This window comes from Salvelinus alpinus, chromosome 21 (genome assembly GCF_045679555.1).
Source record: "Salvelinus alpinus chromosome 21, SLU_Salpinus.1, whole genome shotgun sequence".
NCBI classification, from domain to species: Eukaryota; Metazoa; Chordata; class Actinopteri; order Salmoniformes; family Salmonidae; genus Salvelinus; species Salvelinus alpinus.
In genome coordinates this window covers 5,426,529-5,491,158 of record NC_092106.1, presented here as the reverse complement: position 1 = coordinate 5,491,158, position 64,630 = coordinate 5,426,529, and the positions used below count along the sequence as shown (strand labels likewise).

At 46.4% G+C, this 64,630-nt stretch overlaps 1 protein-coding gene across 6 annotated transcripts; it reads left to right on the top strand.

The window, feature by feature from the left end:
- The first annotated feature begins 3,904 nt into the window (after window positions 1–3,904).
- On the top strand, window positions 3,905–55,128 carry kmt2a (lysine (K)-specific methyltransferase 2A). Of its 6 annotated transcripts, none has more exons than XM_071356628.1 (35): window positions 3,905–4,816; window positions 16,437–16,509; window positions 18,275–21,642; window positions 22,428–22,605; window positions 22,857–23,091; window positions 23,213–23,277; window positions 23,363–23,926; window positions 24,150–24,229; window positions 26,367–26,609; window positions 27,382–27,528; window positions 28,247–28,342; window positions 28,577–28,697; window positions 29,877–29,990; window positions 30,332–30,516; window positions 31,965–32,018; window positions 32,386–32,559; window positions 32,896–33,006; window positions 34,596–34,669; window positions 37,875–38,077; window positions 38,271–38,371; window positions 38,467–38,604; window positions 41,238–41,396; window positions 41,700–41,817; window positions 42,291–42,369; window positions 42,463–42,623; window positions 42,830–42,997; window positions 43,107–47,721; window positions 47,854–47,922; window positions 48,009–48,187; window positions 48,415–48,489; window positions 48,659–48,833; window positions 49,362–49,466; window positions 49,697–49,780; window positions 49,977–50,106; window positions 50,443–55,128. In XM_071356628.1, exons 1-35 carry the CDS (start codon window positions 4,571–4,573, stop codon window positions 50,716–50,718), a joined length of 12,963 nt encoding a protein of 4,320 aa, XP_071212729.1. In that variant the 5' UTR covers window positions 3,905–4,570; the 3' UTR covers window positions 50,719–55,128. The 6 variants fall into 6 exon arrangements, with proteins under 6 accessions (XP_071212729.1, XP_071212728.1, XP_071212727.1 ...); XM_071356627.1 differs by having other exon boundaries at window positions 3,906–4,816; window positions 26,370–26,609; window positions 28,244–28,342; XM_071356626.1 differs by having other exon boundaries at window positions 3,906–4,816; window positions 28,244–28,342.
- The last annotated feature ends 9,502 nt before the right edge of the window (window positions 55,129–64,630 follow it).

Genomic DNA, 64,630 nt, shown 5'->3' with positions numbered 1-64,630 from the left:
GCATGACAGCCCGCTTGGAGTTTTCCAAAAGGCACCTAAAGACTCTCAGACCATGACAAACAAGATTCTCTGGTCTGATGTAACCAAAATTTAACTCTTTGGCCTGAATGCCAAGCATCACGTCTGGAGGACACCTGGCACCATCCCTATGGTGAAGCATGGTGGTGGCAGCATCATGCTGTGGGAATGTTTTTCAGGTACTGGGAGACTAGAGAGGATCGAGGCAAAGATGAACGGAGCAAAGTACTGAGAGATCCTTGATGAAAACTTGCTCCAGAGCGCTCAGGACCTCAGACTGGGGCGAAGGTTCACCTTCCAACAGGATAATGACCCTAAGCACACAGCAAAGACAATGCAGGAGTGGCTGAAACGACATTAAGAACATACAGCTGGCGGGTTATACGCTCTATCGGCAAGACAGAACAGCAGCCTCTGGTAAGACACGGGGCGGGGGCCTATGCATTTATGTAAACAGCTGGTGAATGTTATCTAAGGAAGTCTAAAGGTTTTTCTCGCCTGAGGTAGAGTATCTCATGAAAAGCTGTAGACCACACTATCTACTTAGAGTTTTCATCTCTATTTTTCGTAGCTGTCTACATACCACCACAGACCGATGCTGGCACTAAAACGGCACTCAATGACCTGTATACCACCATAAGCAAACAGGAAAACGCTCATCCAGAGGCAGCTCTCCTAGTGGCCGGGGACTTTAATGCAACCAGAGGGGGAAAAAGTATATACCACCTTTACTCCACACACAGAGAAGCGTACAAAGCTCTCCGTCACCCTCCATTTGGCAAATCTGACCATAATTTTATCCTCCTGATTCTTTCTTACGAGCAAAGATTCAAGCAGGAAGCACAAGTGACTCGGTCTATAAAAAAGTGGTCAGATGAAGCAGATGCTAAACCACAGGACTGTTTTGCTAGCACAGACTGGAATATGTTCCGGGATTCTTCCGATGGCATTAAGGAGAACAACACATCAGTGACTGGCTTTATCAATAAGTGCATCGAGGACATCAACCCCACAGTGACTGCACGTATATACCCCAACCAGAAGCCATGGATTACAGGCAACATTCGCACTGAGCTAAAGGGTAGAGCTGCCGCTTTCAGGTAGCGGGACGCTAACCCGGAAGCTTAAAATAAATTCTGCTATGTCATCTGACGAACCATCAAACAGGCAAAGCGTCAATACAGGACTAAGATCGAATCGTACTACACCGGCTCCGACGCTCGATGGATCTGGCAGTGCCTGCAAACTATTACAGATTACAAAGGGAAGCACAGCCGAGAGCTGCCAAGTGACACGAGCCTACTAGACTAGCTAAATCACTTCTATGCTCGCTTCGAGGCAAGTAAAACTGAAACATGCATGAGAAAGTATCAGCTGTTCAGGACGACTGTGATCACGCGCTCCGCAGCCGATGTGAGTAACACCTTTAAACAGGTCAACATTCACAAGGCTGCAGGGCCAGATGGATTACCAGGATGTGTTTTCTGAGCATGTGCTGACCAACTGGCAAGTGTCTTCACTGACATTTTCAACCTCTCCTTGTCTGAGTCTGTAATACTAACATGTTCCAAGCAGACCACCATAGTCCCTGTGCCCAAGATTACTAAGGTAACCTGCCTAAATGATTACCAACCCGTAGCACTCACATCTGTAGCCATGAAATGCTTTAAAAGGCTGGTCATGGCTCACATTAACAGCATTATCCCAGAAACACTAGACCCAGTCCAATTTGCATACCGCCCAAACAGATCCACAGATGATGCAATCTCTATTGCACTCCACACTTCCCTTTCACACCTGGACAAAAGGAACACCAACGTGAGAATGCTATTGACCTCTGCAACTGGATCCTGGACTTCCTGACGGGCCACCCCCAGGTGGTAAGGGTAGGTAACAACACATCCGCCACGCTGATCCTCAACACGGGGGCCCCTCAGGGGTGTGTGCTCAGTCCTCTCTTGTACTCCCTGTTCACTCATGACTGCACGGCCAGGCAAGACTCCAACACCATTCAGTTTGCTGATGACACAACAGTGGTAGGCCTGATCACCGACAACAATGAGGCAGCCTATAAGGAGGAAGTCAGAGACCTAACCGTGTGGTGCAAGGACAACAACCTCTCTCTCAATGTGATCAAGACAAAGGAGATGATTGTGGACCACAGGAAAAGTAGGACCGAGCACGCCCCCATTCTCATTGACGGGGCTGTAGTGGAGCAGGTTGAGAGCTTCAAGTACCTTGGCGTCCACATCACCAACAAACTAACATAGTCCAAGCACACCAAGACAGTCGTGAAGAGGGCACGACAAAACCTATTCCCCCTCAGGAGACTGAAAAGATTTGGCATGGGTCCTCAGATCCTCAAAAGGTTCTACAGCTGCACCATCGAGAGCATCCTGACTGGTTGTATCACTGCCTGGTATGGCAAATGCTTGGAATTCAACCGCAAGGCACTACAGAGGGTAGTGTGTACAGCCCAGTACATCACTGGGGCCAAGCTTCCTGCCACCCAGGATCTCTATACCAGGCTGTGTCAGAGGAAGGCCCTAAAAATTGTCAAAGACACCCTTGTCATAGACTGCCCTCTCTGCTACCGCACGGCAAGTGGTACCGGAGCGCCAAGTCTAGGTCCAAGAGGCTCCTAAATATTTTCTACCCCCAAGCCATAAGACTCCTGAACAGCTAATCAAATGGCTACCCAGACTATTTGTATTACCCCCCCCCCCCCTCTGGAACGCTGCTGCTACTCTCTGTTATTATCTATGCATAGTCACTTTAATATACCAATATACATATTACCTCAATTACCAAGACACTGGTGCCCCCGCACATTGACTCTGTACCGGTTCCCCCTGTATATAGCCCCGCTATTGTTATTTACTGCTGCTCTTTAATCATTTGTTATTCTCATCTCTTAGCTAAAAAAAAGTATTTTCTTAAAACTGCATTGTTGGTTAATTAAGGGCTTGTTAGTAAGCATTTCACTGTGAGGTCTACACCTGTTTTAGTCAGCGCATGTGACAAATAAAATTGGATTTGAATTGATTTGACTTCGCTCCGTTCATCTTTCCTTCGATCCTGACTAGTCTCCCAGTGCCTGCCACTGAAAAACATCCCCACAGCATGATGTACATTTCTACCTCAATTACTTTATACCCCTGCACATCGACTCGGTTCTGGTACCCTGTGTATATTGCCAAGCTATTGTTACTCATTGTTTATTTATTCCTTGTGTTATTATTTGTCTATTATTTCTCTTTTCATTTTTCCCTCTGCATTGTTGGGAAGGTCCCTGTAAGCATTTCACTGTTAGTGAACCTGTTGTTTACAACAAATATTGAAGGGTATGGCTTCTAATTGATTTAAGTAGCTGAGATGAAAGTGCAATTTGTTTCTGACAAATAGTTTAAATATTTTAAATTAGATTTATTTTCAACTGCAGTGTTTGTGTTTCTGACATCTGAAATAAGAAATCATATATTACATAATATTGTGTTATACAGGTAATCAAGTTATAGTGTAAATATAGTTGAAGTAACTGTTATACAAATAAATAATAAATTAACTATCATTAAATTAAGACTGTAAATTAAGTATTTCAGAATGTCGTGTGTTTCAGGTACAATTGCAGGTGCATTGCAATTTTAACACTTCCAATTGTAATTAAAAGTTTAATAGCAGACCAAAAACAGTGTTAGTGACTGTCTTGTACAATTGTGTTGTAGGATTTGTGAAAGTAAGCAATTTTTGCTTTGCGTTTTCATGATTTTGGCACCAAACCCGATCGATGTCTGACCCATATATGACCACGTTCCTTCTGCTCATATCAGGTTGTTTATGGCGCAATATAAAAAAATTACTTAGCCTAGCTACTTCCTGATAGAAATTCAACCAAGTGTATGTGTATTCGCAGTTATATTTTTTATTATGTCAAATACCTAGCTAGTTGTTCCAATCATTGTTTAATTAAGAAAACGTATCTATTTTTTTGGCAGTCTACACTTTCGAACTGACGTTACGTTGTAAGACACGGTCTAGCTAGCTAACGTTAGATACTTTAATTTCCAGTCTGCCATTTGGGATTTGTCGACTATATGTAATTTATGTATCTATTGGCATAGTTGTGAAGATCAACGTTGGCTAGCTATTAGCTGTTCGTTAGCTAGCTACGACTTCTCTGCTCTGTTTGACTGCGAGTTCGTGGCTTTCTAGTTAGCTGGCAGCTACACATCTTTCATGTGGGCTAACGTTGGATGGATCATATAATTAGGAATTTAATCGGATCTCTGAGATGGCTCAAGCATCAGTAGCTAAAGACTGTTAGGTGTTTTTCCGGACACGGCCCTGGAACCTGTTTAGCTAAGCTATGGCTATACTCTTTTTGACTAGGAACATTGAATAAATGCATATTCGGGGCCACTTTATCTCCACCCCGCAACATGGATACGGATGTTTTTCACCGTGGTGAAGGGTGCGGGGGTTATGTGAAACGCTGGTTTAGGGCTACGCCCACTGAGCTCTCTGATCTTAGGGCAGACAGGCAGAGTGTAAAATGGCGCACAGCTGTCGGTGGCGGTTCCCCGCTCGGCCCGGAGGGAGCAGCAACTTAGGCACCGGGAGGAGAGCGGGCCGAATCCGGGTCACTGCCTCCCTTCGAAGTAGCACAGGGACCCACCCGAACACGGCTGGGCTCGGACCCGGCTTTGATGCTGCGTTACAGGTCTCATCTGCTATCGGTTGCAACCTGCAGAAATTTCGGGATGTTTTGGGAGAGTCGAGTGGTTCAAGCAGCGGGGAGGTAAGTGAAAGACCAACTTGATTGTGGTTGGTTGTTAGCTAGCTTGCTAGCGTGAAATAGCTGCAACGAGAAGTGTAACATGAAGTGCCGAACACACGCTAGCAATGGTATAGTACCAAGGAGTTATATGTTGCTGCCTCCGTATTCGGTGTTAGGAGTGTGACTCAACTTGTCATCGCAGAGTAGTTAACTTTTTGTTTGGCCTTGATCTCCACACTGGGTATCAATCTCATCAACATGCTTCAATCCATGTGCTGTTACTAACGTTACGTTATCCCTTTCACAGTGATTCACCACACAAATCACAACAAGGAAGCCCGTTTAGGATCAGTAGCTAGCTGAGTAGCACCAACGGTGCTGATGTTGTGAATAGTTAAAAGTAGCCTGGTGACTTTCTAGACAAAATTTGGCCAAAGTGAATTAATTATTGTCTGTCTAGTTGTCCAACATTGCCACAGAGGTGAAAATAGAGGGATGTGATATAAATCTACAGTATCTGGTTAGCGGCCATTGTTGGCTTAGTTGTGGAGTGGTGACTTGTAGGGATAGAGCCTCATCATATCTCACCATCAACTCCTCTCCAGAGTTCAGGATTAGGTCCTACGAGCCAGTGTGATACAGTAACTAACCAGCTTGCTAACGTTGGCTCAGTTTTTGGTACATTTCTGTGATGCTAGTGTTACATTGATTAACACTGTAGCATGGGACCTCCCGGTTAGCGAGCGAGGTTCCTGTTTGAAAACAAAACATGTCAACTTGGGGAGGACAAGTAACCTGAACTTCATGTTTTTGATTCTTGTTAAGGCATCTAGTTACCTAACGTTAATTATACTCAACTCGTTTGAATTGCCATAACCTAGTAACGTTAAAGCCACTTTTTTGCAAACATTGACTAGCTTAGCATTAAACGCCTATAGTATATTGAAGAGTTCAGGAAGCTGTCGTTATCCATAGCTTGCTGCGAGGTGTCAGTTCAATGCTAACCATCGAACGAGGCTATTTACCTTGCCTAAATGATCAGCTAGCTACTATTCGTTTTTCTGCCTTGATCCACGCTTCTTAAGTTGCTAGGTAGACGCTACAGTAGTTAGAAACAACATTGTCGAATTAGATATTTGGGTATGGCTAATGGTCGGGGTAGCTTGCTAAGTGATGGATTTAGCTTTGTAGTAAGACTCGCACATTTGGCTAAGTGTTTAGCTCATGAACCTAACGTTACCATGCTACGCACTACGCCACGGTAGCTAGCTATTGCTGATACATAGGAAAATGGGAGGTGGACATGTTTTTCCCCGTCTTCACACAGTGCGTAGTACCAAAATAATGTCGGCATTGTGGACATCTGATGAAGTGCTAGCGAACTACAATTTTTGTTGGGCTGAGAATGGTTCGCCAGTGTCATGTGTGTTTGATGTGTGTTCCTCCGAATTCCATCTTTCTAGTACTGACGGTAGGCTAGCGAGCTACAATAACGAGCCTTTTTTTTTGTCGGACCTTGTGATGTGGGGGTGTGTTCGGGTTTAGCGAACTACCATCTTTATTTTTTCATGACGAGCACGCGTTCAATGCAGTGGGAGTAGACCCTAGTGTTGTAGTAGAATCGGACATGGCGGGTAACTCAACACTTTATCAACGTTGTAAGATGTACTGTTATAGTAGAGTACTTATTGGGGTAATTCAGGTTTGATGTTTAGAAAATATATTTTGAGGGTTCTCCAGTCCCTTACTCCCTCATGTGTGTGATTTTCAATAAGCCCCTTACCCCAATAGTTCTTATGATATCTGGTAACACTGATTCTGTCCTGTGTGTGTATACACGTCTCCTACCCATCACTAGTAGATTAGCCGAAAGGTTAATATAATCTACTTTGATGTTGGCCAGTGCTATGGAAATGAGTCCCTCTGTCTGGGCTAACACATTTTTTTTAAATAGGAAGGCAGATCAACATGTCCCCCTCTATCCCAAGACACACAAAGAGGGGGAAAACACGCTGGGATGCGGTGGGGACATACGGCCAAAATCCCAGTGTAACTTGCCACTCATGGAAGTTGCAGACACAGCATTGTGATTTCATTCAGTGGCTGTTGCGCCTGGGCAGGATTGTTCTGGCTCATCGCAGCCTGCTGAGCTCACAGAGCAGCCGGACACTGAGCCCCGCCTTCCAAGCAGACCCAAATCCACTTCAGCCACACAGGGGCCATCTGAGCTCAACTTTTCTTCTGACAGCTGCCACTTTGGAATAGATTAGCCAAGCCTTTTGGGTTCCCTCAAAAGAGGGCTTGTAGACCATTGTTGTTCAAATTGCAGCATTTGTAGGCTATTGAATTGGGTGTTTAAATGTTTATTGATCCAGCCAAATGATGGTTGTCTATTTAAGCGCCCATCTGCCAAAGGTGTCTTTTTGGGGACATTTGTTTGGCCTTTAACAAAAATCAGACTCACTTTTGTTTTGTCTTTAGAATCAAACCCCTCTCTCGCTTGACTCCGATTTAAGACCAATGTCAATCCCTCACACAAGTGCAGCTGAATAGATGTTAGCAGACTGAATGCTTTGCCTCACTGGTTTTTGCTAAGTGTTGTGTTTGGGCGGAAGGGGTCCAGCAGGTGTTTGCCCTATTTATATGACGGAGCTCCCGTCCCCGAGACAGTGTGTGGATCCAAGCAGGAAGCTTTGTCTGCTTTTATTCCAGCTTTCATGAAGTGCAGACGGCTGAAAGAGCACAGGCACGGATATCAAAGGGTGAAGAGCGAAGCTTCCTCGCCCAGGGACAACGCTGGGAGGAGAATTAGTCACACGCCCTCCCATCCACTGCTTTATTCTGCTCTAGCAGGCGGCCAAAGGGTTTTCACCTCTGCTTTCAGGGCTGTGAGAAAGCCATCAATTGTGTGTGGGGTTGGTCCCCCATACTTTATGCCCCTTATTACACCTCGCAGGAGGCGTCTTCAGCTTTGTTTTGATTAGGGTGCTGGTTGGAGCTGCCTCTCTGCCACTGTGGGTGTGAGGTGTTGGGAACATGAGCCATCAATTCTAGCAGTATCTGTTTTTTTTACCCAGTATTTTGGCACCCGAGAGAGACGAATATCAATCTTTAGTGGGAGACTTAGAATTCCCTTAAATTTTTTTTATTTTTTATTGAATTCTTCCGAGACTCCCGAATGGCGCAGTGGTCTAAGGCACTGTATGTCAGTGCTAGAGCCATCACTACAGACACCCTGGTTCGAATCCAGGCTGTATCACAACCACAATTGGCCCGAGTTTGGCTGGTGTAGGCAGTCATTGTAAATAAGAATTTGTTCTTAACTGACTTGCCTAGTTAAATAAAATAAAAAAAATCTGTCATTGGCCAGAGCAATCTGACCAGAATTCCCCAGTGGCCTTTTATTAGGAATGTGCCACCGGAAGGGCATGTACATACAGTATGATCTCCTCCCCAATTGAAATTCAAAGGAGGTGAGGAGTATCCATAGTAAATCGGAGTGAAGCCTCTAGCTCTCCATTCGGCTGCTCAGAGGTATCAGTGTGGATTTAGAGAAACGGCTGCTCCAAATTACTATCATGAGAATACGATCAGGAGGCCCATTTGTCTGTACCCAGCTCTAGACCTTTTCCGGGTTTTGGTTGGTTTTTATTCTTGTAGCCCACATTGAATAATACAGTTGCGTCGTACAAAATATCATGCCGTTTTATCCTGCCCCTCCATTCATTGCATCAATCGCAATTGTTAAATAAACACAGATTGAGTTCTCCCTGTGCTCGTAATCTTATTCCCTGACCACGTTCAGAATTTTCAAACGGCAAAGCAAGTTTCTTGGCATATGTTTTTTTTTCTTCCTGACACCTCTCGATATTCACTTGGGGTTTAGCGCAGTGATGTACAAGGACTGTCTGAAACTTCGAAAGGCAGATGTCTCGACAGATAATTATACAGTATGAAATTATTTAGAATTCTGGGGGAAGCGTCAGAGTTAACTTTTAACAATGCTAGTAATTAAAGGGGGACTTAAGGTTCTCTAGGCATTTAGATAGCTCCAAACTTCCAAGTTGAATTCTACAGCTTTCAAATATGCCAGGGCTGAGAGTTAATGATCAGTTGCACTACATGATGTGGATATATGGGGTTACAGGGATGGCAGGCAGCCACGTGTGTGTGTGGCGCATCAGCAGTCCTGAAGAGCAGAGCGGAGCAGCCCTCAGTGACTCTTATTTACTCTGCGTTTTAAAGGGAGCTACTGCTGGGACTTCTCTGCCTGGTGTTTAAAATGACAGTAAATGTTGAAAGTAGACGAATACGTTTTATAAAGCGTCATTTTGAGCTTCTCACCTCGCCCACATACACCCACTTGCTAGTGATGCAAAACCGAATACCGCAAACCACGTTTACATCCGCTCTGATAGTTATGTGCTCGCAAGGGACAGGCCCAACTAGCAGACCTGAACATGAACATCTCCGCATTGAATTGGACTCGTTGCTCTGTTTGAACTAATCTATGAGGAAAGACTAGGCAATTCATGATGTAGGTTCAAATTAGCATGTTGTGGATGGAGAACAAACACAAGCAGGAGTAAGAAAGTGTGAGGTCTGAGTAGACGACAAGCTTTCGTCACCCTCTTCTAACAAGAGCCTTCCGACTAGGCGGTGAGGAGTATCCAGAGTAAATCGGAGTTTAGCCTCTAGCTCTTCATTCGGCTGCTCAGAGGTATCAGTGTGGATTTAGAGGGACGGCTGCCTATGCATGCTGCCTTTCATCCCCTTTCTCCCTGACTGTACATTCTACATTTTTATTCATTTAGTAGACACTCTTATCTAGAGAGATTTACAGGAGCAATTATGGCCTTGCTCAAGAGCACAGACAGTTTTTAATATTTTTTTCATTTTTTTTTCTTTCTCTCACCTAGTCGGCTCGGGGATTCGAACCAGCGACCTTTCGGTTACTGTCACAATGTTCTTAACCGCTAGGCTACCTGCCGTAGCATGTGGCTCCCTGTCCTGCAAGCGAGCCCATAAGCCTTTATGGTTTCGCAGCATGCTGCGCTCCTCGGGTTGCCTGTGGGCGCGGAGTGAGTGTGTGCCTCTCTAGCGCATGGCTGGCTGCACGGGGAGTGGGAGGCTTTTAGTGTGTGGGAGGCTTGTTTAGATTGGGATTTAGCTTGCTTCTGTGCGAGCGTGTTCAACCCCAACCCCTTTTCATCCTCACAGTCCCCCTGGGGACATGCACAGGCTCAGTTGCTGTACCAGGTGGTCAAGATGCTGCCCCCACCTCCCCCTTTTACTTACACACACACATCCTTCTCTTCTGCCCATCCCCCTTTCCTCTTCCTCCCCTCGTGTTTTGGCTCTGTTGTTTACATCTTGCGGTGTGGTTCACGCGAAGGGAGGACGAGTGCTTGTGTGAGTGCCAGAGAGGCAGAGCCGTGATGTCATCGAGCTACTCGCGTTTGTCGCTTTCCGGCCCCCTTAGTTCCCTGCAACCAACCAACAGCTATAGCAGGCTGCCTGAGAAGATGCTGAGAAACACTGCCTGTATGAACTGCAGCTCAGTGTCAGAGTTGAAGTGAGAGATGGATCGATGTAAAAATTCAGGTATCAGTGGGCAACATGATTTAAAAATGAATGAATTTAAAAAGGAAAAGCTGGTCATTTGAGGCTGCTATTATATTGTAAATGATCAACACTTGTCGTCATAACCAGAACTCTAGGCTATATGCCAAATTAAATTGCAGCTGACCGAATGTGGCCTAATCACTATATTAATAGTAAGTGTGATGTTAACAAGTTGGCTGTGCTATACAGGTTGGAGTTAAAACTGTAGTGTGGACTCCTAGACAGCAGCTGCTCTACAAACTGGGCCGAAGGGACTTAAACTGCAGCCCCACATGCTGCTATAAATAAAGATTATGAAATGACACACCCCCACTCCTCCGACACGGAGTGACACAAAAGACTTCCAAAGGAACTCTGAGATATTAATCTCACCAGCCCTAGGGTTGGGTGGCTGGGGATGATCTGTGGACTGTGGCTAGTGGGGGTAAGGCCTAGCTATGGTGGGATGCAAAGATGGGCATCTGAGGCCTTTTGTGTTTCCTGACATGCACGTATGAGTTACCTTTGGCCTCTCAACTTGCCCAGTTGTCCAAGTCTAATGGTCAGTACTGCTGACTGTCATAAACAACAATACTTGTGATAGTTAAGCTGACCAGATAATATAAGTGTGCTGTTAAATTCACAGGCGTTTTGCAGTTCATGAGCTGAGTCCCACCTTGGTGTTGGAGGACATTGAGTCCGTCTGTCCCCTGTTTTATCTGCTTCATCTATAATTACTGTTACACACTCATCCTGTGGCCCAGACATAATTACAAATGGAGGGTCCTGGAGACTGAGTAATATTCCATTTCTGTCCAATTCCAAGTGAGCGGAGCGGCTCTGTAATTGAATCAATCCAAGGACACACTTCCTGGTGCTGTGATTGTGACTCGTTTTATATCCTGATTATAAAGTATCCCACACTCCGCCGTAGAGACTAAACTGATTAGGTTCACCATCGTCATGTACAGTTGTACACGAGGGTTGTGTCCCATATGACACCCTATTCCCTGTCTAGTGTGCTACTTTTGACCCCGGGCCCAAAATTAGTGTTCTAAACAGGCATTTGAGACGCAGCCTAGTCAACTGAGAGATCACTATTAGTCATGTGTAACATGCTGTTTGGGTTGCTTTGGAATGATTGCATTCCGGGAACTCCTACAGATGGCCTCGTTCACTGTGCCTTACCTCAACATTTTAGAAGAGAGAAACATATAAGAGGAAAGTAAAATAAGTACCCCAATAAGTGAATGTGTGTGTTATGTCAGGAGATGAGTTGTCCAATCAGGCCCTCTCAAAGATTACCTGACTGAGTGGGTGACATCACAGCTGATGTTAGGCAGCCTAGCAACAACTGCTGCTATGGATACCCGTTTGCTTTGATGGTACTTCCTGGAAGTGAAGAGAAACAAATGTAATTCTCAACGGTGCAGTAGATATCATTTAAATATATCTGTGTAGCCTGTGACCATCAAATGCTGTATGAAATGTTTCCCCAAAGACTTTAGAACTAAACCAAGGTAGGCCACAGCTTGTCGTTTCAAATGGGAACAAATGACCCATAGTGGGCAGAGCCAAGGACGAGCTAGATCCGATGGCGCGTTCTAGCATACATTAGCATATTTCTGTTGGGGAACGTCTGCTCTGAAGTGCGCATGTGCAGTAACTCAATTCGCCTTTGCATTCCTTTTAAACAATGCCATTTTTTGCAACTTTGTCAAAGGCTAAGATCTACAAAACCTACTCCACTCTGTTGGTAACAGATTCTAGTTTTGGGAACAGAACTGTATTGAGATCAAATGTTTCATCGATAAGTACATTTGCAGAATGTCGGCACAAATCCATCTTCTCCCACTGCCGGCCACTGGGATTCCTCTCACTACCATATTTGGTAGTGAGTAGAAACGCCAACCAGATGCTTCACATTTTATACATCTGATGAAATATCTATTTGTAGCTTCTCTATCTAGCTATGCTACTAGGCTTATTCAGCAATTTTCCTTTTGAGGTATAGGCTACTAAAAATCCTTAGTTCACAGGGGTCCTGTTAACGCAGAATTCTGTGTTTTTCACACAGCAAAAAAGCGAATGCCTAAGAAATATCTTGCTGCTTTTGTTAACGCATCTTAAATGCTTCTTATTAGGGATGTAAGATATATCGTAATCGGCCGATATTAGCTAAAACTGCCAACACCGTTATCGGGACCATGTCTAGTTTTAACGCAGATGATAACCTCTCTTGGTGCATGAACCGCTAGCGGGACACCTACGACAACATCAAGTGAAATTGCAGAGCGTGAAATTAAAATGACAAAAATCGTAATATTAAACATTCATGAAAATACAAGTGTCATACATCATTTAAAAGCTTAACTTCTTGTTAATCCAACCGCGTTGTCAGATTTCAAAAAGGCTTTACGGCGAAAGCATACCATGCGATTATCTGAGGATAGCGCCCCCACACAAATACTTTTTCAACTAGCACAGGTGTCACAATCACAAATGGCGATTTAAATTATTCACTTATCTTTGAAGATCTTCCTCTGTTTGCAATCCAAAGGGTCCCAGCTACACAATGAATGGTCGCTTTGTTCGATAAAGTCCTTCTTTATATCCAAAAAGTCAGTTTAGTTGGCGCAAATGATCTCAGTAATCCACTCGTTCAACATGCATACAAACGAATCCAAAAAGTTACCAGTAAAGTTCGTCCAAACAAGTCAAACGATGTTTCTAATTAATCCTCAGGTACTCGATCTAAATAGATTATAATATTTAAGACGAAGAATAGTATGTTCAATAGGGAAGATAAATAACGAAGAGCGAGCACCTCATTCACGCGCCAACAGGGTTACTTTTCTAATGAGACACCTTGTAGTTCTTCCAACTACTTGCTCATAAATAAAATAAAAACAAGCCTGAAATCATTTTTAAAGACTGACATCTAGTGGAAGCCATAGGACCCAGATTGCAGTTCCTATCTATTTGTATTTCCCATATGCTAGCACTGAAATGGCCTGTGACCTCCCCAAAAAATCTGGATGCATTTTCCTCTGGTTTTTGCCTGCCATATCAGTTATTTTATACTCAGACATTATTTTAACAGTTTTAGAAACTTTAGAGTTTTCTATCCAATGCTACCAAGTATATGCATATCCTAGCTTCTGGGCCTGAGTAACAGGCAGTTTACTTTGGTCACGTCAGTCATCCGAAATTCTGAACAAAAACCAGTCTCCAAAACAGGTTTTATAAACCGATGTGAAAGCTACCGTGCATACCTATATAACGTAGGTACATGACCTAATAACGGCACGTGAAATGTTGTGCAACACAGCACTCCTAACCTAGCCCACAATCTCTGCTGTGTGGATCGAGTAGTCAAGTCGATCAGTCATTTGAAAGAGTAAGACATTTTCAGCGAGACAACTCAGGCGAAATTCATTAAAGCCAAGAAAATGGAATTCATTGCCCTTGACAATCAACCATTCTCGGTTGTGGGTGATGTTGGCTTTCGCCGACTGGTCGAGCACCCGGTACACACTACCAAGTGCGCAATATTTTTTTCCGATGTTGCCCTACCGGAGTTACACAGTAATAGCGTCACTGCTATTAGCTTCACGACATGCATACTATGGAACGCCGTTTGGGTCTTTGCGTGTCAAAAAAGATAGTAGCACTGTCAAAGCTGTACAAAAAAAAGTCTGTGCGTGGCCGGTGTTTACAATACCGCATTGGTAATAAAGCATAATTTGTTTGAACTTAATTGCTGGGGTAGCTAGCTTTAGCTTGGTACCTAGCTAGCACCAAAGTAACCAACCTGAAAACAATCACCAGTAGAACCTGCAGTCATTTTCATTATTCTTAGCAATGCTTTAGGGATCCTTGTAAGTATTAGCTAGGTTGCCACTTGTTGTTCGCCTTTTGAAATTGAACTTCAGTTAATGAAAATAAATAGCTAGCCAGCTACTTAACCCTGTTGCCCAAAGCTAACATTATAAGCAGCCAGCTAGCTTCATCTGTCTAGTGATGCTCGACCGGACCGGGTTATGTGTTGTGAATCTAGCCACAATAAGGATTAGGTACAATAGTGGAATTTGCGGTTTGACTTCAAAATAAAAGTATGTAATTGACAGTGATGCAAATTAATACAAATAGTACAATTATGCCTTACTTTTATTTTGAAGGCTAACCGCAGATTCCACTATTGTACCTAATCCTTATTGTGGCTAGCTTCACATAGATGGGTCCGACCACCGTTAACCAAATAAGAACTGTCTTATAAATGAGGGTTATTTTAGATGACGCCTAGCTATCGTTAACCAAATAAGAACTGTCTTATAAATGAGGGTTATTTTAGATGACGCCTAGCTATGTAGTTAGCTAGCTAACTATAGCTACTGAAACATGTGTTATTTGACACGTCAAATAGTGTTAGTATCTTTTTTGACACACAAAGACCCAACCGGCATTCCATAGAAATCCTGGTTGAGAATGAAACGACTGAATAAATGAACAACGAAACATCACAGCATGTGAGTGAAAGAAATACGTTTTGGTTATGTTTTACTGGTAATGGGGACCTACGTGAATGCCGACACAATAACTTTTGGTTAGTCTGTGTGTGTGACCTTTTATTTAACTAGGCAAGTCCGTTAAGAACAATTTCTTATTTACAGTGACGGTCCGGATGACGCTGGGCCAATTTGTGCGGTTTCGAACCAGGGACTGTAGTGATGCTTCTTGCACTGAGATGCAGTGCCTTAGACCGCTGCGTCCATGTGTGTGTGTGTGTTAGCTATTTAACTATACTAGAATGCTTTAAAGGCTGCAAAAATTGTAAATATCGGTTATCGTTAATGTTTGGACAATATAGGATATCGGTATCGGCCAAAAATATCATATCGGTGCATCACTACTTTCTTATTGTAACTTCTGCTTGACATCAGACACATTTTGTGTTTCAGTTGCTCTTCTCCAGGATGGGAATTCAATAACAGGCATTATATCAGCAGACTGCGCTCTGACTGATGTGTAGCTACATTTCTCTGCTACTTTTCTCACTCTAGCCTACTTTTCTCAGGTAAAATGCTAGATTAACTTCAAGCCAAACAGAAAATGTAACTGGATACATTGTTTCTATGATAGACATTTAGAAATATCATGGCCATGGATCATATTTGCACAAAGTACCTTGCTTTTTCATTGTAAGCTAATTTACTTGTGTGGCTCCTAGCCAAATAGCGTTGCACTTCTGTTGTCATCTGATGAAAATGAAGATATTTTCTGCTGAATTATGTTTTGAGCTAATGTGTTTTCTGTGAAGGGAAAAGTATATTTACACGCCCCTGATCACCTGAGCACGCCCCTGAATACTTTGCTTTCAGTATAAAACGCAGGTGAAATGGTTGAAAATGCAGATTTATTTTATTTTTATGGTCTGCGTTTGAAGATTTCGATTTCTGAACTCTAACGTGACCCCTACTTCAATTGCTCTTCATGGCTTTTTGCCCCTGGCATCTTGTTCAGATATTTTAGACGGTGAGACTGTTTTTCCTGAGCGTGTCCTAATCAGCTTAGCATTTACCTAAAACAGGAAAATACTCGACTGACTTGTGGTTTTGGAATTACTGTGTTACTCAGCTCCGAGTTGGACATTTTCAAATTGAGAATGTCTAGCGTTCTGACTGAACCTTCTCCAGCGGGTTTAGGCACCTAATCTGGAAAGCATAGCGAAACGGAATGACTGGAACCTGACTAGAGGGAGTCAGCAGCCCGGTGAAAGTGAGATTGTACTACCGTAATTTTTAAGGGGAATAAACTCTATCTTCGTTATGGGTGATTTCAGTACAGGGATGACTGAAGTGCACAGCTAGGCCTGAAATATTGTGGCTTTGAATTCTGAATCAGTTTATTCATTCATCACTTTGACCTTTTAAAAAAACAACAACACATTAATCATGCTGCTATTCTATTGAAGTATTTCGGCAAACGTGTTAACATTTTGGTCAGATTTAATGTTTCTTGTCTTTTCCCGCCATAGGAAGGAGCATTTGGAGGCTTTGGTACAGTCAGTGAACACCGAAGAATGCAGAGTCAGTCAAGGACGTTGGCAGGTGAGGTACCTTTGGTCATGTAGTGTACATAAATAAAAACATGTGGACGCCTGCTCGTCCAACATCAACTCCATATTAATGCCCATGATTTTGGAATGAGGTCTCCCTTTGCTGCGCCACTCTTCTGGGAAGGCTTTCCGCTAGATGCTGGAACATTGCTGCAAGGACTTGCTTCCGTTCAGTCACGAGAGCATTAGTGAGGTCGGGCACTGATGTTGTGCAATTAGGCCTGGCTCACAGTTGACAATCCAATTCATCCCAAAGGTGTTCGATGGAGTTGAGGTCAGGGCTCTGTGCAGGTCAGTCAAGTTCTTCCGCACCGATCTTGACAAACAAATTCTGTATGGACCTCGCTTTGTTCTCGGTGGCATTGTCATGCTGAATCAGGAAAGGGCCTTCCCAAAACTGTTGCCACAAAGTTGGAAGCACAGAATCGTCTAGAATGTCATTGTACGCTGAACCGTTTAGGGGCCTAGCCCAAACAATGGAAAAACAGTCCCAGACCAATATTCCTCCTCCACTAAACTGTACAGTTGGCACTATTTTTATTTTATTTAACGTTTATTTAAAGTCAGTTAAGAACAAATTCTTATTTACAATGACGACCTACCAAAAGGCTTCCTGCGGGGACGAGGGCTGGGATTAGAATACAAATATAGGTCAAAACACACATCACGACAAGAGAAAACACTACATAAATATACCTAAGATGACAACACAGCATGGCAGCAACACATGACAACATGGTAGCAACACATGGTACAAACATTATTGGGCACGGACAACAGCACAAAGGGCAAGAAGGTAGAGACAACAATATATCATGCAATGCACCCACAACTGTCAGTGTCTACATTAGGGCAGGTAGCGTTCTCCTCGCATCCGCCAAACCCAGATTTGTCCGTTGGACTACCAGATGGTGAAGTGTGATTCATCACTCCAGAGAACGCATTTCCACTGCTCCAGAGTCCAATGGCGGCGAGCTTTACACCACTCCAGCCGACGCTTTGCATTGCACATGGTGATCTAAGGCTTGTGTGTGGCTGCTCGGCCATGGAAAACCGACTTGGTAGTGAGTGTTGCAACCGAAAACAGTTGATTTTTGCACGCTTCAGCACTTGGCAGTCCCATTCTGTAAGCTTGTGTGGCCTACCATTTCGTGGCTGAGCCATTGTTGCCGAATCCACTAATTTGAAGCGGTGTCCACATACTTTTGTGTGTATACACAGTGCATTCGTAAAGTACAAAGACCCCTTTACTTTTTCATCATTTTCTTACGTTACAGCCTTATTCTAAAATGTATATATATTTTTTTAAATCCTTGGGAGTTTACACAATACCCCATAATGATGAAGCGAAATTGGTTTTTAGACATTTTTGCACATTTTATAAAAATAATAATAACTGAAATACCACATTTACACATGTATTCAGACCCTTTACTCTGTACTTTGAAGCTCCTTTTGGCAGCGATTACAGCCTGGAGTCTTCTTGCGTATGACGCTACAAACTTGGCACACCTGTATTTGGGGAGTTTCTCCCATTCTTCTCTGCAGATCCTCTCAAGCTCTGTCAGGTTGAATAGAGAAAGTCGCTGAGCAGAACCTCTTTTAATACCCAAGATATTGGAATGAGATGTTTGACAAGTAGGTGTCCAAATACTTTTAGTCATGTGTGTGTGTATATATCCCTCTCTGCTCTCTCAAAAGTAGTAGAGGTAGCCCCACTTATTTGAAACCCATTATTTTTGTTTGTTTTGTACCAGTTACTCCCACGCAGGACAAGAAGCCCAGAGGCCGACCCCCGCGGGCCATAACTGCACAGAAAGGGCCCGCAGGCGCCGGCCCTTCCCCCTCGCCTGCCTCGGGGAAACCCGAGGGCCAGGAGTGGCCTGTGGAGAAGGCTAAGCGGCTGCCCGGGAGGCCGCCTGGCTCTGGAGAGAAGAGGAGAGGCCGTCCTCCGGCCTCTGGCACCCAGAGGAGTTTGCAGGCCGGCAGCCATACAGACAATGACAGCGGGCAGGAGCACAGCTCCACAACTGCACACCGCAAGGACCGTGACGAGGAGAGGAAAGCCACAAAGAGAACGCCCCTGGGCTCCGTGCAGCAGCACGACACAGAGGCCAAGCCTCCCAAAGCGAGCCGCGAGTCCAAGGTGACCAAACTGAAGCGGCTGCGGGAGGTCAAACTGAGCCCACTCAAGGCCATCGCCAGGAAGTGTGTGCCGGTGCCTGGCGTGCCTCGGCGCAGACGAGGACGGCCTCCCTCTGCCGAGCGCCTCAAAGCCGAGGCTGCTGCTGCCCAGGCCTCTGGTTCAGAGGAAACCAAACAAAAGTCCTTCAGCGTCCGCCGGGACAGAGATACGGACCCCCACACTCCTCAACAGCAGTCTAAGCTCAGGGCGTCCCACTTTGCTGAGGAGGACGACAGCCCCGACGTCCGCAGCTCCTCAAGCCCGCTCCCCTCGTCCTCTCCCTCTAAGCTGGGCAGGCCACTGAACCTGAGAACCAGCCCTCGCCACATCAAGCCCGTGCGAATCGTTCCCCCCTCCAAACGCACTGACGCCTCAATCGCCAAGCAGCTGCTGCAGCGCGCCAAGAAAGGTGCGCAGAAAAAGAAACTGTTAGAGAAGGAGGTGGTTGCCATAGGAGGCCAAGGGGCGGCAGCCATGGAGGCAGGCATCCGGAGGAGGAGGAGGACGCAGCTGAAGAACATCAGGCAGTTCATCATGCCCGTGGTGAGCACCGTCTCGCTGCGCATCATTAAAACCCCAAAGCGCTTCATCGAGGACGAAGGCAGCTTCGGCGCCTCTCACCCCCACATGAAGGTGGCACGGTTAGATGCTGTCCCGCCCCCCGTCGCTGCCCCCCAGCCCGCCTCGGCCTCCCCCATGCGGGCGTCCACAGCTGCAGTCACCACCGCCGCTGCTAAAGCCGCGACCGCCACTCCGGTCGACACCATCCCTCCCCCGCCTCCCACTGTCACACCCAGCAGGGCCACGGCCGTGGCGGCCAGCCTGCTCAACAACAGCTGCAACAACAGCACCAGCAATGGGCGCTTCAGCAGCAGCGTCGCCTCGTGTGGCTCCAGCGCTGTGTCCCTGCACTCCTCCCAGCTCTCGTCGGGTGAGTCGTCCCGATCTAGCAGCCCCAGCCTGGACGACTCGTCGTGCGACTCCCAGGCTTCGGAGGGCACTCAGGCCCTGTCCGAACCTGACGACGAGCATGACGACGAGCGAGACCACTCCCCGTCCTCCCAGGGAGAGAGGGAGGGGGACATGCTGCACTCCTCCAGGCATCCGTCAGAGCCCGAGCCGGAGCAGCGGGTTCTGATTGAGCGGGGCCGGAGGGGCCGCAGAGGGCAGGGTGTGGGCAGGGGCAGCCTTGGGGTGAGGGGAAGAGGCAGCCTGGCCACCGGAGGGAAGAAGGCTATCATCAGCCCGGCCACGGGAGTTTTGATGTCCAACTCTCAACAGGCTGCCTCCGCCGCCTCCTCGTCTTCGTCCCCCCCGCCCCCCCCTCTCCTTAGCTCCCCGCAGCAGGCCCAGTCAGGCTCCAACACAGCGGAGCATCACCCCCACTCCCCTTGGATCCTGCCCCACCCGTTTCTCCAGGGCCAGTCATTGGTGCTCTCCAGCCTGCAGGACAAGCGCAGGTCCATCCTGAGAGAGCCCACCTTCCGCTGGACATCTCGGTCTCGCACCGATCAGCAGTACTTCTCCTCCGCTAAGTATGCCAAGGAGGGCCTTATCCGCAAGCCTATCTTCGACAACTTCCGCCCTCCACCTCTCACGGCTCAAGACGTGGGTCTAATGCCCCATGGCGCTGGTGCCGGGGGGGTTGCTCCAGCGGGCTACCCTGCGCCAGGCGGTGGGACCGCGGCGGGCACCCGCCTGTTCTCTCCACTGCATCACCACCACCACCACCACCAGCAGCACCCCTCGTCCCGCTTCGAGTCGCCACTCCAGAAGCGCAGCCCCCTGCTGCGCGCCCCGCGCTTCACTCCCAGCGAGGCGCACTCGCGCATCTTTGAGTCGGTCACCCTGCAGTCGTCATCGGGGAGCAGCCCGGGATCGCTGTCTCCCCTCCAGTCCTCCCCCAAGTCGGGCCGGTCGGTGAGACGTAAGAAGAGGACGACCCCGGGACCCCTGCGAGGTCAACCCCGGTCCCCCTCACACTCCATGACCACGCGGAGCAGCCAGCCAGGTGCCCCGCCTGGAAAAGGTCCCTCTGAACTGTCTGTGCTGACAGGCTCCATCTCCACTGGTGCCAGCAGCACCAGTAATTCCTCCAGCTCTCTGCCCGCTAGTGCCTTAACGCCTGCCCCTTTCAGCACCTTCTCACCGGGCCCCCTGGGCCTCTCCACACACGGACCTTCCTCCTCCGACGGACATAGAGCAGCCGGGAGCCTTGGTGGTGGTGCGGGTGGCAACTCCGCTTCTTGCTCCTCTTCCCAACTCTTCTCTCTCTTCACTTCCAGCCCCCAGGAGACGGGCCGCGGTGCCGGGAAAGGGGGGAGAGAGAGGAGCGCCTCGGCTTCCCGGGACTCGGCTCCTGTCAAGGAGAAGGAAAGGGAGACCGAGAAAAGCAGAGAGCGTGAGAAAGAGAACAAAAGGGAGGGCAGAAAAGATTGGGAGAGGAGAGGCAAGGCGTCTACTCCAGACGCCTCTCCCAATAGGACACCCAGCCTGTTTGCTGGGGAGGGGAGGGAAGGGGAGGAGTCTCTGACCTCCCTTGCTCCTAAAAAGACACCTGGCAGGAAGAAGTCTGTTCATGTGGACTCGGGTACAGAGGCAGCACCTGTAGACAGGGCTGCAGTCCACTCCTCTATTCCCCTTATCTTGACCAAGGGCCGCCTATCCAAAAAGACCCGTCCTTCGGAGAGGGAGCCAGAGGCTGAGCTTGGGGAGAAGGAGAAAACATGTGCCCCTGCCCAGCAGACACGCCTTCCCCCAGGGCAGACCGGCAGCAAGAAGCCCCCGGCGGTCCCATCCTTGGGTTCCATGCTGGCGCACGCCGAGAAGCAGCCTGTGGCCGACAAGCGGGTGGCAGGCCTGCTGAAGAAGGCCAAAGCGCAGTTGTTCAAAATCGAGAAGAGCAAGTCGCTGAAATCCCCAGACCATCCTAAAGTTCAGGTTAGTTCCCCTCTTCCTCCCCCGCAGCCTCTTCTCCGCTGACTAGGCTATTTCTGTTGGTTTACTTGATATGTTTCATTGCTATGTCCTCACAACCACAATGAAATCATCTGACATGATTCTGAGAGTGTTTGCTGCCATCAATAGCATTGTGAGTGTTTTGAACACAGACTGAAACCTGATAGCAGGAATGTCCCTGAAAGGGGTTTTTTCAAGGGGAATTCTGCCAAACCACTTTGCATTATGCAGACAGAAGTGCACAAATATATTCTCCTTTAGAACCCCCCCCCTCCCCGAAAGATGTTTATCTTAATAAGAGGACTGTCAACTGGTAAGAGAGCCTTGAGAATGATGGTTTCCAGATTAGAGCTGTCACGATACCAGTATGGTGATGCTTGATTTTCCACCAAACAAAAAGAACTTGAAGCAGACTGAACTCTACGCCCCTTTAAAACTTTGCTGTATGTAAAATATTCTAATGTAGTCTATAGCTTGGAAAATAAACAAATGGGACTGCTATAACAGTCTGCAACATAACTCTTTTCCTCAAGAAATGTAAATCTGCTTCATGCTTTGTTTCCTTTCCACGAATCAGCAGTTTCGCGATACTGGTATTGGGACAACCCTATTAGAGTAGCCCCTTCAGAGACTGATTTAGAGTTAACATAGATGTTATTATTTTTTTTATATGTATTTTTTTTGAAACACAGTCCCAGAATTCGGGCACTTTATCTCGAGCCAGTGAAGTTTCAACTGTATTGATTTTTTGGGCTTTACTCCACCAGAGTCACGAGAGCGATTCTTCGGAGACGTCGGTGCGAGGGCCGCGCATCAAGCACGTGTGTCGGCGCGCCGCTGTGGCCCTGGGCCGCAACCGGGCCGTGTTCCCCGACGACATGCCCACTCTCAGTGCCTTGCCGTGGGAGGAGAGGGAGAAGATCCTGTCGTCCATGGGGAATGATGGTGAGATCTGTGTTAAACGGGCACGTCCCCTTTTGAAAATGTGTAATGAAGTATGACCCGCTCGCACACTCAAATGCTTCTCCAACAAATCAATGAAGTCATGGCGTTTGAGGGTCAGGGCCGTATCTTATTCTGTTTCATATGTTCCTGGCCTGGCACCCCATTACAAGAGTGATTACCTATTTCCATTTGGGACCTTTTTTTGATTCGTCACCATATTATGCTGCGAATGTCCCCCCCCCCCACCCCAGACAAATCTTCAGTGGCGGGCTCGGAAGAGGCGGAGCCCCAGTCCCCTCCCATCAAGCCAGTGATGCGGCACACCAAGATCATCCAGGAGGGAGGGGCGGCGCCCAGGAAGGGGCGGCGGTCGCGGCGCTGCAGGCAGTGTCCCGGCTGCCAGGTCCCCGACGACTGCGGAGTCTGCACCAACTGCCTGGACAAGCCCAAGTTCGGAGGCCGCAATATCAAGAAGCAGTGTTGCAAGTGAGTATGAGAAATTGAGAATCGTGTTATGTTGACTTGAGTTGAGCGATTATCCCAGTCACTCATTTCACGCCACAATGTTTGAATATGTGACTGACTGTATGCTTGTATGTTGTCGCAGGGTCCGAAAGTGTCAGAACTTGCAGTGGATGCCTTCCAAGATTTTTCTCAAGAAGCAAGTGAAAGGTCTGTGTCTGCATAAAGCCACAATGTCTTTGTCATTCACAGTTCTCAGTGTAATTGATGGGATTGTATCATTTTTAATTTTTAGGCAAAAAATACAAGAAGAAGAACAAACTGTCTGAAAAAAAGGAGGCATTACACCCCATCAAGGGCCCAACAAGCACTGAGCCCAGTCTCAAACAGGTCCCGCCCCCTCTGAAGGAGGAGCCCCCTCGCAAAAAGAGTGTAACCCCTCCCCCGAAGCCAGGTGAGGAGAAGCAAAAACAGTCACCGCCACAGTTGCAGTCCCCCCCAGCCGACAACCCTACCCCCCCAAACGACCAGGCCCCCAGCTGCACCACCGCCCCTGGGCAAGACCAGAAACATCCTGCAACGGCACCCGCGGGCGCTGCTAGTAGGAAGGAACGTAAGCCTCAGCAGCCCACCCCTCCCTCCTCCCCTTCCTCCTTCTCTTCCTCATCGTCCTCCTCACTCCAGAGCTCCCCCTCCCCACCAACACCCCAGCCCCAGCAGCCACCACAGCAGCATCAGAGGCCACAGCCCACCCAGGGGACTGCAAAAAAGGAGGGCGCAGGGGCTTCCAAGTCTCCGCCCACAGAAGCCAAGAGGAAGCCCCAGCAGCAGAGCTTAGCCACGCCCATCACAGACACAGGTAGGAGGAGCCATAGCATGAAATCTCCAATTGTAATGGTTATGATTACCCCTTTTTGAAATGGCTAGAATATAGCTGTTTTCCCTTGCACGTTAGTATATCCAACTGTTAATGCTACTAAATAATAGAATTACGTTTCTCTCTTGATGCGGTCTAAAGCACTGATTTGCTCTAAATGGGATAGTAGCTAATGTGGGTACTCTTATAACCTGTGTCCCCTCAGCACCCGAAGGGAAACAAATGAAGAAACAGGCATCTCGCTCTGTCCCACCACCACCTAAACCCACCAGACCAAAAGAGAAGGTATGTTCTGCACTAAGGCTGTTGCGGTGACTGTATTACCGCCACACCGGCAGTCATGAGTCATGACCGCAGTAAAATTCCATGTGAGTCACGGTAATCTCCTCTTATGCACTCAGGGCATGCGTTGGTAGTACCCAACTCGCTAACAACCATCAGGTCGCTAATGGCCTGATACTCAGGGCTCTATTGTCCATCGAACCACTTTGACATCAATGCAAATACATTCAAACATCACAAACACTTATCATCAAAACAGTATCATGCTTTTAAAACTCACCTCACTGGCGATGATACATTTGAAGGATGAAGTTCAACAGCCGATTTGAAACTGAGTGAAAAAACACACACACACACACACACACACACACACACACACACACACACACACACACACACACACACACACACACACACACACAGTACCAGTCAAAAGTTTGGACACAACTGCTCATTCTTTATTTTTACTATTTTCTACGTTGTAGAAGAATAATAGTGAAGATTTTAAAACTATGAAATAACACATATGGAATCATGTAGTAACCAAAAAAGTGTTAAATGTGTTTTATATTTTGATTTGTTCAAGTCTCTTTTTTCTTTTTTTTCGGTTACTAGCTGCAGAATGCTGTGGTAGCTATGCTGGTTAAGTGTGCCTTGAACTCTAAATAAATCACTGACAGTGTCATCAGCAAAGCACCCCCACACCATCACACCACCACCTCCATGCTTCACGGTGGGAACCACACATGCAGAGATCATTTGTTCCCCTATTCTGCATCTCACAAAGACATCGAGGTTGGAAGCAAAAGTCTCAAATTTGGACTCCAGACCTAAGGACATATTCCACCGGTCTAATGTCCGTTGCTCGTGTTTCTTGGCCCAAGCAAGATACTTATTGGTATCCTTTAGTAGTGGTTTCTTTCCAGCAATTCAACCATGAAGGCCTTATTCACGCAGTCTCCTCTGAACAGTTGATGTTGAGATGTGTCTGTTACTTGAACTCTGTGAAGCATTTATTTGGGCTGCAATTTCTGAGGCTGGTAACACTAATGAACTTAACTTTCTTGGTTACTACATGATTCCATATGTGTTATTTCATAGTTTTGATGTCTTCACTATTCTACAATGTAGAAAATAGTAAAAATAATGAAACCCTTGAAATGAGTAGGTGTTCTAAAACTTTTGACCAGGTAGGTAGGTAGGTATGAGAACCGTCAGAAAAGCATCCTAAATTTGCTTTTCGAGTGCATACGGATGACATGTCTTCCCCTGCTCATTTGATAATGGGTCATTCAAAACCAATTTGACATATTAGTAAAGACAAGATTAAATTGAGAATAGTGTGATTGTTGAAATTGTGATCACTTGACGAGAGAACAGCGAGAACAGCGCGTGCAACCTATCATTCACAACTAAAGGTGCCAAATAACTCTAAATCTAGCATATAGGACCTGGTTTTTAAGTGATTACTTTTACGCTCAACACAGCCACTTCATATGCACACTTGCTCTGGAATGGGAAAAATGTCCTTTCTATTTTATTCAGCTAAGTTCAATTAAATAGTTCTTACTATACAATCATATAAAATAATAGCACAGGACTTATAAGCATATCTTGTCTGCTAAATGAACAAGCCTACATCCTATGGCATGGCGCGTAGCCAGATAACATACAGTAGGCCAACTCATCTTCTTCTGAAATACATTTTCTTCATATCATAATGGTTCTTTAGACCTACCTAAAAAATGTGTGGATTTATTGTCATGGTGTACATTTTTAAATAGATTTTATTAGACTTTCTTCAATGTTGATGTTCCAAAGATGTGCATCAGCTGCTTGTATGTGGCTTGTAGCCTATCCGTGGAGCCCTGGAAATGTTAGATGTGTTTCTGTTTGTTAACGGTCAGTTACCGTGAGACCGGCAGTCTTTTGCATGACAAGAACCGGCTGACCAAATTCCATGACCGCCACAGCCCTATTCTGCAGTTCCCTTTATGACGTGACGTTTTTGTAAGGCGATGCCAAAGGCAAATAAATGTCCATCTTTGGATGGGCAATAAAGTGATATACAAATATATTCCATAAGTCTCATGCATGCCCCTTGGCCTTCATCCCTGACCCCTCTCCTCTACCTCCCCAGCAGCAGAAGCCGTTGGCCACCAAACCTGAGAGCAGTACTTTAAACTTGCTGAGCACTCCCTCGACTGGAGGCACCGCCAAGCAGAAAGTGCCCTGCGACGGAGTGCACAGAATCAGAGTGGATTTTAAGAAGGACCATGACGTGGAGAACGTGTGGGCCACGGGCGGCCTCGGCCTCCTCACCTCCGTGCCAATCACCCCGCGGGTCATCTGCTTCCTCTGTGCCAGCAGTGGCAACGTCGAGGTGAGTCACGGGTGCCTCTTGCAAGCTCTCTCTACCAAGGTGAGGACCGGCTGGCCCCACTCTCAAAATGAGGGAAAAGGAGAGCTTCTTTGTATTTCAACAGAAGAATTTAATTGAATTTAAAGTGAGCTACTCATCTAACATAACATGGTGGTACACCCCCTGGACAGGACGCTAGTCTATCACAGGGTTCTACCGGACAGCACCAGCGGGCCCACTATGACATATCAAAGGCTACAAATGGGTTTGGACGGTATCCAGATTTACATACAGTTTCTGTACAGTATACGGTATTACCAAAACAATTTAGGCAACGAGGGGATTGATTGTCTCTGCTGTAACCAAGAAGCTTGATCTTGCCATCTAACCACTTAGCTAGCAAGTTGGCTAACCAAATGCATACCTGGAGCCCTGAGCTGGATATAATTTATTTGGCACATCTTAGATAGTCAACTTATTGTTAGTTATAAGCAGTGGTGTAGAACGCCCCCGTGAGGGTATTGATAATCATACCTTCGGAATATCTAAATACCCTAGTATACTGTATAGTATACAGCAACAAACACTCAGATAGCACACAGACCACATGGTTTAGACCCTTAGTGGTAGTCTTCAGGCAGTTCAAAGTGTCTGAATAAAACCTCTCTCTTACACACAGCCTTTTAGATCCACATGTCCCACTTTAATACCCATTTTTATTAATTTGACTGAAAAACTCCCCGCTGACTGTGTACTGCACCGGCACGCCTCCCTCCCTCTCCTTCTCCTCCAGTTTGTCTTCTGCCAGGTGTGCTGCGAGCCCTTCCATCTCTTCTGCTTGGGGGAGACTGAGCGCCCTCTGGAGGAGCAGTGGGAGAACTGGTGTTGCCGCCGCTGCCGCTTCTGCCACACCTGTGGCCTCCAGCACCAGAAGACTAAAGTAAGGCTCTCCCTTTCGAGTGATTTGAGTGTGTAACAAAGGCTATTTAGTGGTTTGGGACTTTGCGAATGCGTATTTGTTTGTGGTCATTTCTAGAAGTAGACCAGTAGCGTCAGTCGACGTGTCTTCTACTGCTTGTGGAAAGAAACACACGCATGTTAATCCACAAAGTTAAAGCGAAACATATTCTTTTGAAATCTCATAATGACACACGCCCTCATTTTCCTGAGTTATCAGATTGGAAGGGGATTTTCCAATATGCCACGGGGATTTTTCAGAAAATATTCATTACAAGAACCAGTTACTGTATCATGCTGTTTACTCCTCTTTGTCATTCTAATCAGGGTTTTGATCCAGACAAATAACAATGTATGTGTCCCAAATTGTTCCCTGTTTAGTGCACTACTTTTGACCAGACCAGGTCAAAAGGAGTGCTCTAAATGTTGACTAAGGTGTCATTTGGGACTCGTACCTTAACAATATCATGATGAAGGCCTTTTGGTATGCACTATTGGGAGGAAAACTTCCCACCGCTTGTCTAGCCTATGCTATATCATTATCCCTGTAATGTCTGGCTCTTTTCAATGTCTTCCACAAAGAGGTAGAGAGAGATTTCAATGGTACTTAGAGCTTCAATGTTTGTCTAATTACAAAGTCTGAGGCAAGATGGCAGTTAGGTTGCTAACTTGCTACTCTCCACCTTTTCTTCCCCAAGCAGCAACTTCTGGAGTGTGAGAAGTGCCGAAACAGCTATCACCCCGAGTGCCTGGGACCCAACCATCCCACCAGACCCACCAAGAAGAAACGGGTCTGGGTATGCATCACGCCATTCTTCTCCTGCTCCCTCCTCCAAGCAGTACAATGTGTTTTTTTTGTTAGTGGTAATCTGGCCAGCAGACCCAAAGGTTAGGGCTAGGCATAGAGATCGAAATTGGAGAAGTTTAGGGTAAGGTTTAGACAGGTTAACAGCCTGCCTTTTTGTTTAACCATTAATTGTCATTGAATGAATTTGTCATGAATTCTCCCTCTGTGTCCTCGTTGTGTCCAGATCTGCACCAAGTGTGTTCGCTGTAAGAGTTGTGGGGCCACAAAACCCGGGAAGGCCTGGGACGCCCAGTGGTCACATGACTTCTCCCTATGTCATGACTGTGCCAAACTCTTCGCTAAAGGTGAGTCACAAGCAGGACTATAAATAATCAATTTATGTTGGTGACTCTGGTGCTCCCAACTTAAAATTAGGAGCAACATGTGGAATTTAGGAGCACCCAGAATCTTTTTTACACAATTGATAGAGATTCAGCCTGTATTGGGCCTAGGTAAATTCTAGATACTTTTTGAAGCACATATTTTTTTGCCCTAGAAACGAATATGTAACACTCTAAATACACGTTTTGTTTATTATAAAAGCTTAAACGTTGATACGAATACCTGTCATTGAAATGAGTCTTGTGGAATATTAGGTTTCCACATTGTGTAAAATAACTATTTTCCTATTGCGATACATTACGTTGAAAATGGTACATAGTCTCTTCAAAACATCAGGTTTGTGATGACAACATGCAAGAGATCTGTCTATCATTGACGTCCTGAAGAAGCCATCCCTTTTCCTTTCTGTGCCCCCAACCAGGTTGTTAGCCAGTCAATGAGGTAACATGACTGAACAAAGTGTAAACAAATGGTTAACAACGTCCACCCGTGAGTACTTTTAGAACTGCCCAACACGTAGTTTACGAATGTATAATGCGGCCTCGGCGAGCTGCTATAGGAATATTAAAAATGTTGCACCATTAATATGGGTCAGCTCTTGACCTGGTTGGGCTAGAGGCAAGCCGTTTTCGCTGTAGTAGTGGCGCAACCATGACGCTAACGAATAGGCACTCGCTAGTTTCTCTAGGGCACTTGGAAACAACGATACATGGAAGCCCTGTCATTACTACAACTATTTTTCTGGGAGATAACAATAAGTCACACAGTGCTCCCAAAGTAAAACATGGTCGCACAGCAAAATATTTTGTCACACGTGTGACCAAATTGAGACCTCTGGTCTCAAGTAATGTAGAATGATCTAGCTCTACAGTACTCGGACTATTGTCTCACTGTCTACATCTGTAATTGACCAAGGAAAATGTCAAAAGCATTCATTAGGGGGGCACATTGATATATAAAATGTTTTGCTACAGAAAACAATGTTTCTAGTTGGCAAAGTCCAGGTAGTCCCTTCTGGTTTCAGTCAGTTTTGTCCCTAAAGAACATGACCCTGGCATCTGTCTCCTCAGTACTATGAGAAGGGTTGAGTAGGGTCTGGGGAGAGATTTTTCTTCTATGACCCAACGACTTGTGTTTTCCAGGTAACTTCTGCCCCCTTTGCGATAAGTGCTATGACGAAGACGACTACGACAGCAAGATGATGCAGTGTGGGAGGTGTGACCACTGGGTCCACTCCAAGTGTGAGAACCTCACAGGTTAGCGGGCGTTCTTGTTTCACAACTCTACTCACGGGAAACAATGCCGTCTGTCTGTTTTTCAACACCTCTCCCGTTATGATGTGATACAGATTTGAACTCGGCACCGTTCTCTCTCTTGGCTGCTATATGTTCACAACTTAGGGGTATTATATTTAAATGTGTTTATCAATTTCAACTTCTGTTGATATACCCAAAAACACTTGTAAAATGCCTTTCCATAGTCATATACTCGGCATGGATCTGTTGTCAACACTTTTGATACTGAGAATTGACCAACCAACCGATACATTAGTGTAAAAAGTCAACCTCCTCTCTGCTCCCTTGTCTCCCACCACCAGACGAGATGTACGAGCTGCTGTCCAATCTGCCAGAGAGCGTGGCCTACACCTGCACAAACTGTACGAAGCGCCACCCGGCCGAGTGGAGGACGGCCCTGGAGAAGGAGCTGCAGGGCTTGGTGCGCCAGGTCCTCACCGCACTGCTCAACTCCCGCACCTCTACGCACCTGCTCCGCTACAGACAGGTGAGGAGAGAAGGGGATATCGGGTTGCATGTTTTGGGCCAGGAGTTTTTCCTGACCATGTAACTTCACCAGGGAAAGACTTAAAGCTCTGGTTGTGGGGTGTAACCTGGCCAAGTTGTTCCTGCTGATGTGACAGGGTCAGGAAAAACTCTGGGCCCTGGATTTTTGGCTATAACTAGGGCCTAGAGTTTGGTCACATGACCAGGAAAAACACCTGGCCCAACAGATTAAACTGTGGCAAAAAGTATGTCAACCCTTTGGAATTACCTGGACTTCTGCATAAATTGGCCATACATTTTCAGTCACCACAATAGACATACAGTCTGCTTAAACAATGAACACAAACAATTATATGTTTTCATGTCTTTATTGAACACACCGTGTAGGTTGGAAAAAGTATGTGAACCCTTGGATTTATTAACTGGTTGACCCTCCTTTGGCAGCAATAACCTCAACCAAATGCTTTCTGTAGTTGCAGATCAGACCTGCACAACAGTCAGGAGGTATTTTGGACTGTTCCTCTTTACAAAACTGCTTCAGTTCAGAAATATTCTTGGGATGTCTGGTGTGAACCTCTCTCTTGAGGTCGTGCCACATCTTCTCAATCAGGTTGAGGTCAGGACTCTGACTGGGCCACTCCAGAAGTCGTATTTTATTCTGTTGTTGATTTACTTCTGTGTTTTGGGTCATTGTCCTGTTGCATCACCCAACTTCTGTTGAGCTTCAATTGGAGGACAGATAGCCTTACATTCTCCTGCAAAATGTCTTGATAAACTTTGGAATTCATTTTTTGTCGATGATGGCAAGGTGAGGCAGCAAAGCAGCCCCAAACCATGATGCACCCTCCACCATAGTTTACAGTTGGGATGAGGTTTTGATGTTGCTGTGCCTTTTTCTCCACACATAGTGTGTTTTCCTTCCTTCCAAACAACTCAACTTTTAGTTTCATCTGTCCACAGAATATTTTGTCAGATTCTCTTTTGCGAAATTCAGACGTGCAGCAATGTTTTTTTGGGGACAGCAGTGGCTTCTTCCGTGGTGTCCTCCCATGAACACCATTCTTGTATAATGTTTTACGTAACGTACACTCGTCAACAGAGATGTTAGCATGTTCCAGAGATTTCTGTAAGTCTTCAGCTGACACTAGGATTCTTCTTAACCTCATTGAGCATTCTGCACTGTGCTCTTGCAGTCATCTTTGCAGGACGGCCACTCCTAGGGAGAGTAGCAACAGTGCTGAACTTCCTCCATTTATAGACAAGTCTTACCGTGGACTGATGAACATCAAGGCTTTTATAGTAACTTTTGTAACCCTTTCCAGCTTTATGCAAGTCCACAATTCTTAATCTTTGGTCTTCTGAGATCTTTTGGTTGAGACATGGTTCACATCAGGCAATGCTTCTTGTGGATAGCAAACTTAAATGTTTTTTTTTTTTTTTTTTTTATAGGGCAGGGCAGCTCTAACCAACATCTCCGATCTCGGCTCAAGGATTGGACTCCAGGTTAGCTGACTCAATCAGCTTTTGGAGAAGTCATTAGCCTAGGGGGTTCACATACTTTCCCCAACCTACACTGTGAATGTTTAAATGATGTAGAATCAATATAGACAAGAAAAATAAAATAATTTGTCTGTTTTTAGTTTAAGCAGACTGTCTATTGTTGTGACTTAGATGACGGATCAGATCAAATTTTATGACCCAATTTATGCAGAAATCCAGATCATTGTAAAGGGTTCACATACTTTGTCTTGCCACTGTACATATTTTCTTTGTATGTCTGTGACATGTTAGGAGAGCAAATGGATCAGATGTGTTTTGTAATTTGACTGTCTTCCCTCCCCGCTATATCTCCATCTCTCGCTCTCTTTAGGCTGTGATGAAGCCGCCTGAGTTGAATCCCGAGACGGAGGAGAGTTTACCAACACGTCGCTCCCCCGAGGGGCCCGACCCCCCAGTCCTGACCGAGGTCAAGCCCCCCAACGACTCCCCCCTCGACCTGGAGTCGGTGGAGAAGAAGTTGGCCACCGGGCGCTACAAGTCTGTGGTGAGTCTAAAATCACATCCCACTCATGTGATCTCACAACTTGCACTTTGAAAAACGCATTCAATCAACTGCCCCGCAAAAGCATCTGTTGTCTCAGTCCATTTCAATCCTTTCATCCCATCAGCATCCACCCAGCATTGTGTGAGAACAGGAGCTATGTTTGTATGAGTGCAGAGCCACATCATCCACAGACACCTGAGTAGTGGCATGAATGCTCATCCCCGGGGAGCTCTCTTCGCTCCGAGTTCAAACGCAGTTCACGGTCAGAGAGAGGGATGAGATGGAGGGCAGTGTGTCACTCACTCAGTGTGGTGTTTTCTCTCTTCTCTCTTTCAGCTTGAGTTCAGTGACGACGTAGTGAAGATCATCCAGATGGCCATCAACTCAGACGGCGGGCAGCCAGAGAACAGGAAAGCCAATAGCATGGTCAAGTCCTTCTTTATCCGGGTGAGGAGATCCAACAGGAATTAACCTACAGAGAGCTTGCTCAGCCTCCGTTTCAGTAGTATGCTGAAGAAATATATAAACGCAACATGCAACAATTTAAGATTTTACTGAGTTAGTTCATTTTTAGGTTTGTATTTTTATTTAACCTTTATTTAACCCCTAAGGAAATCAGTCAATTGAAATAAATTCATTAGGCCCTAATCTATACATTTCACATAACTGGGAATACAGATATGCATCTGTTGGTCAGAGATACCTTTTTTTATTTTTAGGGGCTTGGATCAGATACCCAGTCAGTATATGGTGTGATCACCATTTGCCTCATGCAGTGCGACACATCTCCTTCACATAGAGTTGATCAGGCTGTTGATTGTGGCTCGACAATGGGCCACGGTATCTCTGTGCATTCAAATTGCCATCGATAAAACGCAATTGTGTTCGTTGTCCGTAGCTTATGCCTGCCCTTACCATAACCTCACCGCCACCATGAGGCACTCTGTTCACAACGCTGACATCAGCAAACCGCTCGACCACATGACGCCATACACCTGCTCTGCGGTTGTGAGGCCGGTTGGATGTACTGCCAAGTCGGTAGAGAAACATTCCATTCTCTGGCAACGGCTCTGGTGGACATTCCTGCAGTCGGCATGCCGATTGCGCACTCCCTCAACTTGAGACATCTGTGGCATTGTGTTGTGTGACACAATTGCACATTTTAGAATGGCCTTTTATTGTCCCCAGCACAAGGTGCACCTGTGTAATGACCATGCTCTTTAATCAGCTTCTTGATATGCCACACCTGTCAGGTAGATGGATTATCTTGGAAAATTAGATGCTCATTAACAGGGATATAAACAAATTTGTGCACAATTTGAGAGAATTAAGCTTTTTGTGCATATGGAATATTTCTGGGATCTTTTTAATTTCAGCTCATGAAACATGGGACCAACACTTTACATGTTCCATTTATATTTTTGTTCAGTACGCTAGTATTCACCCTGATTTGACTCCACTGGTAGACGGGCTGCTTCTCAAATGGTAGGGTAATACTTTTGACCAGGAGCAATGGGGTTCTCGTCAAAAGTAGTGCACTATTTAGGGCATCCCAGACTGTACCTTTTTTTTTAAGGGCCCAATGTATCTGTTTTTATCTCCATATCAAATCATATCTGTGTAACAATTTAAGTACCTTACTGTGTTTTTCAATTAAAATGGTAAAACACAGAAAAAGCTTCTTAGCCAAGGGCAATTTCTCAAGCAAGAATTTGGCTAGGAATGTCAGCGGTCTGAGTGGGGAAGGGGAAACTGAAAATTAGCTGTTATTGGCAGAGAGGTTTGGAACTCTTATTGGTCTATGAACTAATTTACCGCATGGCGACATCACCATGGATGGCCAAAACTCCATCCCACCAAAACAGGCTGACATGTCAGGTGGTCTTTTCAAACCGCTCTTACACTAAAAGGGCATTTTCATCATTTTCACAGTATTACTACAACCTCATAGTGTAGAAATGTATATATAACACATGCAACTCAGGTTTTTGACTGCAGTGGGCCTTTAACGTCTATTTTCCCCGTCTCTGTTGCAGCAAATGGAGCGCGTATTCCCTTGGTTCAAAGTCAAGGAGTCCAGATTCTGGGAAACGCACAAATTCTCCCCCAAGTGAGTGTTAACAGCAACATATCAATGAGATTACACAAGAGACTAATAGATCGGTACACATGCTGCCTGTCGCATTAATGATTCATATTGAAATGACAAACTGAATTATTGTTACAGTAGATTATGACTCAAGATATAGCTTATATCTTAAGTGAACTTAACTTTTCAATGTACTCTCTGATACTCCCATGCGTTGTAGGCCTCTATGTATCTGTGTAAACACTGACAGACCTGCTCGAGGAGCCAAGTCCCATCTGAATGTTTAGATCTCTTCTTGCCATAGATCATGAATTGTGCATGCTCCCACTTCCAGTGTGAGAAGGGGGGCCAGCCCGTGTCCCTTTTGACATAATGAGCTTTGAACACTCCTCTGTGGTCGCCCTGCGGTTTTAGCAGCGCTGATTTTTAGTCCTGCCTTTCAACCCCATTTGTTGATTTAAAATATTTAAAGTGCGTGTAGCAGCTATTTCTCAATGCCAGAAACGCATATAGTAACTTGGAACACCCCTAAGAGAACATTCCCAAATCAAAAACGTATCTTGATTTTTTTATAATACTGTAATATTGTTCTAGAAGTTTGGTTTGAGGTTTTCTCCAAATCAGCTCTAACTACGGAAACAATCCGACAAAGCCCCGTGGTCAGCATTGCACAGTGAGGAATTAAAAAGCCAAAGCAAATTAAACACTTTGGCAAAAAATGCGATACATTTGTAAGAATGAGGCGGACAAATTGGGCGTCTACTCGTCAATCTGCGAGGCACAACGATGGAAGGGGAGCTTCAGCGAAGCATTGCTTTTGAAAGTGGATGCTGTCCCTACCAACAACGTGGCTTATAAAGTATTACAACAGCCAGCAGAGAGCATTATTCAAGGATTCACCGTGTAAGTGAAAGAGCTAGCTTATTACAACCAACTAATTCCAGCCTGACCGCAAAAATGGAAGAGCCAAGTGGAAGGGGGAGAAAGTAAGGAACTTGTCTGTCAGCCCTGCATTAAAGGCAAAAATTGGTTAAAGAAAATGGTGATAAATAAAGTGTACCAGTTTCATTTAAGGACCCAAAAATTGACCGCTGCTCCATACAGGTTGCAGAAGAGTTTAAGAGATTTTCGATGTACCGATTCCATGGTTTATGAACTGATACACAAAACAATGCTGGATTCAAAACTTAATTTTTCAATTTGAATTATTATACAAAATTCTTGCAGTAATGATAAATGGGATATTAACCTTCCCAGATCTGCAGATTTTCCTTTGATGAGACTGAATCATTAGGTCATTTTGTTTTGGTACTGTCTGTATGTAGCTTCTTTTTGGTTGCAGGTCCAGGAATGGCTGAAGAATTGCAATGTTTACCTGGAACTAACTGCAAATAGCACTGCTGGGTAATTAAGTCAGTCAATCGATGAATAATACTCTTATCAAAAATTTTGCTTTAATTTACAAAATGTAGAATCTATGAGAATAGAAAGGTTCAGAACTTTTGTGAAACAGCACAGTTGAAAAAAGGATGGGACTAAAATCGAACACAACATAACTATTGTAAATGGTACTGCATCTGTAAAATGTATACAGTATGTATAAGCTGGAAGTAGAAGCCTAAGTGTTGTTGTCCATTAGTTTACTCCAATTAGGCAAGGGATCAAATTGTATTTTACCTGCGCCGAATACAACAACCTTAGAATGAAATGCTTACTGACAAGCCCTTAACCAACAATGCGGTTTTAAGAAAAATAAGTTCCGCTAGCGGAACCCCTCGCAGACAGCCAATGAAATAGCAGGGCGCCAAATACAAATCAACAAATCTCATAAATCAAATTTCTCAAACATACAAGTATTAGGCACCATTTTAAAGATAAAAATTCTCGTTAATCCAGCCACAGTGTCTGATTTAAAAAATGCTTTACAGCGAAAGCTCCACAAACGATTATGATAGGTCACCACCAAGTCACAGAAAAACCGAGCCATTTTTCCCGTCAAAGAGAGGAGGCACAAATAGAGAGAAAATGAATCACTAACCTTTGATCTTCATCAGATGACACTCATAGGACTTCATGTTACACAATACATGTATGTTTTGTTCGGTAAAGTTCATATTTATATCCAAAAATCTTATTTTACATTGGCGTGTTACGTTCAGTAGTTCCAAAACATGCAGTGATATTGCAGAGAGCCACATGAATTCACAGAAATACTCATAATAAATGTTGATGAAAATACAACTATTATACATGGAACTTTAGATACATTTACGTCATTTAGCAGACGCTCTTATCCAGAGCGACTTACAAATTGGAAAGTTCATACATATTCATCCTGGTCCCCCCGTGGGAATTGAACCCACAACCCTGGCGTTGCAAGCGCCATGCTCTACCAACTGAGCCACACGTGTTGAGGATCAGCGTGGCAGATGTGATATTGCCTACCCTTACCACCTGGGGGTGGCCTGTCAGGAATTCCAGGATCCAGTTGCAGAGGGAGGTGATAGTCCCAGGGTCCTTAGCTTAGTGACAAGCTTTGAAGGCACTACGGTGTTGAACACTGAGCTGTAGTCAATGAACAGCGTTCTCACGTAGGTGTTCCTTTTGTCCATGTGGGAAAGGACAGTGTGGAGCGCTACTAAAGGCACTTCAACAAAGTACTGAGTGAAGCGTCTGAATATTTCTGTAATATTTAAGTGTTTTTTTTTATGGGTTGTTGTGTGTAGACTGAAGGGGGGAAAACAATTTTAATCAGTTTTAGAATAAGGCTGTAACTGAATACTTACTGAATGCACTGTATATTAGTTACTAAACAGAACCAACTACATAAATATCTGATGGGGTCCATTATCTGCTACCGTGGCCTTTTTTGTGTTTTAGCTAATTAAAGTTGTAAACCCAATCTAGTGAGTCGTTCAGAAGGTTATAAGCGGTTAGATTATAATTTACATTTTGGTTTGTCTGCGCTCTTGAAAATGTACCAAATGCACTGCTTTGAGGTATAACAGTTTGAGAATTATTGCAATCTGTGTTAGACCCTGTTCATATGTTGTTGCTGTACTTGAACTACTGTGTTCACTGATCTAAATTGACATAATTGGTGAAATCAATGCAGTGGAAAAACTTGCTTTCACCAATTAAATGTTAACACTTCAAGAGTGGAAGGATGCGTTTTATAAAGGTTTCAAACCGGGTCTGAGTCTCTACCTGTCTGTTTCTCTTGCAGCAGTGGCCTCCTCCCCAACGCCGTGCTGCCCCCCTCCCTGGACCACAACTACGCCCAGTGGCAGGAGCGCGAGGAGATCGCCCGCGCCGGGCAGCCGCTCAGGAAGAAGATCATCCCGGCCCCTTGCCCCAAGACCCCCGGAGAGCCCTACTCCCCCCCTCCGCCCCGGCCTCTACCTCCTCAAACACCCCCTATGCTCCACGGTGAGTCTGCTCAACACAACTATAGGGCAACACCTAGGGACAAAAGTAGTGCACCTTTCCCTATATACTATATAGTGAATATGGTGCCATTTAGGTTACACACCTACACTAAGTATTTAATGGATACACTTTTTGATACAGTTTCAGTTGCAGGAAATGATGTGTTTGTGGCTTGCATTCTTGTCTCTCTCAGACCTGAGCTGTGAAGACAGTCCTGAGCTGCTCCCACCCCCTGGCGTCAGCGACAACCGCCAGTGTGTGCTGTGTCTCAAGTACGGTGATGATAACACCAACGTAAGTCAAAGTTGTGCTTAGCACCACCTTTAGCAGTCGCGATTAGTCGTGGTACAGCTCTTGATCGTGTTCTTTGTGCTTGTGTCTGGTTCCAGGAGGGCGGCAGGCTGCTGTACATCGGGCAGAACGAGTGGACCCACGTGAACTGTGCCCTGTGGTCAGCCGAGGTGTTCGAGGATGACGATGGCTCTCTGAAAAACGTCCACATGGCCGTCATCCGAGGGAAACAGTTGGTAAGACTGATAAACCAAAATACCTGTTTGTACGAGATGTACAGTGCTTTCGGAAAATATTCAGACCCCTTGGCTTTTTCAAAAAAAATTTTTTTTTACTTTACAGCCTTAGTATAAAATTGATTAAAACAACAAAAAGTCCTCTGCAATCTACACACAATACCCCATAATGACAAAGCGAAAACAGGTTATTAGAATTTTTCTAAATTTATTATAAATGAACTTATTTAGATAAGTATTCAGACCCTTTGCTATGAGACTCAATTGAGCTAAGGTGCATCCTGTTTGCACCAAGACACTTCCCGGGGTAGGCCACCTGGCCAAAATCGGGGGTGAAGGGATTTGGTCAGGGAGGTGACCAAGAACCCAATGGTCACTCTGACAGAGTTCCTCTGTGGAGATGGTTGTCCTTCTGGAAGGTTCTCCCATCTATGTAGCACTCCACCAACCAGGCCTTTATGGTAGAGTGGCCAGACGGAAGCCACTCCTCAGTAAAAGGCACATGACAGCCCACTTGGAGTTTGCCAAAGTGCACCTAAAGGAATCTCAGACCATGAGAAACAAGATTCTCTGGTCTGATGAAACCAAGATTGAGCTCTTTGGCCTGAATGCCAAGCGTCACGTCTGGAGGAAACCTGGCACCATCCCTAAGGGTTACGCATGGTGGTGGCAGTATCGTGCTGTGGGGATGTTTTTCAGCAGCATGGACTGGGAGACTAGTCAGGATCACAGCGAAATGTAGAGATCCTTGATGAAGGATTTTGGGCTCCCGAGTAGCGCAGCGGTCTAAAAAACTGTAACTCTGTGCAAGAGGCATCACTATAGTACCTGGTTCGAATCCAGGCTGTATCACATCCGGCCGTGATTGGGAGTCCCATAGGGCGGCGGCGCACATGGCCCAGTGTCGTCCGGGTTTGGATGGAGTAGGCAGTCATTGTATATAAGAATTTGTTCTTAACTGACTTGCCTAGTTTTTTTAATAAAGGTTAAATAAAATAAAACATTTAAATGTTTAATGAAACCTGCTCAGGACCTCAGACTGGGGCAAAGGTTCACCTTCCAACAGGACAATGACCCTAAGTACACAGCCAAGACAGCGCAGGAGTAGCTTCGGTACATGTCTCTGAATGTCCTTGAGTGGCCCAGCCGGAGCCTGGACTTGAACCCGGTCAAACATCTCTGGAGAGACCTGAAAATAGCTGTGCTTCAATGCGCCCCATCCAACCTGACAGAGCTTGAGATGATCTGCAGATTAGAATGGTACTAACTCCCCAAATACAGGTGTGCCAAGCTTGTAGCGTCATACTCAAGAAGACTCGAGGCTGGAATCGCTGCCAAAGGTGCTTCAACAAAGTTCTGAGTAAGGGTCTTAATACTTTTGTAAATGTGATATTTCTAAACCTATTTTTTCTTTGTCGTAATGGGGGTGTTGTGTGTAGATTGGGGGGGATTTTTTTTAAAAAATACAATACTTTAGAATAACGCTTTATCGTACATTTTTGGGGGGGAAAGTCAAGGGGTCTGAATACTTTGCGAAAGCAATGTTTATTCTTAGTAAATGGAGATTATTTTGTATGTATAGTGTATATTAATTTAGTACACCCCTTAAAATTTGTGGATTCGGCTGTTTCAGCCACGCGTTGCTGACAGGTGTGTAAAATCGAAAGCTAAGCCATGCAATCTCCATAGACAAACATTGGCTGTAGAATGGCCTTACTGAAGAGCTCAGTGACTTTCAACGTGGCACCGTCATAGGATGCCACCTTTCATCAGTTCGTCAGTTGGAGCAGTGGAAATGCGTTCTCTGGAGTGATGAATCGTGCTTCACCATCTGACAGTCCAACGCACAAATCTGGGTTTGGCGGATGCCAGGAGAACGCAACCTTCCCAATGCATAGTGCCAACTGTAAAGTTTGGTGGAGGAATGGTTCATGGTTAGGCCCCTTAGGTCCGGTGAAGGGAGATCTTAACGCTACAGCATACAATGATATTGTAGACGATTCTGTGCTTCCAACTTTTGGGAAGGCCCTTTTCCTGTTTCAACATGACAATGCCCCTGTGCACCAAGCGAGGTCCATACAGAAATGGTTTGTTGAGATCGGTCTGGGAGAACATGAAGGGCTGCACAGAGCCCTGAACTCAACCACATCAAGCACTTTTTGGGATGAATTGGAACGCCGGCTGCGAGCCAGGCCTAATCGCCCAACATCAGTGCCCGACCTCACTATTGCTCTTGTGGCTAAATGGAAGCAAGTCCCCGCAGCAATGTTCCAACATTTAGTGGGAAACCTTCCCAGAAGAGTGGAGGCTGGTATAGCAGTGAAGGGGGGACCAAATCCATATTAATGCCCATGATTTTGGAATGAGAGGTTTGACAAGCAGGTGTCCACATACTTTTGGTCATGTACTGTGTGTTTCACTTGAAAAGGCATGTTGCCATTACTTGATTCTGTGCATCATTTGCATTGTGTCTTCTATTATGCATGATCTTGATACTAAATATACAAAAGTGTCTTTCTTTTTTTATTTTTTATTTTATTTATTTTTACTCAAATGACCTTGAGTCGGTGTTGCTGATTTATCTATCTATGTCTAATGGCAGTGTCCTGTGATGTTTGTTTTCCTCCCGGCAGCGCTGCGAGAACTGCCAACGTCCCGGCGCCACAGTGGGATGCTGCTTGACCTCCTGCACCAGAAACTACCACTTCATGTGCGCCCGGCAGCGCCACTGTGTCTTCCTGGAGGACAAGAAGGTCTACTGCCAGCGCCACCGGGACCTCATCAAAGGAGAGGTGAGACGCAAAGCAGAACTCCTTCCTTATCTTCTCCAGCCCACCTCCCTTACCCACCTGCAGCATCACACACAAATGAAACATCTAGAACATACCAAAACTTTACAGATAAAAATGTTGATTCAATGTCTGTTTTTTGTTTTTTTAAAGCTCTGGCTTACTGGTAAAAGGTAAAAACAACATGCATGCAATTAGCCCGTATCTATCGGAATCATACTGCAGCATGGGTCAAACTGAGGTCATGGTGAGGAGAAGGGCGCACTTGTGGGTACTTTGTTTGAAATGCATGACTTCCTTGCCCAGGTGGTGTCCGAGTCTGGCTTCGAGGTCACGCGGAGGATCCTGGTGGACCTGGAGGGGATCAGCCTGCGGAGGAAGTTCCTGACCGGTCTTCAGCCGGAGAACATCCACATGATGATAGGTGTGTGTGTTTATATTATCCCCCTCCACAGCCATATATAGAGACCTCTATGGACTAGTTCCAAACAGCACCCAATTTCCTATTTGAGGCATTACTTTTGACCAGGACCCATAGGGCTCTGGTCAAAAGTAGTGCACTATATAGAGAATAGGGTGCCGTTTGGGATACACACTACGTGTGGCTCTGCATACTCTGTCTGTAACCTCTCCCTGGGAACCCCAGCCGTTATCTGATCATATTTGATCTATTCCAGAGCTATGCAGCACGCCTGATTTTATCAAATGGTCAACTGATCATCAAGTCCTTGAGTTAGGTGAATAAGCTGTGCTATTTCAGGGCTTTCCCAAAGTAGTGAAACGGCCAGGGGCGTTCGCGGAGTTTTGAGACACTAGCTGGCCCTACAAACATGTTTCTGAATGGCCTTCTTGGATTGGGGGTTCAAGCTTTTTATTTTTTTTATTTTTTCATCGCAGGCTCCATGACCATCGATTGCCTTGGAATACTGACCGAGCTCTCGGATTGCGAGCGCAAACTCTTCCCCATCGGCTACCAGTAAGTACACACAGTGCCGCGGCTGTCTTTTTTTAATGTGAAGCGGTCAGTGCAACAGAAGACTGATCAATTTGCTGGTTTCTGTCACCACAGGTGTTCCAGGGTGTACTGGAGCACTCTAGACGCCCGGAAGCGGTGTGTCTACACCTGCAGGATCCTGGTGTGTCGTCCCACCGTGGTGGAGCCGGACCTAAAGAGTCCTCTTCCAGAGGAGAACCGCACCATCTCCCACAGCCCTTTTACGCCCATCTTAGGTGTGTGTGTGTGAGCCAGAATGCTGCATCGCTACATCATTCATTGCGGCACTGCGTTTGGTCTAGTTCGTAGCCGGCGTGTAAACGCGTTCAATACGTTTATTTTATCGCAGGCGTAAACAGTACAGTGAAATGCTTACTTGCGAGCTCTTCCTCCAAAATGCAGCATTCTGAAGAATTGATTGCATTCAACTTTTCGTTGACAGATAAAGTCCTGTCTCCGGTGCCCGGCCCTTTTGACTCTCTGAAGCCCTCCAACCGCCTGTCCCTGCTGCCCTCGAGCCCCAATCCTCCTAAAGTTTACACACGGAACAGGCACCCAAGCTACCCCCCGTGCCAGCGCTCCCCTGGCTCCAGACCACTTCCATCCCCAGGTATCTTCCAACTCTTTACCCCCATTTACCTCAAACTGTCATTGTAAACTCCCATTCACACGTGGAGACATGCAGTATGGTGAAATGTGTTTATGTCCATGTTTTGCAGGCGGATCCTTTCAGTCGGCCCATGAGATTGTGACGGTAGGGGACCCCCTTCTGAGTTCCGGCCTAAGGAGCATCGGCTCCCGGCGCCACAGCACCTCTTCCCTCTCCCCCCAGCCCAGACAGAAGGTAGTCTCCCCTCCACAGGCCGGGGTGGCTGCCGCCATGAACCAATTAGCCCTGGTCTCTTCTTCCACCCCACCCCCTGTGCTCTCCTCTTCCTCTGCCTCCAGAGACCTGGGTCTAAGGGATACGGGGAAGCCGCCCGCCAGCGGAGTCCGAACGCAGAGCCGCGAGACTAGCTCACTCAGCCCTGGAAGTCAACACAGACACCACCACAGCATCTCTGAGATGAAGACAGACGGTGGGAAAGAAAGTGCGCCTGGCAAGCAGGCGGTGGGAGAGAACCTCAAACTTTCCCCAATGGCCTCAGGGATGGCAGGAGCGAGCCAGGCCTCCCCACCACCAGGTACAGGTGTCCTGACAGGGCACCAAAGGGCCAGCAACAGCAAATCCCAGGCGGAGAAGGGGAAGCAGGGCGGGAAGGTCCCAGACCTGTCGGCTGGCGTCACGCTCCTCTCCCGCCACTGTGTCACCACGACCCTGTCCAAGGACAGAGGTGGTGGTGGTAGTAGTAGCAACCCGGCCAAGGAGGGAAGTGTGACCTTGGCGCAAGCCTCTAAAGATTCTGGGAAATTGGGGTCTCCCCAGCCCCTGTTCCACAAAAGCGTTGGGAGGAAGTCCCAGGACTATCTGTCGGGGCCAGCCCCTGCCGCCGCCATGAAGCCCCTGTGGTCTTCGGGGGCTGAGGATGATTTCATCAAACGGAGCTCCCAAGCCACCCCGGCTGTTCCCTCCAGCCACTCGGCCGCCACCACCAAAGACAAGCACTCCAAAGTCCGAACAATCGACAGCCGAGAGGCATCTAAAGAGAGGGAGAAGACCCCTCAGAACAGCAACAAGAACCCCACGCTCAACAACAACAATTCTAAAGACACTGGTGGAACCACTAACTCTCCAACCCCGACCTCTCAGAACTGCAACAGCAAGGCTGCAACCCTCAGCAACAACACCAAAGCCATTGGCAAGCAGGAGGTGGAAAAGCTGGAGAATCAGGGAAGAGGACGATCTTCAAAGAGCAGGGAGAGATTCTCCAGTCCTGAGAAGAACAGCTCCAGCCTAGAGGCCATCAAGCAGCCCAGGTTAGCCTCGGAGAGAAGCATGAGGGCTTCACAGGTTCAAGCAAGAGTAACAGCCAACGAAGTCGCGGCTGCTAGAGACAAAAAGCGGGCTATAGTCAAGGCGTCCCTGACACCGCTGAAGACCGACCCGAACGGGACTAACACCGTGAGCACTTCCTCTGACTCCTGCACCACCACTTCCATCTGTCCAGTGGGCCTTGAGGGACCCCCCCACCGCAGGTCTTCCTGCTCCGTGCTCTTCTCCCCGTCGGCCTGCTCGGAGAGCTCAGAGTCGACCAGCCCGCCACTGCACCCGGAGGACCGCGAGGAGAAGCGCCTCCTGGCTCACTGCACCAAGGACGAGGGGACCAGCCACAGGGATGACCAGGCCTTGCTGGAGGAGGAAGGCGGCGACGGGGACAAACGCCACGAGGACGACAGTGACTGCTCGGGCTCGGCCAAGCGACGTTACCCGAGGCGCAGCGCCAGGGCCCGCTCCAACATGTTCTTCGGCCTGACTCCTTTCTACGGGGTGCGCTCCTATGGAGAGGAGGATATCCCTTTCTACAGCAGCAGTGGGGACGGGCCCGGGAAGAGGAAGACCGGGGGTAGTAGGCGCTCGGCCGAGGGCCAAGTGGACGGGGCAGACGATAGGAGTAACTCCTCCTCAGGGGACAGCGGAGAAGAAGAGGAAGGGGGATTCAGCCAGTGTTCCAACAAGGATCCATACTATTACAACTTCACCCGCACCATCATCAACCCCGGCCCTGTGATGCCCTCAATCGAGGGGATTGACCAGTGCCTGGGGAGGGGCTCTCAGCTGCAGCGCTTCCTGAAGGATGATGAGGAGGAGGAGAGGGTCGTTGCTGCTGTGGATGGAGTTCCCACCCGGAGCCTCCTGAGCCACCAGCAGATTGGCCAGCTGGACGGCATTGATGACAGCTCAGAGAGTGACGCCAGCGCGAGCACCACCAACACCACCACCACGGCCACCGCAGCGTCCTCTTCCCACAAGAGCACAGGAAAGAGGAAGGGCAGAGAGAGGCACATGGAGAAGCTGGAGCACGACTCTGGGAAGGAGGCGGACAACAGCAGCGGAGGGGGTGGGAGCAGCGGTAGCAGTAGCAACAACAGCCGAGAAGGCAGGAAGAGCCAGAAGGACAGCGCTCTCCCTCTGGGTGGGGTGAAGTCGTCCCAGAGACAGGACCCTCTGGAGGCCCAGCTCTCACTTAGCACTGACCTGCTCAAGTCAGACTCGGACAACAACAACAGTGACGACTGCGGCAACATCCTGCCGTCGGACATCATGGAGTTTGTCCTCAACACGCCCTCCATGCAGGCCCTCGGGCAGCAGCCTGAGGCCTCCTCCGAGCTCCTCTCCCTTGACGAGGGCTATGGGGTGGGCGTCAACCGCCGCAAAGACATCCTCTTCGAGGACTTCCCTCGGCCGCTGGCCAGTGCTGAGCCCGCGGAGAGTGGGGTGAGCACGTCCATCTCGGTCGAAGAGCCATATGGTCTGCCTCTGGAGCTGCCCTCTGACCTCTCTGTCCTGACCACTCGCAGCCCCACGGTCAACAACCAGAACCATGGCGGCCTCATCTCAGAGGGCTCAGAACGCACCATACTGTCCCTGGCAGCCTCTGACGATGCCATCGCAGAGAAAGGAGGCGAAGACAAGCAGCAGAGAGGAGGGGCCGGTGTGTCCCCTGAGAGCCAGCAGGAAGGAAGTGGAGGTAGCCGAGAATCTCAGGTAAGAGAAGGCCACATGACCCCGGAGCAGTTTGAGCATATCACTAGTCCCTCCCTGGGCCAGGTGGTCGAAGCAGATAACCAGGATCTGACCAGGAGCTCTGGGACCCCAGTCCTACCCAGCTCCCCAACCCTGCCTCTCCAGGGACAGAAGTACATCACTGCTGCATCTTCAGTCAGCCCCGGACCCTCCCAGGTGGCCAGCATGGCCGTCCAGACCACCTCTCATTTAAAACCAGGCCCGGAAAAACTCATAGTGGTCAACCAGCATCTGCAGCCCCTCTACGTCCTACAGACTCTCCCCAATGGTGTCACTCAGAAGATCCAGATCAGGCCATCGGTCAGCGCAACAGGAGTGATGGATACCATGACTCTAACCACAGGGCTCACCACCGGGATAACCACCTCCCAGCCCATCTTTCCTGCTGGGGGTAAAGTGTTGGGCACCATGTCCCATCACCCTCAGATCCATACTTTCACCGGCACCACCCAGGCGGGCTTCCAGCCTGGCATTCCCAGCACCCCCTCCGGCCTCCTGATCGGGGTGCCCTCCCACGAGCCCCAGATCCTGGTGACCGAGGCCGGACGGAGGCACGACCTGGCCCCCAACGTGACCATAGTGTCCAGCGCTGCCTCCATCTCCACGTCCTCGGCGGTGCTCGCGTCTGGACACGGCAAGAAGCGACCCATTTCCCGTCTCCAGCCGCGGAAGACCAAGAAACTAGCCCGCTCCAGGAGCCAGCCCACCCTGGCCCCGTCTGAGGTGAGACCCAACATGACTCTGATCAACCTGTCCTCGCCACAGATAGCCCAGTCCGGACTGGTCGAGCTGGGCACCCTGACCACGACCGCCACCACTTCTCACCGCAATGTCCCCAACATTATCAAGAGACCCAAATCGGGAGTCATGTACTTTGAGCCCATCCAGCAGAGGAGGCCTCTTCCCAGTGGGCAGCCTGGCATCCTGGGCCACGACTCTTCCACCCACCTGCTGCCCTGCACTATCTCGGGGCTCAACCCCAACCAGTCAGCAGTGCTGAACATGGTGTCCATGGCTCAGCCCAGTGGGCCCGGAGGCCTCATTGCGCCAGGCTCTGTCTCTCTCAGCACCCCGGTGCTCAGCTCCGCTGAAATCACGGGACCCATCAGCAGCCTCCTCTTCAAAGCCACCCCGCACAACCTGGGCCTTCCGGAGCAACAGATGCTCCTCCAGTCTGGAGCACCTCTGATGTCTCAGCTGTGCAGCCCTGCCCAGACCTCCATCGCCAGCAGCATCTGCGTGATTCCCTCCCATCAGACCATCAGCATGTCCGTCAGCCAACAGGTGGACCCGGAAAGCGGCGCTTTCCAGCGGCAGCAACACCCGCCAAATGCTAGTGGACAACCTGTGGCTCTGGCACCCAGCCCGGTCTCACAAGACTCCGGCAAGGGACATCCGGTTGGAGTGTTCTCCCAGAGTTCCCGCTCTCAAAGCTCAAGCGCCATGCCTATATCCAGGTCCTCATCAGAGCAGAAACAAGAGCTGAAGTGTGGTGCTGCAGCAACGGCATTTACGGGCTCTGGGAAAGGGAAGCAGAAAGCCAAGCGGACGAGGCAGAGTCCAGATAAGGCCAGCGGGAAGAAACACAAGGGTTGGCAGACAGAGCCTCCTCGGGAGACGCAGGGAGACCGGGCACCTTCCACTCCTGGGTAAGATTCTCACATAAAAGATAACTCATGAAATAATCAACTAGGACTATACTGAGTTCACTAAACGTGTGTTATGATACTATGGTTGCCACCTGCTACATATCCATATTTGAATTCCCTCTACCACTGCAGCTCTAGAGAGCCAGTCTCTCCCGAGTCCATGGACACAGGCAAGCCCAGAGACAGGGGCACCTGCAAAAGGTAAGTAAATGCAAGCTTGTCACCCATTTCCATTTTTCTATACTATTAATATGTCCAATGGGTAATGTTTCTCCTGCTCTAACCAGTAAAACCAGTGAGTTCCCTGAGGAGAAAGGCGAGACCACCGCTGGCTCTCTACTGGTGGCCACCCCTGACCAGGAGGGTTGCCGCAGGGACTCTTCTGTGGACAGCAAGCCCAAGAAGGGACTCATCTTTGAGATCTGCAGCGACGATGGCTTCCAGATCCGCTGCGAGAGTATCGAAGGTATCCGAAGTCCTGGTCCTTATCCTCTTGCTCTGTGTTTCCATGCAGCATGGTTATGACGCTCAATGGTAGAAAATAGCTCTAAAGTTATTGAAGTGAATGTGTAACAGTCAAGGTCTCTTATTTCCAAATCCTCGTACAGATTAAGAACTAAATGTGTACTTTAATACTAACACTGTTATGAGATACTAAGCTGACCTGTCTTGTCTTCTCCCTCTGACCCACAGAGGCCTGGAAATCCCTGACAGATAAAGTCCAGGAGGCCCGCTCCAACGCCAGACTCAAAGAGCTCTCCTTTGAAGGTAAAGTACCACGTATCAGATTTTATTTTGTTTGTGCCGGTTCATTTCTTTTGAAGAATGAAACGGTCACTCATCACAAACTTTTTTTCCCCCCTCTGTACCCCTCGACTCCTTCCTTTGTTCTCTCTCTCTCATTCTTTCTCTCAATCGTTCTTTTTTTCCCTCTCAGGAGTGAACGGTCTGCGGATGCTGGGGGTCCTCCACGATGCTGTGGTGTTCCTGCTGGAGCAGCTGTATGGTTCCAGGCACTGTCGCAGCTACCGCTTCCGCTTCCACAAGCCCGAGGAGGCCGACAAGCCCCCGATCAACCCCCACGGCTCGGCACGCGCCGAGCTCCACCACAGGTACAGCCCTCTTCCAACACTTAAAGGCATAGGATTAGTATCCAGACAAATGTACTGTCTTTTCTTCTATGTATTATTATAACGAGGTCCCTTCTCCTGCCTGGACCAGCGTCCATGTGCATCCTGCCGTCATCCTTTCCTTAAAGTCATCACTGAGTCATGACTGGACAGGTGAAGACCATGTGGCGGAGACCTTGCGTTCACCTGATGAATCATGTCTAATCATTGATTAGTTCAGGAAGGATGCACTTCTAAAGTGTATTTTTTATGTAGCTGGACCCAGGTCTCTTAGTTTTCTTTTGATTGTTGAAGAAATTCAGATCTATGCATTCTACTTCAGCAATTATTATGTAGTGAGCCGTTTGTACGCTGGCTCTCTTAACGGATGTTTTGGAGCGGATAACTGCATCTTCCTTAACAGATCTCAAGTCACTATTTGGGAGAGGTCCTTCCTAGGGTTAAGAGAGTCTGCGTCATTGAGTTGTGTTTTCTTGCGTCATCTGACCTGTGTGTCTGCCTTCGCCGCAGGAGGTCTGTGTTTGACATGTTCAACTTCCTGGCCTCCAAGCACCGCCAGCCTCCCGAGTACAACCCCCACGAGGAGGACGAGGAGGTGCAGCTCAAGTCTGCTCGGTGAGTCACGCCGCCCTGTTACACAATTCCTGTTTTTAGTTTATTTTTTACTTCAGAAAATCACGATGGACTCTTTCTTCATTGTCCGTATCATCATTACAATGGACTTGTAGTCTGTCGTCTTGGTTTTCTGTTCACGTCCCTGTATCCACCTGTTGGCGCCACACGGTGGTAGTAGACCATCCTTCCTTCATTGGAACTCGTAACACACTGCTACTGTTGTTTTTCAGCCGGGCCACCAGCATGGACCTCCCCATGCCCATGAGGTTCCGACACCTGAAGAAAACGTCCAAGGAGGCGGTGGGGGTGTTCAGGTTAGGAAGACGCTGGCTACGTGACGTTTTCTACGTGATACAAATCCAAATTCAGTGGAATGGTTTTAACGAGAAGAGGAACTACTACCGTAGTTTTGCTGTAGCTACGTCCTTGTTCCAGAGAGTGGGGTTTAAAAGCGGGAAACCCTTTGTTGAACCAGTTGTCACTGAGCCCCTGTGTGTCCTCCCCTCACAGGTCAGCCATACACGGCCGAGGTCTGTTCTGCAAGAGGAGCATCGACGCGGGGGAGATGGTGATCGAGTACTCGGGCAACGTCATCCGCTCTGTCCTCACCGACAAACGGGAGAAGTACTACGACGGCAAGGTGAGAAGAGAAGCCGGGCGTCAATGGGGCACAGTCCTCTGTGCTCATTCGCTTTGAGTCTGAACAAGGGTCACTTTCGTTAGGCAAACGTTGTGGAACGTTGCAGATAGAAATGTCATGAAAAGAACTTCCGTGAGTCCTTATTCTACTTGTCAGAGAGAGACGTTCTGCATAATAAAGGTATTTCTATCTGAATGTTCTATAATGTTGGGCCCTGCTGAATGTGGTTTTCATGTGTCAACAGCATTAACCAGTCAGGATCTTTTAGTAATTTGATAATGCAATCCTCAGCCAATGGCGTCTCACTCTCTTCTCCTCCTGTCCCTCCCTCTGCAGGGCGTTGGCTGTTACATGTTCCGCATCGACGACTACGAAGTGGTGGACGCCACCGTGCACGGAAACGCCGCCCGCTTCATCAACCACTCGTGCGAGCCCAATTGCTACTCGCGTGTCATCAACGTGGACGGGCAGAAGCACATCGTCATATTTGCCACGCGCAAGATCTACCGCGGCGAGGAGCTCACCTACGACTACAAATTCCCCATCGAGGAACCGGGCAATAAGCTTCCATGCAACTGTGGAACCAAGAAGTGCCGCAAGTTCCTCAACTAGCCCCCCACTCTGCCGTGCGATGGTAGTGGCGTTAGCGGTCCTTCTCCCACTCTGCCGAAGCAGTCGCCTCGACTAGCGTGGCGCCATCCATGCAATGCCAGGTCTTAGAGAGCAAAGTGATGCTTCCAGTACTGCCCTCCCTTTTTGCTGTACGGCTTGTGCAGAAAGAGGCGCGTTACAGACCGGGTTAAGTTCGATACGAGCTCTGTTTTTGAAAGAGAACAAATTATTATTGTGCCTCTGGTTGTTTTTGTTTACTTTTCAGACTCTGAGAAGTCAAAGGAAATGGTAACTGTGTAAGATTAGCAATTTTCAACGTTTTCTGTCTCTGAATGATTCAAAAAGATTTTAAATTGCCCTTTTTGTTCTGAATTTTAACATCACCTCACATTATTTTTCTAGAGATGATATCTCAATTCTGTGTGAGCATAGAATCCATTGATTATGTGCACACAGAAAAATGAAAAATGAATTGCCACCTTGTAAGAGTTCCATTTTACACACCAAAGTGCAATTTGTGGAAGGGAATTTTCTCTGCATTTTAGAAATAGAACGAGGACGTATTAGAACTGATCAGAGGGCGCTTTTCTCTTGGCCTCATCTGTTTATACACATCTGCCTGTCGGAATGTGCATCCTGTGCAGCCTTCGGAGTAGCCGCAATAACATAAAGCTTTGCTTGGGCTGCTTCGCTGTGTATTCAAAGACACTGTAAATAGTTCTTATGCCTGTCCAGAGCAACAAGTCGCAAGATGTGTTAGGAAGAGAAACACTAGAGGGGGTCGAAACGACAGAGGGAAAGAAAGAAGCCTGTAGATTTATTTATTTTAAATTTGTATATTATTGTTAAGCGCGACTGTACTTGTACAGAGTCATTGTCAGACACGTAGTCGGGTGGCGGTCATTACATTGTCGTGGCCGTGACTAGCAAGCTAGACTGAGATTCTGGTGGACTGACAGTTGAGGGACTAACTTTTTATTTCGTTTTTTTTGCTGTAGTAAATGTTATTGTTGGTTTTGTGTAGGAAAAATGATAGACTGAGCCATCTATTTGTATCACAGGTATGCACTCGTTATGTCTTTTATTAGAAATTTGGTTAGAACAGAGTCCGGAATTACAGCGATGAGAACCAAACGTCATCCCCCTAAATCTGGTTTCCCCTTAAGCCCATTTGAAGTTTGAAATTATGGCCTATTTCCTGAATTACTGTTGCAAAGGAATTGTTTATTTCATTTTTGAATCGGGTCATTTGAAGTCTTGTCTCTTCTGGTCCTTTTTTTGTTATGGGCAGAAAAATATCATGCTTGCTTTGAGAATGTAAATAATATATATATTTTTCTATACAAACGACTAAAAAGCACTCACTAGTGAATAGCACTTAATGTTATAAATAGTATTTATATTTTTAAGAAATCGTATTTATTTTATTGCCATTTTTGTAGGAAATAGAGGTTTACAAACACTAATGCTTGGTCTCTACATTTTTATTGAGCTGCCTTTTTTCAAAGTTGTTTTTTTGTTGCCGTTTTAATTTTATTTGTAGCCTGAATGTTTCTTTTTGGATTCCAAAGACTGAAGCTGTCGCTCCCCGCTGAGCCCAGTCCACCAGTAGCTCTATTTGTCAATCAAGGACATTTCCATTGACTGCATGTTAGCAGCATGGCATTATTATATGCCCTTGATGGAGTCTGTTAGTGTTCATCTTTTGGAATAGCTGTCTGATATCTCCTTTTTTCCAGCCTTAATTCCACACACCACGCTGAGGCGCCATTCAGACCTGGGCCGTCTCACCGTGCGCAATTCGTTCACGTTCAGCTTTTTTCAACAAAATGTCTCTACAAATTTCAACGTCTCCCTTTTGGGATCAAACGCGCTCCAAAATCGGCTAACTGTAAGGACATAACACGGCTTAACGCCCATAGCCACATCAGCGCTCCAAGATTCCCCAAATGGAAGTGTTGCCTTCATGTTTATACTGTCAATGTTTTGTCGTGTTTCTACTCGACTCCCTCGTGAAGTCCGGCGTTTGTTTCGTGGTGTTTACATGAGACAGGCTACACATGGAAAGCTTTTTAGAAGCTCGGTAGAAGCTGATGACGTTAGGAAAGGTTAGAAGAGGCTAACCGTTACCATTGGCCACAATTCAACCTCTGTTAAGAGTCTTGCTTTGCATTTGTTGTAACTGAGCACGCTTCGTTTGGCGAACTCTGTGACTTGTAAACGTAACAGTAGTAGATTGACAGAAGTAGTCCCGGTTTTGGTGAGAATTGGGACATTGGGTACAGAAAGTGGATAGGTTGATGACAGGCATATATTTCCTCGAACGAAGCTCACCAAATTGCTGCTTTGTGCAACTCTGGCTCCAGTTGTCCTATAGCGAGCCACTTCAGGCCAGTGACCTTTTTGTTATGTTTTTGGTTTGTCATCCGTTTTTCCTCGTAGTCTGTTGACTTTATATCTTGTAAGGCCGTCGCAGAATCTCTCCAACCCTTACCCTGCCCAGGCTGTGAAGTGAAACCATAACTTTGCCAACACATTGCACTGGTGACAGGCACTGACTTAACATGGGAAATGACTTTCTACTCATTGTAAACACAATGGGTTCCTAATGTTTTTAAAAACCACAAGCACAGGTACTGTTTGTAAGCTCCCTTAGGAATTGTGGCCCCCAGGAAAGTGCACTTCTGCTCGACCTTCTCCCAAGTGTGTTAGGGACGTTCAGAGTGCAGGGACCACTCTGGAGGCCAACAGTGAACACTCCTCCACCTTGCAGCCTGGGTTTTGCCAGCTAATTCAGGGATACCGTTTTGGTTCAGCTCTCGCTGTCCTCCCATCCTGGCTAGCCTTAGGGTGAGGCACAGGGTCATGCTGAATTCTGCTGCTAGGTCTTTAATGAATGTATATACAAAAACTGAATTGTGGTGATTTCTGGTATCAACCACGATTTGTTTTTGAGTTAAAAAGAACCCACAAAAAGACTGGGAAGATGAGCTCACAGGACAGTTTGTTTCATTTCAGGGGGGAAAAGATTGAGGGACGGCTTTCTAGTTTAACGTCAAAAGGGCACACGGAATAAACGAAGACTTCAAAGATAGCTTTGGTAATCCTTTTACTAATCCCAAAGGCTCCGTCTCTGACTCCTCTACAGATCCATAGCAGTAAAGTGTGATGTTTCAGTACTTGGTGAACAACAACCCATTAGTCAAGTGTTTTTAAATGGCAGATAGATTCCGTTGTTTCTTGGACTTCATAATACCATGCCACACCAGTGGCCCCCTTCCTTCACTTGTAATTATGCTATATATACATAAAAACATATACCGAAACAGAAATAGTAACATGTACTTCAGTATCTATACAATATACGGAATGAACAGACAAACTTAGTTACAGTAGCAAACAGCAGGTTTATAATGGTTAATAGCTATGTTCAATGTACTCTATAATGGTTTTGTGTTACAGTATCAGTTTAGAATAACTAACGTACATCATCTTCTGTATATTGATGTCCAATACCAGTTTCCCTGTGCCTGTGTGTGCTCCATTGGCAGGAGCATTGCAGTTTCTTTCATTTTTTTTTTTCTTCCTGAAAAGAAACAGTATTTATGTAATAAGATGTATAACGTGGTTGTGAACTTCTTGAAGTCAGCCATTTTGTTTTAGTGTTTGGTTGTCGTCGTGAATGTTTTTATTCTTTGTAAATTCTTAACAGGGATTTTAGACTGCTTACTTGATGGTGGTATAATTGAGTTGAGTTTGTGGAGACCAGGGAAAAAAACGAATCCCACCAAAATGTTATTTTACAGTCTTCCATGTCTCCCTTACCACCCCTCTCTCTTTGGAAGCTTTGGTTGTACTTATCATGTATTGTTTTATAGAACGTGATGATGATGATGCGTTTTTATTTATTTATTTTGTGTATTGGAACATCCATGAATTTACAGGTCACGGTAGTTGCCGGAACCTGCTTGAAAGAAGTTGGGAAAAATACTTAACTGTATTTGTAATTTTATAATTGTTCCTTGTGTATAGAACGTATCAGCCTGAGATGGGACGTGGCATCAAGGGGAGTTGGCGGTAGGACTTGGAAACGGTTAAACGGCTCTTCTTATGCCTTGAATATACCTTTGTCTTATTAACACTTCCTCCTGAACTCCATGAGAATAATGATGATGATGATAATAATATTTTTCCCTATTAGTTGTACATCAGTGTTCTCTCATCTGTCACAGAAATGAAGGAAAGTTAAACCACAATAGTAAACCACAAACTACTTAAGGTTGAATGTATAATTAGGAAACACAATTGTACATAACTGTAAAAAGAAAAGTTTCTAATCATGTTTATTTTCTATGCACTTTTTTTATTTAAGTGATAGTTTAAATAATAAACATGTCTCGTTTACTCTTTCTTAAGGCTCCGTCTCCGTTTCTGTAACTTGTTCTCTGTCAACCTAGAATATAGTCCACATATTGGTATGTGTTAGTGATAACATGCTGGGCTAGGTTTCCCGATAGCGATGCAACGTATGCTTACAAATGTTTTTAACAGTGCATTGTTCCTACAACGGGCGAAGACGTAACACGCGTTTTCCAAAACACCACGCAGAAAGCGCGTTCGCTAAGTGTCGTTTGGCGCATGTAGATACTGATGGGATCGAAAGAAAGGCAGTGCTGCTCTCTGATCAGATTTCTCCATTCAAATCTTAACGTTAACGTTGTAATTATTTCACAATACTGATGACGGATCGGCTCCTAGAGAGATCACCTTATGACTACAAATATTGAGGCGGCTTATTCGAATGCTTACTCTGAGGCACTAAATCGCATTCATTTGGCACATTGCGCACTTTACACATGATGAAAAAAATTCTGGCAAAATATAGACAGAGTACCCTACAAATTACTAAATTGACTGAACATGAAGTTGATTTCTATCTTTGAAATGCACTGTGCAAAACATTAACACCTTCCTAACATTGAGTTTCCCCACCACCTTTTTGCTGTCAGAAAAGCCTCAATTTGTCAGGGTATAGATTACAAACTGTCAATCGTTCCACAGGGATGCTGGCCCATGTTGACTAATGCTTCCCACAGTTGTGTCAAGTTGGCTGGATGTCCTTTGGGTGATGGAACGTTCTTGATACACACGGGAAACTGTTGAGCGTGAAATATCCCAGCAGCGTTGCAGTTCTTGACACAAACCGGTGCACCTGGCACCTACTGCCATACCCCGTTCAAAGGCAGTTAAATATTTTGTCTTGCCATTCACCCTCAATGGTGCGCACACAATCCATTTCTCAAGGCTTAAAAATCTATCTCCCCTTCATCTACACTGATTGAAGTGGATTTTACAAGTGACAATAAGGGATCGTAGCTTTTACCTAGATTCACCTGGTCAGTCTGTCATGGAAAGAACAGGTGTTCATAATGTTTTGTGTGCTCAGTGCCTATAGGACCATTTTCTTTTTAACATATTTTTAACCTTCGCTTGTTCAGTTGCAAAGACAATGGCAACTGTATTTGTAGTCAACTTCGTTCTGAAGTTATCGGTCACAGAGAGGCAGATAGAATAGAGCTGTTTATGTTTAGCGGAGATCTTCTGTGTATAAAGTGACACGATAGGGAAAGAACACATCTAACCCACTTAGCCGTGGGTTACCGAGGCAGTCGGTAAATATCGAGAGTTTAAGTGCACTTTTAGTAACTATGGTTTTTGGAAACCGCTCGGAGATTGAACAATGCTCCTACAACGGTTCTAATGATGCATTTAGCCTTAAGATGCTTTTGGGAAACCGTGGCCAGATCTGTGTCACTCCTTGTTCAGTTCTCAATTTCTATGTTTATGAACCCCATAGTACCCTATTGTAAAAAGCATATCCCACTGATATAAAGTGTGACGTATTAAGTTTATCTAGTTTGCTAACTCAACTTGATTTCCTCAGTTCACATAACCTATTTTGAAGGCAGCAGGGTAACCCAAACTATAACAAAGCCAAAATTAAGTTGTCAATTCAGAATACAAATCTAGGTCATAAATACTTCCATTGTAATGCAAGTTCCAAATGTGTAGTAGCAGATAACCACATTTGGTCAACTGAGAAGCAGTTTGTGTTATAGAAATAATAGGCAGTGTTTTGGGTTTAGTGCTCCAGGACACAACAGGTGGCACCTCAGATATATTCCTGCTAGCAGCTCTCTTATTGAGCAGATCACATTTCACTAGATATTCTTTTCCCAGACCTGGGATTCCTCAGATCAGCTAACCAGATCACCCCACTGATACTAGCGTGCCTCTACCTTTAAAGCTTAATTCACATTCTCATTGCTTTTCCAGTCAACTCCTCAGATGGAGCGAGAGAGCTGGAGGAAAGAAATGGAGAGATAGAGTTAAGGAGAGTGTGGATGCAGAGATGAAAGACTGTAAAAGTTCTCTATGGACTGCTGGAGAAAATCCAGGAGGGAGAGAAGATCGAAATACAAGAGGTGTTGGAGGAAATTAAGAGGGAAGGGGAGATTGAGAGGAAAGAGGAGGCAATGCAGAGAAGGACAAACAGAGGGTGAGGAAGGAGGACAATGAAGTGGAGAAGAAGCGGGAGGAGGTCGTTATGAAAGACAAGGGTCTGGATAGACAGAAAGAGAAACTGGAGAAAAGTTGGAGTCGGACAGGGAGAAAGAGAAGTTGAAGAGGAATAAAATAGTGGAAAGGTTGACTGTGGATGAGAGATGGAGGAAAATGACAAGAGCAGGAGAAATTATTAAAAAGAAAGAAAAGGAGATGGTCAGAATGAAAACCGATGTGGAAGAGAAGGCAAAGGTGGAGGTGAAGAAAGGAGTTGGAGGGATAGAAGATGAGAGGCAAAAGAGAGGGAGAAAAGAAGAGAGAACAAAGTGGAGATACGGAGTAGTTTGAGAAATGGAATGACGAGGTGGAGTGTGTGAAGCTGGATATGGAGGAGAAGATGTAAGTAGAGAGGGTGAGGATAAGAAAGAGAAAGAATTGGAGCTTTTTAAACTGGAGGTTGAGAGAGAGGAGGGAAATGAAGGAGAAGGAGGTGAAGCGGATAAAGGTGGGGTTGGAAGAGAAGTGGAAGATTAATCGGTTCAGCCACCGGGTCTTCTCCATGCATCGCGCCGACAGAGATAAACACCTCTCTGGGAAAAGGAAGGGCGGAGGTGTATGCTTTATGATTAACGACTCATAGTGTAATCATAACAGCATACAGGAACTCAAGTCCTTCTGCTCACCCGATCTAGAATTCCTTACAATCAAGTGCCGGCCATTTTACCAACCAAGAGAATTCACCTCAGTTATAGTCACAGCTGTGTACATTCCCCCTCAAGCAGACACCAAGATGGCCATCAAGGAACTTCACTGGACTATATGCAAACTGGAAACCATACATCCTGCGGTTGCATTTATTGTAGCTGGGGATTTTAACAAAGCAAATTTGAGAACAAGTGTACCTAAATTCTTCCAGCATATTGTTTGCGCTACGCGCATGCGCAACACCCTCGACCACTGCTACTCCAACTTCCATGATGCATACAAAGCCCTCCCCGCCCTCCCAAATCCGACCACGACGCCATCTTGCTCCTTCCGTCTTATAGGCAAAAACTCAAACAGGATGTACCAGTGACGAGAACCATTCAACGCTGGTCCGACCAATTGGAAGCCACGCTTTAAGATTGTTTTGAACACGCGGACTGAAATATGTTTCCGGTCAGCCTCCGAGAACAACATCAACCTATATGCTGACTCGGTGAGTGCATTAATAAAGAAGAGCATTGGAGATGTTGTACCCACTGTGACTATTAAAACCTACCCTAACAAGAAACCGTGGATGGATGACGGCATTCGCGCAAAACTGAAAGCGCGATCCACCGCATTTAACCATGGAAAGAGGTCTGGGAATATGTCTGAATATAAACAGTGTAGTTATTCCCTCCGCAAGGTAATCAAACAAGCGAATGCCAGTACAGGGACAAGGTGGAGTCGCAATTCAATGGCTTAGACACGAGACGTATGCAGGCAGGGTCTACAGGAAATCACGGACTACAAAAAGAAATCCAGCCACGTCACGAATACTGACGTCACGCTTTCAGACAAACTAAACACCTTCTTTGCCCGCTTTGAGGATAATACAGTGCCACCGTCGCGGCCCGCTAACATTGCCTGCACCCCCCCCTCTCCTTCTCCATGGCTGACGTGAGTAAAACATTTAAACGTGTTAACCCTTGCAGGGCTGCTGGCCCAGACGGCATCCTTAGCCGCGTCCTCAGATCATGTGCAGACCAGCTGGCTGGTGTGTTTACGGAAATATTCAATCGCTCCCTATCCCAGTCTGTTGTCCCCACATGCTTCAAGATGGCTACCATTGTTCCTGTACCCAAGAAGGAAAAGATAACTGAACTAAATGACTACTGTACCCTAGCACTCACTTCTGACATCATGAAGTGCTTCGAGAGACTAGTCAAGGATCATATCACCTCCACCTTACCGGCCATCCACTTCAGTTTGCATACCGCCCCAACAGGTCCACAGACGACGCAATCGCCATCACACTGCACACTGCCCTATCCCATCTGGATTAAAGGAATACCTATGCAAGAATGCTGTTCATTGACTACAGCTCCGCATTCAACACCATAGTACCCTCCAAGCTCATCATCAAGCTGGAGGCCGGGTCTCGACCCCGCCCTAGGCAATTTGGTCCTGGGCTTTCTGACGGGCCTCCCCAGGTGGTGAAGGTAGGAAGCAACATCTCCACTTCGCTGACCCTCAACATTGGGGCCCCACAAGGGTGTGTACTCAGCCCCCTCCTGTTCTCCCTGTTCATCCATGATTGCGTGGCCATGCACGCCTCCAACTCAATCATCAAGTTTGCAGACGACACAACAATAATGGGCTTGATTACCAACAACAATGAGACAGCCTACAGGGAGGAGGTGAGGGCACTCGGAGTGTGGTGTCAGGAAAACAACATCTCACTCAAAGTCAACAAAACAAAGGAGATAATCGTTGGCTTCAGGAAACAGCAGAGGGAGCACCCCCCTATCCACATCGAAGGGACAGCAGTGGAGAAGGTGGAAAGTATTAAGTTCCTCGGCGTACACATCACAGACAAACTGAAATGGTCCACTCACACAGACAGTGTGGTGAAGAAGGCGCAACTTCGCCTCTTCAACCTCAGGAGGCTGAAGAAATTTGGCTTGTCACCCAAAACCCTGACAAACATTTACAGATTCACAAATGAGAGCATCCTCTCAGGCTGTATTACAGCCTGGCACGGCAACTGCACCGCCCTCAACCGCAAGGCACTCCAGAGGGTGGTGAAGTCTGAACAACGCATCACCAGGAGCAAACTACCTGCCCTCCATGACATCTACAGTACACGATGTCACAGGAAGGCCAAAAAGATCATCAACGACATCAACCACCCGAACCACTGCCTGTTCACACCGCTACCATCCAGAAGGCGAGGTCAGTACAGGGGCATCAAAGCTGGGACCGAGAGGCTGAAAAACAGCTTCTGTCTCAAGGCCATCAGACTGCTAAACAGCAATCACTAACTCAGAGAGGCTGCTGCCTACATTGAGACCCAATCACTGGCCACTTTAATAAATGGATCACTAGTCACTTTATACATTGCACTCTAAATAATGGCACTTTAATAATGTTTACATATCTTACATTACTCATATCAAATGTACAGTTGAAGTCGGAAGTTTACATACACTTAGGTTGGAGTCATTAAAACTCCTTTTTCAACCACTCCACAAATTTCTTGTTAACAAACTATAGTTTTTGTAAGTCGGTTAGGACATCTACTTTGTGCATGACACAAGTAATTTTTCCAACAATTGTTTACAGACAGATTATTTCACTTATAATTCACTGTATCACAATTCCAGTGGGTAAGAAGTTTACATACAATAAGTTGACTGTGCCTTTATAAACAGCTTGAAAAATTCCAGAAAATTATGTAATGGCTTTAGAAGCTTCTGATAGGCTAATTGACATCATTTGAGTCAATTGGAGGTGTACCTGGGGATGTATTTCAAGGCCTACCTTCAAACTCAGTGCCTCTTTGCTTGACATCATGGGAAAATATAAAGAAATCAGCCAAGACCTCCACAAGTCTGGTTCATCCTTGGGAGCAATTTCCAAACGCCTGAAGGTATCAAGTTCATCTGTACAAACAATAGTATGCAAGTATAAACACCATGGGACCACACAACCGTCATACAGCTCAGGAAGGAGGCTCGTTCTGTCTCCTAGAGATGAACGTACTTTGGTGCGAAAAGTGCAAATCAATCACAGAACAACAGCAAAGGACCTCGTGAAGATGCTGGAGGAAACAGGTACAAAAGTATCTATATCCACAGTAAAACGAGTCCTATATTGACATAACCTGAAAGGCCACTCAGCAAGGAAGAAGCAACTGCTCCAAAACCGCCATTAAAAAAGCCAGACTACGGTTTGCAACTGCACATGGGGACAAAGATTGTACTTTTTGGAGAAATGTCCTCTGGTCTGATGAAACAAAAATAAAACTGTTGGCCATAATGAACATTGTTATGTTTGGAGGAAAAAGGGGGAGGCTTGCAAGCCGAAGAACACCATCCCAACCGTGAAGCGTGGGGGTGCTTTGCTTCAGGAGGGACTGGTGCACTCACAAAATAGATGGCATCATGAGGTAGGAAAATTATGTGGATATATTGAAGCAACATCTCAAGATATCAGTCAGGAAGTTAAAACTTGGTCGCAAATGGGTCTTCCAAATGAACAATGACCCCAAGCATACTTCCAAAGTTGTGACAAAATGGCTTAAGGACAACAAAGTCAAGGAATTGGAGTGGCCATCACAAAGCCCTAACCTCAATCCTATAGAAAATTTGTGGGCAGAACTGAAAAAGTGTGTGCGAGCAAGGAGGCCTACAAACCTGACTCAGTTACACCAGCTCTGTCAGGAGGAATGGGCCAAAATTCACCCAATTTATAGTGGGAAGCTTGTGGAAGGCTACCCGAAACGTTTGACCCAAGTTAAACAATTTAAAGGCAATGCTACCAAATACTAATTGAGTGTATGTAAACTTCTGACCCACTGGGAATGTGATGAAAGAAATACAATAATTCTCTCTACTATTATTCTGACATTTCACATTCTATAAATTCTATAAATAAAGTGGTGATCCTAAGTGACCTAAAACAGGGAACTTTTACCTGGATTAAATGTCAGGAATTGTGAAAAACTGAGTTTAAATGTATTTGGCTAAGTGTATGTAAACTTCCGACATCAACTCCGGCCATCCTACAATCTAAGCTTGATGCCCTCAATCTCACACAAATGATCAATGAACCTACCAGGTACAACTCCAAATCCGTAAACACGGGCACCCTCATAGATGTCATCCTAACTAACTCGCCCTCCAAATACACCTCTGCTGTTTTCAATCAAGATCTCAGCGATCACTGCCTCATTACCTGCATCCGTAATGGGTCTGCGACCAAACAACCACCCCTCATCACTGTCAAACGCTCCCTAAAACACTTCAGCGAGGAGGCCTTTCTAATCGACCTGGCCGGGGTATCCTGGAATGACATTGACCTCATCCCGTCAGTAGATGATGCCTGGCTATTCTTTAAAAGTGCCTTCCTCACCATCTTAAATAAGCATGCCCCATTCAAAAAATGTAGAACTAGGAATAGATATAGTCCTTGGTTCACTCCAGACCTGACTGCCCTTGACCAGCACAAAAACATCCTGTGGCGTTCTGCATTAGCATCGAATAGCCCCCGTGATATGTAACTTTTCAGGGAAGTTAGGAACAAATATACACAGGCAGTTAGAAAAGCTAAGGCTAGCTTTTTCAAACAGAAATTTGCATCCTGTAGTACAAACTCAAAAATGTTCTGGGACACTGTAAAGTCAATGGAGAATAAGAGCATCTCCTCCCAGCTGCCCACTGCTCTGAGGCTAGATTGAGAATTTCAATAAGCATTTCTCTACGGCTGGCCATGCTTTCCACCTGGCTACCCCTTCCCCGGTCAACTTCCCGGCACCCTCCACAGCAACCCGCCAAAGCCCCCACCATTTCTCCTTCACCCAAATCCAGATAGCTGATGTTCTGAAAGAGCTGCAAAATCTGGACCCCTACAAATCAGCCGGGCTAGACAATCTGGACCCTCTCTTTCTAAAATTATCTGCCGAAATTGTTGCAACCCCTATTACGAGCCTGTTCAACCTCTCTTTCGTATCGTCTGAGATTCCCAAAGATTGGAAAGCTGCCGCGGTCATCCCCCTCTTCAAAGGGGGTGACACTCTAGACCCAAACTGCTACAGACCTATATCTATCCTACCCTGTCTTTCTAAGGTCTTCGAAAGCCAAGTTAACAAACAGATTACCAACCATTTCGAATCCCACCGTACCTTCTCCTCTATGCAATCTGGTTTCAGAGCTCGTCATGAGCTCAGCCATGCTCAAGGTCCTAAACGACATCATAACCGCCATCGATAAGAGACATTACTGTGCAGCCGTATTCATCGACCTGGCCAAGGCTTTCGACTCTGTCAATCACCACATTCTTACTGGCAGACTCGACAGCCTTGGTTTCTCAAAAGATTGCCTTGCCTGGTTCACCAACTACTTCTCTGATAGAGTTCAGTGTGTCAAATCGGAGGGCCTGTTGTCCGGACCTCTGGCAGTCTCTATGGGGTGCCACAGGGTTCAATCCTCGGGCCGACTCTCTTCTCTGTATACATCAATGATGTTGCTCTTGCTGCTGGTGATTCTCTGATACACCTCTACGCAGACGACACCATTCTGTATACTTCTGGCCCCTCTTTGGACACTGTGTTAACTAACCTCCAGACGAGCTTCAATGCCATACAACTCTCCCTCCGTGGCCTCCAACTGCTCTTAAACACAAGTAAAACTAAATGCATGCTATTCAACTGATCCCTGCCCGCACCTGCTCGCCCGTCCAGCATCACTACTCTGGACGGCTCTGACTTAGAATACGTGGACAACTACAAATACCTAGGGGTCTGGTTAGACTGTAAACTCTCCTTCCAGACTCACATTAAGCATCTCCAATCCAAAATTAAATCCTATATCGCAACAAAGCATCCTTCACTCATGCTGCCAAACATACCCTTGTAAAACTGACCATCCTATCGATCCTCGACTTCGGTGATGTCATCTATAAAATAGCCTCCAACACTCTACTCAACAAACTGCATGCAGTCTATCACAGTGCCATCCGTTTAGTCACCAAAGTCCCATACACTACCCACCATTGCGACCTGTACGCTCTCGTTGGTTGGCCCTCGCTTCATACTCGTCGCCAAACCCACTGGCTACAGGTTATCTACAAGTCTCTGCTAGGTAAAGTCCCGCCTTATCTCAGCTCGCTGGTCACCATAGCAGCACCCACCTGTAGCACGCGCTCCAGCAGGTATATCTCACTGGTCACCCCCAAAGCCAATTCCTCCTTTGGTCGTCTTTCCTTACAGTTCTCTGCTCCCAATGACTGGAACGAACTGCAAAAATCTCTGAAGCTGGAAACACTTATCTCCCTCATTAGCTTTAAGTACCAGCTGTCAGAGCAGCTCACAGATTACTGCACCTGTACATAGCCCATCTATAATTTAGCCCAAACAACTACCTCTTCCCCTACTGTATTTATTTATTTATTTAGCTCCTTTGCACCCCATTATTTCTATCTCTACTTTGCACATTCTTCCACTGCAAATCTACCATTCCAGTGTTTTACTTGCTATATTGTATTTACTTCGCCACCATGGCCTTTTTTGCCTTTTTCCCTTATCTCACCTCATTTCCTCACATTGTATATAGACTTATTATTCTACTGTATTATTGACTGTATGTTTTGTTTATTCTATGTG

Coding starts and splice junctions, on each gene's coding strand:
- kmt2a (XM_071356626.1), top strand. CDS start 4,571: ATGGCGCACAGCTGTCGGTGGCGGTTCCCCGCTCGGCCCGGAGGGAGC. Junction 23,927..24,149: donor CACGCCCATCACAGACACAG/GTAGGAGGAGCC, acceptor GTGTCCCCTCAG/CACCCGAAGGGAAACAAATG. Junction 50,107..50,442: donor AGAAGTACTACGACGGCAAG/GTGAGAAGAGAA, acceptor CTCCCTCTGCAG/GGCGTTGGCTGTTACATGTT.